This window comes from Larus michahellis, chromosome 1, assembly GCF_964199755.1.
Source record: "Larus michahellis chromosome 1, bLarMic1.1, whole genome shotgun sequence".
NCBI lineage: Eukaryota > Metazoa > Chordata > Aves > Charadriiformes > Laridae > Larus > Larus michahellis.
Window position 1 is genome coordinate 91772904 of NC_133896.1, and position 62934 is coordinate 91835837.

At 46.5% G+C, this 62934-nt stretch overlaps 2 protein-coding genes across 19 annotated transcripts; both read left to right on the forward strand.

Moving 5' to 3' along the window:
- The first annotated feature begins 4546 nt into the window (after nucleotides 1–4546).
- On the forward strand, nucleotides 4547–26340 carry ZNF384 (zinc finger protein 384). Of its 13 annotated transcripts, none has more exons than XM_074592796.1 (10): nucleotides 4547–4648; nucleotides 5183–5231; nucleotides 9070–9136; nucleotides 9290–9530; nucleotides 9877–10207; nucleotides 22572–22796; nucleotides 23450–23632; nucleotides 24462–24540; nucleotides 25426–25584; nucleotides 25751–26167. In XM_074592796.1, exons 3-10 carry the CDS (start codon nucleotides 9071–9073, stop codon nucleotides 26024–26026), a joined length of 1560 nt encoding a protein of 519 aa, XP_074448897.1. In that variant the 5' UTR covers nucleotides 4547–4648; nucleotides 5183–5231; nucleotide 9070; the 3' UTR covers nucleotides 26027–26167. The 13 variants fall into 13 exon arrangements, with proteins under 13 accessions (XP_074448897.1, XP_074448865.1, XP_074448854.1 ...); XM_074592764.1 differs by having other exon boundaries at nucleotides 4548–4648; nucleotides 9066–9136; XM_074592753.1 differs by lacking the exon at nucleotides 4547–4648 and adding an exon at nucleotides 4652–4710 and having other exon boundaries at nucleotides 9066–9136.
- A 9109-nt stretch (nucleotides 26341–35449) lies between these two features.
- Nucleotides 35450–51017, forward strand: ING4 (inhibitor of growth family member 4). Of its 6 annotated transcripts, none has more exons than XR_012587739.1 (9): nucleotides 35450–35546; nucleotides 47760–47831; nucleotides 48035–48201; nucleotides 48396–48510; nucleotides 48826–48934; nucleotides 49271–49418; nucleotides 49825–49886; nucleotides 50100–50274; nucleotides 50368–50955. XR_012587739.1 is itself a non-coding variant. In XM_074592992.1 (8 exons), the coding sequence occupies exons 1-8, from the start codon at nucleotides 35510–35512 to the stop codon at nucleotides 50137–50139; spliced, it is 750 nt and encodes a 249-aa protein (XP_074449093.1). In that variant the 5' UTR covers nucleotides 35450–35509; the 3' UTR covers nucleotides 50140–51017. The 6 variants fall into 6 exon arrangements, 4 of the variants coding, with proteins under 4 accessions (XP_074449093.1, XP_074449107.1, XP_074449070.1 ...); XR_012587737.1 differs by lacking the exon at nucleotides 35450–35546 and adding an exon at nucleotides 42783–42986; XM_074592992.1 differs by having other exon boundaries at nucleotides 50100–51017.
- The last annotated feature ends 11917 nt before the right edge of the window (nucleotides 51018–62934 follow it).

Here is a 62934-nt window from a genome sequence, read left to right on the forward strand (position 1 = left end):
ATTTCCCTTGATCTGCTGGCTACACTTTTGCTAATGCAGCCTAAGCTGCAAGGATCCTTCATTGCTTGAAGGGCTCACTGCTGAATCATGTTGAAAATGCTTCTTGAGACTTTTTGTGGTGATCTAATAGAATCCTTTTTTGTTTAAGTCTGTTGAGGTTATCACCGCAGAGAAGCTACCGCCCCACTGGAACAGGTTTTGCCCGTGCACGTGTGGTGTGCTGTGGCTGTGACCACGCAAGAGAGATCACCCTCAGGCACTTCTGAGCTCATTGTGATTTTTGCCCCATGTTGAAGGTCCTCAGGCGCAGCCCCTCTGGCTGCTCTTGACACAGCCGGTGACACTTTTTCCTCCTTTCAGATAGCGGGATTTGCATTTGTGGCACGTTGGCCAGAAGGTTTGGTAACTAATTGCCCTCACTGCAGTGGCCAAACGAACTCAGTCTGTAGCTCAGGTGGATCGATGCCAGGTTACCACGTTCCTGCCCAACAGGGATCCCCACACCCCCAGTTCCAGAGCAACCTACTTCTTTCACTGAAAAAGCAGTGGATTATTGTCCCACATGCTGCTAATTCCAAAGTGTATCCCAGCTGTGTGGTTTCTGCTCCTTGCCTGTAAGAGAGGAGATACCACTAAAATGCAATGATTCAGGCAAGCAGCCACGTGCAGGATAACACACACTATAACTCTCCGTTACCGTGTGTTTCTCAAACCTTAAACAACACTAACCAGGGAAGTTACCAAGCAGGGGAAGATGCAATTTATTTCCATGCAGCGGAAAAAAAGCCAGGAATGACGTGCTGAAATGCTCTCTGCTGTGTGCTGCCAGGGGATTTAATCAGCCGATTGCCAAAGAGATGTCAGTTCCCTGAAAGAGTGAGGACAACATGCCTTGCTGAGAAATGTACTCACAGGATTAAAATACCAGCTTCAGGATAAACCTAATATTGTCCCACAAGCAGATGAAAATTTGGGCAAGAATGAACAGCCTTCATCCTTAAAATGTGTGTCACTCCATCATCACGCTTTTCCAAGCCCATCTACCCATCTCTGTCTACTGCTCAGGTACCCACAACTAATTCAGGTGCCACTGGTGGCAACTCACTGAACATGTCAGGCCAGGTCTACCAGCCCTAGAAGCCAGCCAAGCAGGATCCCATGACACAAAGTACCACCTATATTAATGGGATGGCCACCATGAACAGCGCTGTTTAGACACAGGCAGCAGACAAAAGGTGTTCAGGCAAAGAACGTACAGTGACAACACGAGCAGATGGTCTGTATTCATTACTGAAGGTCCAGGGGTGGGTGCCTTGTGTTAGGGTGGCGAGGAAGGAGAGAGAGAAAGAAATCAGGCGAGCTGAAAAAGCAGGGAAGAGCTGAGGTGGGAACGTGACAGTCAGATGTGACTGTGGAGGAGGTAACAAGGATGGGAGATGGAGAAGGAAGGCAGGCAGGCAGCGTGGAGGTGTGAGTTTGCCACCCTCCTGGGTCAAAGCTGTGTAGAAGAGCTCGTTACAAAGGTTGCGAGAGAGGAACTTGGGGCTTAGCTGGCTTTCTCCACACATTTTCTTTTCCGAGCTTGCCAGGAGCTGGTGCCCTCAGTGGGAGGCGGGCATCCAGCTGTGCTGCTTGCATGCTTTTGCTCCCAGGAGGGAGGCCCCACTAACCTCCACCTACCACCCCCTCCAGGGCTCAGTTACCTCCTGCAGTGGCTTTCACATTGCTGCTGGCTTATTTTCTTGCTGCACAATCATAAACCTCTCTCAGTCACCCCCTTTCCAGATACCAGCCCGGGCTGGCCATGCCGCTGTGAGGACCCCACGGCTGGTGCAGCGTGGCCGCCCCCTCCTCGCATGCCTCCGAGCCCCGAGATGCCACGCTCTGAACTGTACCAAAGATGAGTTTTCTAAAGGAACGAGCCGGTCTGGAAGCAGCCACTGGGCATGCCTCCTGCTCCTTGCCCAGGGGCCGGCTGATGCGAGAAGCTGTAAGCACATACATGTGGGGATACGGGCACACCTCACTGGGGAGAAACCTGCGGTGGCAGCCAGGATGCTCCTCCCTGGTGCAGGGAAGGAGCAAGGGCAGGCAGGATAAGTAAAGGCGGGCAACAGAGTGCTGGGAAAGAGGGTGAAGAGATCATCTGTACTCTCCAGAGACGCACACCCCTATTCCTCTGATTTTGCCTCCTCCTAAGGAAAGGAGATAAGAGAAATCAAGTGTCTGTGACAGATGTTAGTCACGCTGCCTCACGTGCTACTGAAGGGTGCTCGGCAGCACGGGGTGGGAGGGGGAGCAGAAAACTCCAGGCATGGTAGAAAAAATTAACCACTTTGTCCCATTCCTGAGCTGGCAATTACAAATTTTCTTTGTCCGGTATAGGGTATTTTAACAAGCTCTCCCAGTTACCAAGCCCAGGCCAGCCCTGTTCTTGGAGGAGACTCTCGGACTTCTTTCTTTCTAGGCAGCATACAGAGAGGAAGGAGGAGAGCCGAGAGGCTACAGGGGACTCTGGAGCAAAGAAGAGGCAAAAGAGATGTCAGTGCCAAGCCAGAGTTCCTCTTCCAAGGCATAAGATTGAATACATTTGCCGCGTTGCAGAATGAGGAGAGAAATGTCACCTTCAGAGGTGATCTGACAATCACAAAAATAAATTACATAGAGGGGAAAAAAAAAAAAAAAAAAAGATGAGCATTTGTGAATATTCATGAGCAAGTCAAAACCCCCAAATTAACAAGGAAATTAATTTCCAAACTGATTAGGCTGCCAACTCCTTTTATTTAAATAAATCAACAATTGCCTTCATGTGACTCCTGCTGAAGAACGCAGAGCTAATCCTGGCTCCTCCCAGGAGGAAGTTTTGTGCTGCCTGGGATGACCAATGCCCCAGCACCTTCTGGGGACAAGCAGGCGCTGCGGCTGCAGCCGCCTGTCTCTCCGCCGCCGGGAGATTTCCCTTTGCCCACTGCTCCGGATGTTGCGGTTTCACGATCACCCGAGCCAATCTAACCGCTGGCTGCTATAGTCGTGCTCTCCCTGGTCCCACCCTCTTACTCATGCTGGCTCTGAAAAGCTGTTCCAGCATGCCAAGCTAGCAGAAAACTCCTGCAACAATTAAAAAAAAAAAAAAAAAAAAAAAAAAGATTTCTCTCCCCAGTCACAGCACTGAAACAGCTCAGCCAATTGTCCAGGAACACCACAGGTGAGGAAGGAACCTCATCTGGCTTGGGACTAAGACAGAGCAAAGCTGCAACAGCCAGCTTGACTTGGTGATCTTGCAAGGTGCCTCAAATTTGGCGTGGGGGTGATCAGCCAACCTGGTTTAGCAATCTTGGGTCATCGTCTCCAGGAATAGCCGCATGCCTTCTCCTGTGCCATCGCCAGGACTCGAGGGACTGCCTGCTGCTCTGAGCGCAGTCACTCCAAAGGCGCCTGGTGGTGCCAGCACACGGGAAACAGCGGGAAACTGCCAGCCCAAACTTATCTGGGCTGGATCTGCAAAACTGAATTCTCAATGAGCAAGGATGAGGGCAAGTTGCAGCCCCCTCTGAGGTCAAGTATGTGAACAGTTACAAATAAAATAAAAAAATATTAGTGTTTGGGTGTGGTTCCATTGAGCTTGTGAGAGTGGAAAGAGGGTCAACCCCACTCCCCTCCATGCCTGCCCTTGCTCGCCTCTTCCCCACAGCTGTAACACGACTGGGGGTGGTCCGTTTTGCCAGGCCTGGCTAGAAAACCACCTTGCTGAAAGCCCTTTCTGCCGGGCTGGCACAGCAAACATGAAGCAGCAGAGGCGACGGGAGGGCAGGGACGGCCCCAGGTCGTGGCGGCCAGTCTTTGGGCCACCTCATCTCCACCAGCCAAGCCGCCCTGTCTCTGCGGGCTGGTGTGGCCACCCCAGCGGCTCCCTCCTGCACTGCCGCCAGACACGGTGCCAGCCGAGGCCCCTACAGAACTCCCGGGGCTGGCGGGGAGCCGGGCCGGGGCAAAGCCAGGGCTCTCAGCCAGCTCGGCAGGCCGAAGCGCCTCGGGCCTGGCCGGGAAGGCAGCGGGCAGCCATCAGCGGCCGAATAGGAGGCGCAGGCCACACCCTCACACCCGGGTCAGCGGCCTTAGCGGGGCCACCGACACCCACTGGCCGGTAGCCGAGGGCGACAGGCCGAGGCCGGAGCCGGATCCGTGAAGCGCTGAGGAGACGGCGGCGGTATTATTCATGAGGTCTCATGAATATTCATCAGGGCAGCTGTCCCCGCGCCGCGCACGTCACGCCGGGAAGGCCGCCTCGGCCGGAAGCGGGCTCGCGGCCGGGCTCGGGGACGCCGCGCGCCCGCCCCCGGCCGGCACAGCCACTTCCGCCCTTCCTCCAGCCCGGGCTCCCCCGCGCGCCGGCAACCCCGCACTTCCGGTAAGCGCGCGCCGGACACTTGTCCCCCTCCGCCGCCGCCGCTCGGTCTCCGCTTTCGGCCCGGCCCGGCCGCGGCGACCCCACGGAGGGGAAACCTGCCCTGGGCCGGTGGCCGCCGCCGCTCCGCCTCTTTTTCAAGAGAAGCCGCCGATGACGCCGTTCCGCTCCGGTCGGCGCCCCGGAAGAGCTAAGGCGCGCTCCGCCCCCTGATCCGGAAGGGACTCGCCGCTCCTCTTTCCGGTGAGGAGGCCGCTGCCGCCGCCGGAGTCGGGGTCGGGGTCGCCGCTGGGGGGTGGTGCCCGGTAATCCGCCGGGTGGCGGGTGGGGGGGTGAGGGAGGACCGAGGCCGCGGGACTTCCGGGGACGGAGCGATCCGGAAGCGGAAACGGAGGGGGGCTGTCTGTCTGTCTGCTCGCCCGCCCGCCCGTCCGTCTCTCCGTCCCGCTGTCGGGTGCGGAGCGCGCTGCGGGGGTGGGAGGGGGGCTCCGCCGCCGGGGGGGAGCAGCGCTGCGGGCCGGCCCCGTCCCGCGGGAGGCGACCGGGCGGCGCGCCCTGTCCTCGGCCGCCGCCGTGTGCGCTCGGGGCCCCGCGGGGGGAGGTGGGTCCGGGGCCCCCCTCCCGTCCCGGACGGTCCCCGTGGGGAGCGCCCTCCCCCACCCGTGGCCGCTCCCCCGGGGGCTGGAGGCGACCGGCGGGTCTGGGGGCCCCGCGTTGCGCTGCCCGCTGTCATGGGGGGCCCCGGGCGCCCCCGTAACCCTGGCGGTTTGTTTGCAGAGACGGCCCTGGAAGGAGGAGAGATGCAAGAGGAGGGAGAGTGAGAGGGGTAAGGAGCTCCCGGAGCTGCGTGAGTGACCCCCACACACCCCACTCCTTGCCGGGGGCTCCCGCCGGCCACACCGCACCGGGAGGGGGGAGGATACATGGACGGGACGGGACGGGATGGGCCGCAGGTCCCAGCGTTGGGGGGCTTGAAGTGGTGTGGGAGAGGGGATTGCCTGCCTGGGAGAAGCTGAGGTGCAGGGTATGTCCCCTGCCAGGCACCTGTTCCGATGGAGGGTCCGTTGGGAGGCTACACTTGTGTCGGGGAATGGCACCAAAGTTGTTCTGGCTCTGGTGTGCGGGTCTGGGATTTGGGACTTTGGCCGGCATGTTTGGGGTATTCCTGATGTGCATACAGATATGCTTGTTCTAAAGATGTAACAGCGCTTGAACTTTTTGGTGCTTATGAGCTTCGTGGAGGCATTTTTGAATTTGACCTAATAGCCTGCGTGGCCTTCAGCATCCTTAGTATTTTACCGCAATTAACCTAAAAGCTCCTTGATATTGAACAAAGATCTTGAGCAGACATAAAATGACATTGTAAATCATTCCTGAGTGTCATATTCAGGGCCTTTTGTCAAATGAAAACTCTACACCAAATAGAAAATAAAAGCTAGATATCTGGAGAATAAAGAAAGTGGTATTAAAAGTCAACCTCTAAATACCTGCGTATCCAACCTTGATTGTGCCTTCCAGAAACACAGCCTCTACCTCATCGTATACTTGCACGTGCTTTTATCTGTTTATGATTAAAGTGATGACCTGCAAAGAAGTATAAGTCCAGCACGTTAAGTATGTGATTCTGTGAAGTACTCTGAGATCTAAACTCCAGATTCCTTGTCCCTTGTGAGTTCTCTGGTTCACTCGGTTGTTTATTTGGTGTATGTACATTTGTGGTCTGTACATAGAAGGTGTTTTTGGTTTATATCAGGAGGGTACGTTGACATCTGTCTGATACTAGACTGGTGAATAGGAAGAAGGTCCCATCTCTGGCCTGTTTGTGGAAGCTGGGATGATGAAGGCACTGCAGTGGGAACGTGCTGTGGTACAGGGTTGAAGCTCCAGCCCATGTCTGGTAGTTATAGAGCAATTGGAAGGGTTACGTGCAGAGTTCTGGTAAAGTAAGTGTGAGCAGCGTTCAAGTGGGGGCTGCAAATAGGGGTGCATGTTTTCAAAATATCCTTAAGCCTAAAAGTGGGGTAGGGGAGGGACAACTGGGGGTGTTAGGGCAGTAGTTTGGTGGAGGAATCTTATCTTTGTTTTCTCCCTTTGGAAGTCTGGCTTGCTAGTGAGATTGCATGAAAGCTTCAACTTTTACACCATTTCTCCTTCTCCTCCACATTCTTATAACTTCGTCACACTTCATCCTTTCAAGCCAAAAGTTTTGAGGCCTGATATCTGCTCAAGCATGAAATTTTTTTGGATGGGGACGTGGATTCTAAGTGAGTTTAACAAAAACAGTGTAGTCATCTTTTGAGAATCAGTAAGAGCTTCACTTTGACTTATGCACTTTGTAAACTGAGCAAACAAAAGTTAGATGCTCTGTGAAGTTCAGGTAGGGGACTAGGTGGAGACAGGGAGCCACTGAATAGCCTCGCCTGTGCTAGTGTGGGTTTTAGAGTCTGGAAATGGAGTCGCCTTTCATCATTTGTACTTTTTAAATAAGAGAGCTGTTGTGAAGTTTTTGTTTAAATTGGCATCTTTCTGTTTAACTCCTGAAGTCCGCAGTTAAATCCAAGGGAGTCTTGGACAATTACAAAGTTTATTTGGAAAAATGCATCTGATTATTATATGAGACTTTATGTTTTTATAGAATCAGATTCACTTTGATGTTTTTGATGTGGAAGCTAAGCAAATAAGGGTGTATTTATAAACAAAAACAAACAAACAAAAACCCTAAAACCCCAAAACCCAAACTTGACATTCCAAACAAAAAACCCCCTCTTGATTCAGATGGTGCTCAATTGCCAAGAACGCGTTATCTCTTCACATGTGCCCATCCTGTGAAAGAAAAAAAGCCATGTAATTAAGCTTTACATACATAGGGCCTTGCTGTGGGCAGTGTAATTTGGTTCAGAAAAGAAAGCAGAGGAAGGAAGGTAAAAGTCTTGCCCCATCAGATTCTGATTGAATCACAGCAGTGTAAATCCAGAGTAATTCAGTCAGGCAGCTGGCAGTCTGACTGCATGCCACCGTTGCAAGGTAAATAATTCATCCTTAAGTGTGTTTATTGGTTGATTTGTAGTGAGTGAGTGAGGCAGGAATACTTGGCTTTGCTGTTGCGTGAGCAATTCATAAAAACAAAATTATCAGGTAATTTGGTTCATTTAAATACTGCTTCTCTACATAGAGGAAAATTATCTTTGCATTTTGGCTCACACGCAGCAATTCCACATGTATTTATTCTGCCCTAATATACTTTTGGAAAGTAAGTGTTTCATGCTACTCCGGGCATGCTCCTCAGCTTATCTGATGATTGAGATAGGCCCTTCAGAAACAGTATTTACTCATTAATTAGACTACTGCCGCATCATAACAGAAATAGGAGTGGGACAATTTGCAGGTAGCTGCATGAGAAACCTAGAGTGCTTGCTTTCTCTAAGCAGCTTGCTCTGCCAGATGTTCTCTGAGCATAGTTTTTACCACATGTATTTTACCTACCAGTTTTGCCATATTTGTTCAGGAATGGGTGCACATTCTCCTTCAGGAAATACTCTTTTGTGAATTTCTTTAGTTTTTGAATAGCGTTTTCATGAGTGTGACCAACTTTGCCCACTAATGCTATTACACAGAGGAATGTAAGGATTAGAACAGAAAGGGCTTCTTCAGCCGGGTGCTCCTTAAGAGATTACACCTCTATCTTCAGAGGGCTATCTTTTGGTGGGTAACTGGTCCTCTGACTGCATGGAGAGTTGAAATGGAGCAGTGGGCACTTGACTGGGGACAGACTCCTACAGAATCTTGTGCCAAAGATGGGAATGAAATGGGCAATAGAGAGCTGTGACATGATCTCACTTGGAAATACGGTATCTCAGGAGCAGGGTAGTCAGGTTGTTTTCCTGCTGCCTAATCTCATTGGATGAGAGAGGAGGATCTTGTCTGTCAGGAATATTGAGTGATATTTCCGGGTTTCTTCCGAGAGTGGGGCTGGGGTGGGCAGAGCAGTGGGCAGCAGGAAGTTAGGAGCCCTGAGTTTGACTTCTTGGTCTGCTGTGGCTGTCTGTTATCTTGGGCAAGTCTGTTTCCCTCTTTCTGCCTGTCTTTCTTCCTGTGTAACACAATGCTAATGTCCCCTTGCTGTATCTGGGTCCTTAGTGTTGAGCTGGGGTGGAGGGACAGGCAGGGTCCAAAATTGTCACTGCTTGTGGGGTCAGACTGTCTGTGACAGTGAAAAATGATTTTCAGCTGTATTTGCCTGGTTGCAGATGCACAGACTTCATCATTTATGCCATGTACTTGGGTGGTTGATAATTGGGGAATTTTGGAGGTGTTCTGGGTTTGCAGGCAGTCTTTTTTTTTTCCTCTTTTTTTTTTTTTTTTTTGCATGGAGGATCACTGGGCAAGAGGCTTTTCAGGTGGACCCAAGCCTGTGGGAATAGCAGACACCCTTTTCCCCCTGAAAATAATTTTTGGATTTGGGCAGATAACTCAAAGTGGGGACAAGTTGCTCAAGTAAGAAAGGGGAGATTAAGGAACTGTCACAGCATTAGACTGAGTCAGTTCCATGTTGGAGTCTCTTTGGGTTTAATGTTCTTTCTGTGTGTGTGTGTCTGTCTGTCTGTCTTCCTTCTCCTCCGCTCCTCTTCCCTTCCCCCTTCCTCTTCCCCCCTGTGCCCAGCTAGGATGGAAGAATCTCATTTCAACTCCTCCCCGTACTTCTGGCCAGCAGTGCCCACCGTCTCGGGACAGGTAAGATCTTTGTCTTCCAACCTATTATGCTGGTCTTGCTTCCTGTTAGAAGTTCATGCATGATAAGTGTTTCTGTTGCATTTTTTTTCTCAATCAACTGCTGTGTGAAGCTGTGCCAGGGTATTCTAAAAGCTTTTCTTCCTACCTGTTTAGATCGAGAACACCATGTTTATTAACAAGATGAAGGAGCAGCTATTGCCCACAGAGAAGGGCTGCAGCCTGGCTCCCCCCCACTACCCTGCCTTGCTGACAGTACCCACTTCTGTTGCCCTACCCGCCGGTATCTCCATGGACTCGGACACCAAACCAGAGCAGCTGACACCACACAGCCAAGCCCCTGTGACTCAGAACATCACCGTGGTACCAGTGCAGTCTGCTGGGCTCATGACAGCAGGTAGTGGACTCCAAAGACATATGTGGCAACATATGTGGAGACTCTGAGATGGGGGGACAGGGGCTCCCGGAGAATCCTTTTCAGGCTGTAGATTATTCCTAGCCTTACTGATGGTGTGGACTGCCTTGGCATGGTTTCACTGTGAATCTCTAGGCACTCCATACGTCCATCCTCTTTATGAAAGTTTGACTTCCAGCAGTGAAGACTGGGAATGTGTTGGGGAGGGTAAGCTACAGTTTGGGTTGTAGATAAAAGTAGGTGTATAAAGCTCGCTTCTGTGGGATAAGGAGGTTGGATGTAATTAGAGATGTAGCAAGTGACTTCCGCCATCTTTCTTTGTTTGCAGGTCCTGGTCTGGTGATAACTTCCCCATCAGGTTCCCTGGTGACCACAGCCTCCTCTGCCCAAACCTTTCCCATCTCAGCTCCCATGATTGTCTCTGCGCTACCCCCTGGCTCCCAGGCAGCCCTCCAGGTGGTTCCTGACCTGTCCAAGAAAGGGACAACCACCCTCTCTGAAGGTGGTGGGGGTGGCGGGGGTGGGGGAGTTGCCCCCAAACCACCCCGGGGCCGGAAGAAGAAACGATTGCAGGAGTCAGGGCTGCCAGAGATGAGCGACCCCTTTGTGCTGTCAAACGAGGATGATGAGGACCAGCACAAGGATGGCAAGACATACAGGTGGGGAGCGGGGTTAAACTTTGACTGTAACATTGCATGGGGATGGGGCTTGGGGTGTTTTTAACCCTTCAGAGGGTTACATGGGGAAGAAGAGATCTCTGCCTTTTCCCTGTAGAGTCCCTGAGAAGAGAATCTTTCAGCTGCAGAAAGAGTTGAGTTTTTTGTCTCAGGAGTATTTGCAAGCTGGTGGATTGACCCAAAACTAAGAATCTCCTTCTTAGTGGACAAACTTGATTTCCTGAATATACAGATGCTAATGTTAGTAGGTTAGTTAATGACTAGATTGTCATGGAGGCTGAACTGTACCCTTGATGCCAGAGCCAGGTAGTATGGCTGGTGTACTGCAGGCTGCAGTACTGTCTGGCGCAACTGGAGCGCTTTTGGTGTAGCGGAGAGCCCTAGTGTGCCCAGGTGCTCCTGAATTAGGACTCCAGTCTGTCCAGCGTAAAGACTACAAACTGGAGGCACACAGAGCAGGAAGTGAACTGTGGTGGTAGGGTCTGCTCCTGTGTGCGTTGCCCCTTGCAGTCGTCTCCTATTTCAGCATTCCCCCAAAAAAGTGTACTTCTGAACTAGGTATAAGAGTGTTTCTGAGCCCTAGGGGTATCAGATAAGAGGGGGAGAGTTCTGAGCTCTGAGGTTGGGTTTCTGAGCTTGGAGGGTTGTGGCTTGAGTTTACAAGTAAGTGGTGGGAAAGGGAGAGATTAACTAGGAGGGAATACTTAAACAAGAGGGTAGGGAGTGTGGGTGTCTTAGAGAAGGTGGGAACTGGACAGAGCAGGCAAGTGCTAGGGAGGTAATGTGATGGTCTGCCTTAGTTGGGAAGCGGGAGCATGTATGGATAATTTAGTGATAGGTGTTTCTGAAGGATGATTAAGATCAATAAGAGGCAAAGTAGTAGCCAGATGGAAACAGAAATAGGAGATGGTCCCTAGCTCTTCTCACTTCCCTACTGTGCGCCCATGATCCTGTCTCAAACAGTTTGCCTTTAACCATCCTAGACCCTCTTTTTTTTTTTTTTTGTACAGATTTTGTTATGTTTCTGGAATTAAGTCATAAAAATATGAAGGCATCAACACAGAATCAATGCATCAACCCCAGACACTGTTTCATTTTTAACTATAGCATTTTAAAAATGTTTACATTTTTAAATCAATACAGTTTAAATGGGTATAAAAGCAGAGCTTGGATCAGCCTTTTTCTTCTCTTATCCAATGTCCCAGTTCTTCCACTTTGAAAATATAATCAGCGTATGGTGAAGAGGGGTGGGAGTGTTAGGTAGCTTGCTATTTGTAATCCCACCATTTATTTTGGGCCTTAGCCACAATTCCACACTACTCAAGCTGCTTACAGTCTGGGTTGCTAATTAGGTTGTTAAATATGTATTTACAGGGGACACAATTGGCAGTGAACACTAGAATTAAAGCTGAACCAAGGCTTTAATTATAGCTCCTTGTTTACTTGTAAGTTTGGAAAAAAAATGCCCAAGACCAGGTGGAGTGACTCAGCAGAAACTTTATGAACACACATAGTCTGTGTAACAGCTCATGAAAAAGACTTTGCAGGAAAAAACGAATGAGTTTATATGTAGGAACATGTAATCAGGAAGATTTCCTGTCTTCACGTTTAATCCGAGTGTGATACCTCTGCCTCATCCTCTAGCCTGCATCCCAAGCAGGCCTCCCTCTACGCAGTGCTAAGGTGCAAGACAGCTAAATAGAGATTTATTGAAGACCACCAAGGAGTACTTATGCCCTCTTTGGGATTTCCTCTTTGGCTGATGCTTTCCATGTGCAAGCTTGGAACTAAAAATAATTGCTGAAAAAATAAAGGAAAATGTTGTCTTCACTTGGAGCTGTGGGAGAGAAAACCTTTGTGAAATACACTAAAATTGTTTCTCCATAATATACATATGAATAGACTTGCAAGTTTAAACTTTGAGGACTGCTGGGTTGCTTCTGCATTCTAGAGGATGATCTGGGTAGTTCCCGTTACTACAGTATGCAGACATATCCTAGCTAAATTAAGACTGTGGGTGAGGTTCATCTACTCCTGCTCCTTTTTGAGGCTGGAGGAGGAGTTGCTTGTGGTATTCATCTGTCTACGTTTGTATGAGTTCGCTGATTCTTATGATGATACGCTGAGGACAATCTAGTCAGATGCCTGAAAGGAGTTGTACTATATACCTTTTTTTAATACATAATTTCTAAAGCCTGGGATTATTTTGTCAAATTTAATTATTTTTTGGTTTGAGGTTTCTTTTTGAGCTCTGTGAGCTCTCTTGTCCTGAGTGCCTGGGCAGGTGGCTGATTTCCGTAATTCCTGACTCCTAGTGTATTGATGAAGACAGAGTAAGTCCTTGAATGGGCAGCACAGCAAGGCAGACTTGGAAGGAATTGGAGCACAAAGGTGATAGACATACTGCAGCTCATCCCATTTTCTGCTGAATGTAGAGATTCTTGCTCCAGCAAATGGCAGTTGTTCTGCTGCTGTATCATCTCTAGAAGTGAATTAGTAGTGAGCTGTGAAAGCGGTGTGAGAATCTTTGCTACTAGATTTTTCTTTGTAAGAAAAGGTGTGAGGTTTTTGCTAATGATGGTGTTGCTTGCAGATCTTGGACATCTAGCCTTAGGATTAGTTTGGCAGAGTCCTTGTTGCTTTGCTTTGTGCTAATAGAAGAATGCTTGCACCTGCAGGGGACAGCATCTAAACCAGTCCTATGAAGCATTTTCCTTCATGAGTAATGTCACTTCAGTCTTGTCTGGATTCATTGTCAGCTCTTTGTTAATCTTCCCTGACATCTTTGTAGAATTTACTTTTTTTCTGTGGAAAACAAGATTGGCATCAAGAGTCTTTCTAATAAGATGCTGGCAGTGTGAAGCGCGTGGCTTCTTCTCAGTACTTTAAAAGGCACTGAAGAGCAAGCGTAGGTTCTGGAGAGAGTGATATTGTTTCTTAGTAGCATTTTGGTGCCTGTACCTGTGCACTTATAGCAGTTCGTGGTGTGATGTGATCAGTGGATGACTTCGATGAAGTGGTTCAGCCTATCTGGGCTAGATCATTAGTTCTCCCTCTCTGACAAACAGTTCTCCAAACAGTTTCTTCTTTACAAGAGGAAGAGAGCTCTTTATAGGCATTTCTTGTTTCCAGTATTATATTTGTACAGACTAGGATGAGTACCAGTTTATAGTCTGGAATGGTTTTGCAAACTGTGCTTTGGAGCATACGACACCAACAAAAAAGTTGGAGGCTTTGCCATCATACTGTAACCAACAAGGTCTCTGTTCTCCACTGCTAGTTCTGAGTTTCCCTACTTTCACTAGGTTGTGGGAGCAGCAGGAGTTTTGGGAGACAATAAGAAGCTGAGAGATATAGGAAGCTGCTGAGGTAAGCCCGGGGTGAAAAAGTGCACATAAACCTTAGAAGGCTTAGCAAGAAGCAGAGTTGAGCTGTAGAGTGCAGAGAAGCTGGATGGGAGGCTCTCTTTAGTGAGAAAGTTAGGGACACAAGGGAAGGCAGTGGTTTGAATACAGCAGGTAGGCATGTTATCAGACATGTCTATATTTCAAGCCTTTTCTTTTGCCCTGTACTGGGTTTAGCGTTGCTGTTTGGTGAACTTCCTGTGGTTTTGAATAGATTTGAAATCGGGTGGCTATGGCTTTTGTAAGCCATATATATCTGTGAAAATATGGTCAGACTTGGCCAAGTTGTAAGCTTGGGAAAATGTATTAAGCATGGTTGGAGATTCTTTATAGTTTAGTAGTTGAAATATGCAAAAATTATCTCCTCTTTGATGTTTCTTGAAGCTTGTGTGACTCCAGGCACTGGCCAGACTGCCTATCTCCAGAGAATAGATAAATGTGCTCTAACCTCTCTCATGAGGCTGAACTACGTGTGTACTCTTTCTGCAGTGATAAGCATCTTCTAGACAAGCGCTGAAGGGCCAAGCATGCTTTTCCTTCAGTCACAACTGTTCCTTCTTCTGCTTCAGAAGGGAGTGTTTTCTGCCCAGTGTTGACAGTAACCTCCCCCTTCTCATGGGCACGAAGGCAAGGTGCGTGAAGACACTGCTTGGTTCAAACGGAGTAGGGACAAGCATGAGATATGGGCACGGCCTAGAGCTGATTGTCCTGGAAGTCTGAAAACTTGGTAGAGCAGAGATGGGAATTGGACAGGAGGAAGGAGAAAAGACAAGAGCCTACAAACTAGAGAAGGCAGCAGAGGATGTGATGGGGAGCCTATCTGCAAGGGGGACATGGCATGGAGATAAGCTATGAAGGGCCAAGACTGAGGGGAGGAAGAAACGACCAGATCTGCTAGGGGATAGAAAACGAGGAGATACCTAGGACTGGCAGAACAGGCAGGGACAAGGGCGTGGGACGTGGACAGACAAATAGAAGCATGGGGGAGAGGAGACAAATGGTAGGTAATTGAAGGAATAAAATAGGGAAGAGCCACTGCAGTAGAGGATAAAGAGGCTGGGGCATGTGGGTAAAGAACTTGGGCCTGGGTCTTGGTGCAAGGGAGAGAGGTGATTGCAACAGGCTAGAAGGCTGAGGGTGACGCGGGAATCAAGTCTGAAGTGTCAGGCAGAAAGTTTGACCACATTCCCTCCAAAGCCTAGAAATGTTAAACCAAATATTTCTAAATTTTGCCGTGTCTCTGATGTTAGCACAAGAATGTGACCTCCTCTGGCAAAGAACCTCATCCCCCTCTTAAGGCTAGAAAAAGGTGACAGACTACCGTTGCTATCGTTTATCATCCTAGCTGCAGGGGCAGAGGTCTATGCAATGGATCTTAAGATTGCTGATGACCAACGTGGGTGTCAGTATGATGCCACATGTTGGAATTTCTGTTTGCTTTTTTTAACAAGTAGTTCCGTGAGCAGCGGAACTAATGAAGCCTGGTTTCCAGCGGCTCTCTCCTGTGTGGATTCTCTGATGTCTAATCAAGGGTGAGCTTACTAGCCTTTCCCTCAGCAGGGGGCTCCAAGAGGGTCTCTCTTCTTTCCACAGCTGCATATTTTTGTGAGACTTGTGGTGGCTTTAAGATCCTTACCCCTTGAAATTGGCTTACGATCTCAAAACTCTGAGGAGGACAGGTGCATGTGCACACCCATATATACACGTGCAGTTTGTACACGTAAGCTTTGCTTTGTATATGAATGCTGTGCTTGAGGTTGGAAAATGGCAGAATTAAGACTGACTGCATGCCTCAGGGTATAATAAGGTAAAAACTTGCATTATGGAAAGTTCTCTCCCCTTCTGCTGGGCGTGTTGTAACTGTGTGTGTGCACGTGCGCACTCTCAGTTCATCATAGTGCCAAGCAGAAGGTAATAACAGTAAAGGTTCTGCAGTCATGAGTTTTAATTTTAGCACATATTACTTGCATCTCAGTGGAATGAGTGTGTGCAAGGGAATAAGGGGGGCAGCTACAGTTTCAACTGGGGAGAGAGAACTTCGAAACTATTCTGTTGCACATCTTATCTGTTCACACTTTAATTGGGCCCTATTGAGTCAATGCACTTTGATACCATGTTATTTTGTATGTGATGGTATGTCAGAGTCCTGCACGTTTACTCAGAGAACCTGAAAGTAGTCTTTTATTTAAAAAAAAATATATATATATATATTTTGACATGAGGTTGCAGAATTGAGAAGGATGATTTGGGGAAGGCATTTGACTGCTAGTCTGAAGAATTTTAGATTACGCTTGCCTCTGCCCCAGATTTGCTATGGTATCCTACAGCCATGTGGTTCAGGCCTGCAGATAGTCTTGCCTTGAAGTGGATGTAAATATGAGTTAGGTCTAGTCTTCAGTGGATTCGCGTTTGCCACATGCTAAAAATGACCACAGACAGTTATCCTGAAATAATTAACATTTGGTGTTCCCAAAACCTTAGTCTTTTCTCAAGTATCATTGAATAGTCAGTCCTCTGTTACGTGTCAGACCCTGTTTTGCTTTGCAGAAGCATTGCATCACATAGATGTAGCATAGAAATCTATAGGAGATGTGATTTGAATGTATACAATATGAATTTTCCCTTAAAGGAAAAAAAGTGGTCACAGGTATCAGTTTGATCACTCAGAATTCATGGGTATGTCTGTCTTACTGTGTTTCACTCCTCTGTCTTTTGTCACTCCCTTCCCTTGGAAAAAATAAACCAGGGACATTGTGAGGATAGATGAGTACTTATGAAGCACTGATACTTCTGTGATGGGTACAACAGATGAGTGATTCTGCTTCATGAGGTTGGAATTGCATGTGGTCGACGAGGCTTGAGGCTGTACACAGAGCAGTGATGAAAAAAATCTGAACGCTTGCTTGTTAAGTATCTGTCTGTGCAACATAATAAGGATGCAGTTCTGTGGAAACAGTCAATAAGGCTGTATCAGAGCGTACCTGCATTGCGGAGCCAAATTATAGTGACATAGATGACCTTAATTCTGGCGTTTCCGAATTTGCTAGTGCTTTCTCGTGGGCCTTTTGTGTTCTTTTAATTTTAGCTGTTGCATGGTATCACTATACTAGGAACCCCCTTGTTACGTTTTATTGTTTTGCTGGTCTTTTTGCTAGTGGTGACTGATTTCAAAAATTGGTAGACAAGGTCTTAGGCCTGATGTTGTTCAATGATTTGGAGGTCAACAAAAGGCGTGGCTGATAATTTACAGGCGGATAGCTAAATAGAAAAAGAGAGAAGCTTTATGTGGTTCTCAAACTGGAACTATTCAAACAAAATGTGTTTTAGTATAGGCCGGTGGAAGACTTAGCCTTTTGCGTAATACTGTGTGACTTATCCGGCAATCAGGGATTGAGACCTAGGTGTTTGAACGCAGTGGAAAACAATATCAGACAGAAGTGTCCTGTTGGATACTCTTGAACGTCTTTGATCTAAAGATAAGGAATATGGGGAAACAGCATCCTGGAAAGCAATGACTGTGAAAAAGACTTTGAGGAATTAAGTGATATCATGGGAGCTCCCAGTGCGAAGCTGTGACAGAATTGTTGAAAGCGTAAATGCTGGAGTCATTAAAAGAGAATAGGCAACTTGTGAAGCATGCTGAAATACACAAAATTCTGGGTCTGGTATTTTTAAAAGATCATTTGGAAAAATGGAAAAAAATGCAGGAATGCCCTTAAATTGTAGAACTGGAAAAGTGCTATATGGTGAGAGCATTTAAAAACGCTTGCTGCCTTGCCAGGAGAGGATGATTTTCTGTAGCCTTATCAAGCCATCAAGTGACTGAAGGACTGTGGAAATGAGTTGACTGAGATCTCTGAGCGTAGCCGATAGATTTGATAGTATATATGCCAGTAGTATAAATTGGTAAATGGAAGCGTAGTGTTAATTTTTGAAGAGGAGTTGATGCTGGGTGTAGAAGTGTGGAAGCAGAGGTACAATTCATATGCTTTCAGTTGGCATCTTCATACTCACTGGTCTTAGAGATCTGAGTTTTCTAGCTGTGTATCTGGGATGTTAGTTCTGTCTCCTTTTCCCTGCCTCTTACAAAATATTAGCACGAAAATGTTTGTAACTTCAGCTTTAAAAAAAAATATTGGGGAATGCGAGGGTTAAATTAGAATTTATCATGAACTGTGCATCCATTATTACGCTATGCTTGCATTAGTTACTTCATTAACTCTGCATTGCAAAGACAGTACATTTCTTTCCTTGCTAAATGAACTGCTGACTCTGACAGCCTAAACTTACTCTAATCATCTAGTTTAACTTCAGACCTTTCTGATTTGACTTTTTTTAACTTGTGATCCAACTTATATTTGTAGTCTAACAGAAGGAGCAAGGGCTCAATTAACTTCTAAGACTAATCGCAGTAGATACTAGGAAATGGAATTCTCAAAGCCATGTAAAAGCTTACGTAGTTTTCACAACTGTGATACTGATTAATTAAGCACTTGATTGAAAAATGCTGTTAATCCATGTTAGGCAAATTTTACTAGGAGCTGGTAGTTCACATGGTATTTTATCTCATAACAGCATCAGATGAATGAGGCGGAACGTTCCATGAAAAGTGGGAAAAAAATATGGCACTCTATGCCACAGAGTTGTATTCTTGTTGCTATAAGCATCATTTTGTTTATGACTCATCGTGATGACTTTCATATGGGAGCAGAATTAGAATTGTACATCCACCTTTTACTGGCATTTCATGATTTTTGAGGGTGTTTCTGTCTAACATGAACATTCTCTGAATGTCTCACTTTATTTCCCTATAAAAAGAAAGGATTATAAACATTGAAAGAGGTTACTTTTGATCTCTGGCATATGGCTGGGTACTAAATTAACTATTTATATGAAGAGATACACCCCTGTGTTATTAAGAATATGTTTCCTCGGCTGTCTAAATTTGCAGAGCAATAACGAGCAGCAGTAGGCATGTTGTGTCACACTGTCAATGGGAACGCTGCAGTCATTTCTGTTACTTGTTCTCAGAAAGAATACAGGGGAAGTAGTGGTAGTTTAGAATCACAGTGGGGAGAGAAGATTAAAAATGGATATTAAACAGAGGGGGAAAAAAAAATCAATTATTTCATGTATCGTTTTGTTCATGGTTAGCCAGGAGCACTCCCAACTTTTCCTCTCCCCAGCCAGGAGAATTTCACTGAAGTAGAATACTGAAACGCCGCTAGTGTCAGATGCAATGTTCTCAACACACCACATCATTATCCATATAGATTTAACATTTTTTTGAATCCATATTTGCCCACTAGAGGGCTGATTGCATCTTCCCCTTTAATATTTGATGTTGTCTGAGGCAGAATGCGAAGCCCTTAATTAAATGGATCATTTGTTCCCTTGAAAATGCCTGATACCACACAATATGAAACTCTCTGAAATGCAGCTTTCTGCTATATTCCAGTGCTTTTTTTAACTCGTAAGGCTCATGAATTTGTTAATGCCACATAACATTCTTGCCCTCTCAGGGCTGATGCTAATTAGATGATTGGAAAATGAGTCCTTGCAAGACTTTCTTTTTTAAATATTGTTTGAAAAACAATTCTGGAATGTCTACAGCTGCTAGATTCAGACAAGAGGGGTTTGGTTTTTTGAGAGGAGGGGTGTTTTTGCTAACAGTCAGATTTATCTTCCATTTTTATGCAAGTGCTGGAGAGGTTTTGAAGTACCTTCTTTATAATTTCATTTTGAAAATGGAAAAGGACATTCAGTCTGTTTCTCTTTGTTAAAGTTTTTTCTAGGGAATTTCTGACCTGAAGGCAGGTGTCTGACAAAGCAAATAAGTAAAGGAAAGGATGCACAGAAGTTATGGAAAATAAAGTAGATGGCTTTATGGCACTACAGATTTAGTGCATGGGACCACTTAGGCTTGATGACATAGTAAAGTTCATGAATTTTTCAGAACAGACTGCTTAAAATATAGTCATGTGTACAGCACAGAAGAGATTAGTGCCCAGCACTGTATTTAAGCCAGAGCAAAACTTTTAAAAAGATGTTTCTCTCAGAAAGGTAGCTGTATTCTCAAAATATTGATTGTAGGGGCCAAGTGATTGAGACCATACTATAGCCTCCGAGCGTTGTTCCAAAGATGCGTTATTCTCACGGTTGGAAAGATCCTGTGTCCGCTTGGATTTTTTAACTTCTGCTGTCAGTTATTGGTTTTAGTTATACCTTTCTTGGCTCATTAAACAAGCCCCAAGTAATTGATATTTTTATCCCTACATAATTTATATGGGTATTGACCAAGCTGTCTTTTAAGCTTTTCTCCAAAGCTAGATAGACTGGGCTCAGTGAATCTTTGCTGTGAAGCCAATTTTCCTTGCCGTCATTCTTTAAGTTTGCTGAACTTGTCTGAGTTTTTCAATAATTGTTGGCTACGTGGACTTCAGAATTAGACATGCTGTTGCAAGAATAGTTAGTTGCACCATTCCTGTATACAAAAATGATACCTGCTGTTCCCCTTTGTTAGCCATATTAGCACAGCATCGCACTGGGAGCTTGTTCTCAATTGAACGGTTCCTTATCAGAGAACTGATATTGTGGAACAGAGCTCAGCTGAGAGTAATGGAAGTAAGCATCTGCTAAGAAGGAGCCTGATGGAAGTCATGCATGAGATTATACCATAATTGCTTGCATTAGGAAGGAACTGGACTTGGCGACTCAGAGGTATTTTTCAGTTCAGTATTCACCTCAAAGTTCTTTCTAGCGTTGCTGCTTTCAAGGATACAATCCTCATCCTGCAGGTATGACTTGATAACTGCAAAATGCATATGCTGTATTCAAGTCTAGCTTAAAGCCTTTCAGAAAGTCTGGAACAAACTGCACAAGTTTGGTTTATAAACCAAGAGCCACTTTTTTATAAGATGATTCTGATGTTCCTTTTTTATTCCTCGTATCTCTAATAGGCCTAGGGATAAACAGCTGAATTGCTTCTGTTTGTTGATTCCAGAAGGGATTGTTGTGTGTGTGAGGAGGGATTTATGTAAGGATGTGTTAGCTTGCGTGTTCTGTTAGGGTTTGCAATTAAAGTGGATTAAGAGAAAGATGAAGGTAGGAATTGTGGGAACAACTGTTAGAGATGACAATGAATGTAAAAGAACAATGATGGAGAGGCAAAAAATGTTATGGCAGGTGTATGGTAGAGTGTTTGCTAGGGAGACCTTGCATCCAGTTAAATAGTTTAAAATTTAAATAGTTAAATAGTTTAAAATCAAACTGTGGCTTGGAAGGGCCTGTGGAAGTTAAGGTAGGTGCTGGATAAATATTGCCTACATTACACAAGCTAATCAGACTCTGCACTTCATAAAGCTTCTGGTTCCAATGTCAATAGTCACAATAATAGATGTAAAGAAGTATCCTCCTGGGAGGAGATGGATATGGAGAAGAGTAGGAACAACTCTCTGTGGCTTGTAATACCTGCAGAGACTTTTGTCACTGAGCAGTTCTGTAAACACTTGTAAAACTTAAGGAAATTCCCAGACAAAAACATAAGTCAACCTGCTGTGAAGGTTGAATTCATGTTAGCCAGACTTCTAGGTGGCTTTTTTTTCTCTTAAATGTGACCCTGGAAGTTCCAAGTGCAGGTTCAATTTTGTCTTGCTTAACTGAAAAGTCTGCAAATGGGAAGACTAAGTTCAGAGAAACCTTAACCTTGGTTGGCACAGGTGTGGTTTGTTGGTTTTTTTTTAAAAAACAAACCCAAAACCAAAAAAGCCCCCCAAAAGTCCAGTAACTTGGATGCGGCCTTTATCTCCCTGTCAAATTATCAACGACAAAAGCTTTTACCATCTTGAATTGTATAACAGCGCAAGCTTCTCTTAACAGCCTGGTGTCATGAATGGAGGAACAGTTTTTAACAGCAGCATCCATAGCAGATAGATGCCAACTGCTTCTTCCTGTTCAAAGAGTCTGTGTGTTACCAAATACATTTCTGATCATTATGGGAACAGATGGGTCCAAGCTCCCAGACAAAACATTTTGCATCACATCGGTAAGGTAGAAATGATGAAAGCCTGATAGACCAGTGAAACAGCACTTTTGATATCCAGAGTATCTTTATGAGACCCACTAGGAAAGCAGCAATGTTGTTATTTTCAGCATTTTGTATTCCAAATGCTCAAGTGTCTTCTACAAAAATGGGAGCAGAGTTAAGTGAGTTCGATCAGACTTTGCAGTACATGGAATTAGCTTTTATTATGAAGATGAACCTTAGCCTGGGATTTCCGGGTTTTCCAACCTGTTTTTTACTGAAATAAATTATAGATGAACAAAGTAGGTTTTTGTCTGGGAATTATTATTCCTGTCTCCTTGAGATTGCTGTTGGAAAATTTTGAAAGTGCTGCCCTGTCTCCCTTGTCAGCCTAATCATAGGGTAGTTTGGGTTGCTAGGGACCTTTAAAGGTCATTTAGTCCAACCGCCCTGCCATGGGCAGGGCCGTCTTCAGCTAGATCAGATTGCTCAGAGCCCCGTCCAACCTGACCTTGAATGTTTGCAGGGATGGGGCATCTACCACCTCTCTGGGCAACCTGTTCCAGTGTTTCACCACCCTCATTGTAAAAAATTTCTTCCTTATGGCTAGTCTAAATCTACTCTTTTAGTTTAAAGCCATTACTCCTTGTTTTAACCTCTTTGATTCTTCCAAGACCTTTAGTTGTTTGGCTGCACGGTATTGTTTGGTCTCTTCTGCCAGTTACTGGCTTAAGTATGTCCCCCTGGGACTGGAGTATTCACAGCCGAGCACAGTGTCCTGGGTGAAACCTCCCCAGAGCCTCATAGCGAGAAAATGTCCCTTATTCACTCAGTGCAAAAGACCCTATTCAGTTAGAGTTGGTATATATTGGGGCTTGCCCCCTTGTGACACTGTCTCTTCCCCTCACCCCGGTCCCAGGTGCCGGATGTGTTCGCTGACCTTCTACTCCAAGTCGGAGATGCAGATCCACTCCAAGTCCCACACGGAGACAAAGCCACACAAGTGTCCTCACTGCTCCAAGAGCTTCGCCAACAGCTCCTACCTGGCCCAGCACATTCGCATCCACTCAGGGGCCAAGCCCTACACGTGCAGCTACTGCCAGAAGGCCTTCCGCCAGCTCTCCCACCTGCAGCAGCACACACGGTAAGGGCCAGAGGAGGCTGGGGGCCCTCTTCTGCACTGCATGTTGCCGTCATCCCAGCATGCTGTGAGCACCCGAGGTGGGCGACTGCCTGGGGAGACCTTGCTGCTTTCCGCAGGCTCGTCAGGTCTCGCACACGATAAATCAGCAGTAGTGGTATCCGACACGTCAGGCTTGTCACTTACTGTGAGGGGCTGGGTGTGCACAGAGGTTAGCGCTGCTCACCCTAAGGGCGTCTGCGATGGAGTGACGCTTTCTGACGGAAGGTAGGGCTGTTTGTGTCAGAGAGAGAGTAGAGTGGGCGTAGGAGGACTGTTCCCTGTCACCCCAGCATAGTTCTGCCAAACGTCTCAGTCCAGGCTTGCAGCCCCCCCGCTATTTCAGCCATAGGCTTCCCACACACAGCTCTGCCAATGCCCCTCGGTCCAAACTCTATAGTTCCTCTCTCTGGATCCTCCCCCGGTGCGGACAGACCATGGTCTCTTGAATCCAAGGGGAGCACGGCTTGAGACCGAGCAAGCTCATGCCGTGTTTGGAGTTCCTCCGTGTAGCAGATAGCGTGGTGCTGTCCCACCCCCTTTGTGCCCTCATTCCATCAGCACTAGCCAGATGGCGGTCGTGTCCAACTGCTGCTGCTCCTCCTCCTCTTCGGCAGGATCCACTCCAAGCTCCACACGGCGATTGTCAAGCCGCACAAGTGTCCTCACTGCTCCAAGAGCTTCGCCAACACATCCTACCTGGCCCAGCACCTCCGCATCCACTCGGGGGCCAAGCCCTACACCTGCCGCTACTGCCAGAAGGCCTTCCGCCAGCTCTCCCACCTGCAGCAGCACACACGGTAAGGGCCAGAGGAGGCTGGGGGCCTGGCCCTGGCCCCCCCGCGCTGCCGGCATGCACCTGTGGAGCACGCGCGCCAAGCATGCGGGGGGCGGGCGGGGAATGCGGCCGGCTGCACCCACAGAAGGAGGTGACCCACCAGAGTGGACGGAGTGGAGGCTGCGCAGGAGACACTGACCACGTCAGGGCTGAGGTGGGCACGTGCTGTCCCTGGGGATCCTTGGTCTTGCACCGCGGGGGGCACAGAGAGAGCGAGCGATAGAGAGAGAGGCATTGGCCGTAGGGGATCCCAGCCTGGCACCATGGGGGTTGGACTGAGTGTGTGGAAGCTTCTCCTGGCATTGCAGGGGGACAGGGACAGATGAACACTGTAGGTGGTCTCAGCCTGATAATGTGAAGGGAAAAGTGTTGGAGTGTCTGTCCTGAGAAGGAACAGAGCTGTTTTCTTGATACTGCGGAAGCAGGAGAACAGACTCCTCCTGGTCATACAGGACTCCTGAGCTTGGAGCAGGGAGCCTGGACCTCCAGACCCCTTCCCAACCCATTTTCAGGTGGCCCACATGCTGAGCTGGGCAGGCATTCATAAGCTCTTGCTCCTCAGTCCTAGTCACTCTCTGAATCTGCTTGACTGCCTGTCTTCTCTAACTTGTAGCTGGACACAGGAGCTGGGCAGAGCTCTCTTTGTCCAGACAGAACAGCATCTGGAGGCAACATCATCCCCTTCCCTGCTCTCCTGAGTGGCTGTGAGATTTGATCACAGCATCAGGCCCTGGCAGTCTGCCCTGCCTGCCTGCTCACTGCCTCCCGTTTGTGCTCTTCCTCCTCAACAGTATCCACACCGGGGACCGACCCTACAAATGCGCTCACCCTGGGTGTGAAAAGGCTTTCACCCAGCTTTCCAACCTGCAGGTAAGGGGCTGGGCTTGTCCTGCTCACCAGTGGGGGTGGCAAGGGCGGCTGTCAAGCAGGAGGAGAGACTACTTGCCTGTGGTGGAGGAGATGGAGAAATTGGGGCAGCTGGGAGGAGAGAGAAAGAATACAAAAAAGCTGTTGAAGCCCTGGGTGGGGGAGAGATTTCTGGCTATTGTGGCACTAGTGACCCGAAGAAGTTCACATAAACAGTCGCATCCTGTAAAATTGTAAATTTCACTTGAAAGCGGTGAGACCTTGGTAAAGTTCTTCCCATCTGTTCTGCAGTTTTCTAACTTAGCTGGGATAAGACTTTTGCTAAATGTCACACAGAATAAAATCTGTGTATCTGGTTGGGTTTTTGGTTTGTTTTACAAGAAAATGGCGGGCATAAGAGCAGGGATTTAGGGAAGCGGAGGTGGTGTGTCCTGTTGCAGTATCCTGGAGGAGGGGAACTGTAAGGCGTGCCAAATGGCAAAGAGTTGTAAATGCCTGCGAGCAGTTAAAGGAGATCCTGCCCTGAAGGGCAGTGACAGATGCGGGGAGCAAATGTGCAGTCAGGGAGGAGAGAAAAGGAAAAGACTGAGAAAGAGTTGCGTGGAGGCTGAGAAGATGGTGGTTGTGGAGAGTTAGGGGACTCTGCTCTTCAAATGGCTGTTATGCCTGAGAAAAAAGGGCATCTGTAGGGAAGATGCAGTGGGCTGGAAGGAGAAGTTCTGTCCCCTGCGCTAGGAGCCAGGCGTACGTCCCTCAGCAGACAGGAGCCTGGGGAGCTTGGGGCCTGGCTGGAAGCGGGTGTCGGAGGGAAAGCCTTCTCTAGTATTAATACTTGCTTCCTTCCTTGCACTTGCTTTCTCCATCGTCCACCCTGCTGTGGCCCCGCAGTCCCACAGACGGCAGCACAACAAAGACAAACCTTTCAAGTGCCACAACTGCCACCGTGCATACACGGATGCCGCCTCGTTGGAGGTACACCTGGCTACACACACAGTGAAACACGCCAAGGTCTACACCTGCTCCATCTGCAGCCGGGCCTACACCTCGGTGAGTGTTTGCCGCCCCCGGGGGTTAGCAGAAGTGGACATACTTCCCAGGGAGTAGCTCCTTCAGGTCCAACAGGAGCAGCCCCCTGAGCTGTCGTGTCCCTCCCTGTTGGCTTTGGCTTTTGCGAACGTTGTCCCCTCCTCTCACGCCATTCTTCCCGTTGCAGGAGACGTACCTGATGAAGCACATGCGGAAACACAACATCCCTGACCCACAGCAGCAGGTGGTTCAGGCGCAAGCCCAGGCCTCTCAGCAGCAGCAGCACTTCCAGCCGCAGGGCGGGGGGGCAGCAGGGGGCCCTTCTGGAGACACTAACCAACCCAACCCTCCCCCCCAGTGCTCCTTTGACCTGACTCCTTACAAGACTTCAGAGCATCACAAGGACATCTGCCTCACTGTCAGCACCAGCGCCATCCAAGTGGAGCACCTCTCCAGCTCCTAGAGAGACCTCAACCCAGGGAGCAGAAAGCCTCTTGTGCATAGCCTGCGCCCAGGGCCACCGCTTGTGCAGCGGCCCTCCTCGTGCAACAGTCTCCGGCCTCTCCTCCTTGCAACAGCCTCTTCTGGCCGTGTAACCCTGTTCATGGCAGCCCCTTGAACAACAGCCTGTCTCAAGGGGGTGCTCCTTCTGTGCAACAGCCTGCCTGGTAGGAGGATGCTTCCTTGTGCAAGAGCCCCTTTCCTGTGCCGGGATCACTTCCTCATGCAAGAGCCCCTCCTTTCAAACCCAAAGAAAGGCCCCCGTTTTGCCTTCTCTCTCACTGTAGGATGCGTATGAAGGGGGGGTGCGTGTTGAGACATGCATGGTGGATGGGATGGAGAGACGGTCCTTGTACGTACAGGGGCTCGGACACATGTTTTCAGCAGGCCACAGAAGAATGTGGCAGGGTTCACAGCTGGATGGGTTTTTTTGAGGATTTCCTTGAGTGTCTAAGAGAGAAATATCCATTCCTGTCCCTCCTGCTTGTGAAAGGGAGGAGGGGTCGCTCGTCCTGCCCCAAGGACTGGATGGGAGAAACCTCCTTCTCCCCAGTGGAAGGTGAGACCAGTGGCAGGACGGGGGGGAGAGGCGAGGCATGTTCTCTGGGCCGGACAGGTGCCTACACTGCCTGAGGGCTGTGGAGTATTGCACTCTTTCTCCTCCCTTGGTGGAGAGCAATAGAGAGGAGTCTGTCTGAACTGGCTGCTGCCTCTCTCTCCCAGCTGTCTGAGCAGCACGATGGCCAAGGCCCTGTAGGAATGTGGGTTCGTGCTCATTGCTCTTCCTGCCCGTTGTGGATGATGTCCTAGCAGCTTGTACTCGTCCTCCTCTCCCTCCTGCTCCCCGCCCTGCCCACCTCCTCAGAAAAGCCTGCAGGCATCAACAACAAACCAAAAAGCAACCAGAGGGAGGGTAAGAGACTGCCAAAATAATCATCACCCTTCTCTCTACTCCCTTTCCTGAAAAGCGGAACGACAGCAGTTCTGACTCTCACGCGCCTGTCCTGCCCCCAGTTTCCCAAAGGGAAGGAGGAGGAGGAATAGACCAGTCTTTTCAAGGAGCCGGCAGGAGGCAGGGAAAGGCTAGCTTCTCCTGCTCACCTCCCGTCAGAGTGCTCTCCCAGGCTCCCTCTTGCCAAGACGGGCTGGACTCACATGGCAGTGGTGGCCTCTTCTGGACCCTGGTCATGGGAGAGAATCCCCAAAAGGTGGACAGTGGAGAGAAGGGGATGAAGATCCCCACAGAGAGACCAATCTAATGAGAAGGGGGAGCCAACAAGAATAAACTGAAGGCCCCTTGAATTTATATATATATATATATATAAATATCTATTCCCCACCCCTGGCCCGCTCTGTCCTTGCTGTAACTGTTTCTATCTCTGTGTTTATAAAACGCATTATCCTGGCGAATTTTTATTTTCACTCTTCGTTTGTTTTTCCCTTTCTCTTCGTCTTCAATTCTCCTTCCCTTTTTTTTTTGTTTTTTGGTCCACATGACTACTAGTCTTGTGTGTCACTTGTTAGTTTCTTTGGATCGTGGAGGCTGACTCGGAAGAGAATGAGAAGGCAAGGGAAAAAGCATGTGTTGTTGGGATTTAAAATCAAATCACCCACCCAAAGCCTATAGAATCCCAGACTTCTGTATCAACAAACAATAGGGGCGCTTTTTTTTTTTTAACCACCTTGTATAGAAATAAATTGGTGTAAAAGGCTCCTTGAAGGTGCTGCTGCGAGCACCCTGCCCCTGTGACGTGTGTTCCTTCCCCCTGCACCAGACCCCTGCACGAGCATCTTGCTGCTGTGAGTCCCGAGTGGCTTGTGTGGGCGGACGCAAGGGTCGGCACATCCCTGCTTTTGGGCAGCCTTGCGGTTCCCACAAGAAAAGTGAGGAGCTCTGCGCCTGCAGAGCCTGTGGCAGAAGCCTTTTTCTCTGCGTTTAGTCACCAGGGCTGGCTGCAAACAGTCGGAGTATTTTGTATATCCATAGGTTAGGCTAGAAGAAGCTGTCTGATTTGACTCCTGCATTTTACAGGTGACGTTTCAACCCATTTATCCTGTACTGAGCCCCAAGAACTAATGTGTATTTGAAGTATGTATTGACAAAATGCATTGGCTTGATTTTGAGGCACTGGGACACAGAGAATCCCTTCCATTGGTAGCCTGCTGCAAGGGCTTCGTGTTCTCACTGTGTAAATACTTAAGCCCGGTTTCTCCTTTGGATCTGTTTGGCTTTGGCTTCCAGTTACTACTTCTGGATACGTCCATCCCGCTGTTTCAGAGAGCCTTAGAGCACAGTGGGGCTTTTTCCCCTGGACTGGTATTTAAACACTGTAACATCACTTCTCAATCCACTTTTTGACAAGCTAAATAGATGGAACTCCTTAAATCTTCCACTGTAAGGGATTTCCTCCAGCCCATGAATTATTCTTGTCTTTTCTTTCTACATCTTGTCAAATTTTTTCGGTATCTTGTAAAAACGTTCCTTTCGGAATTGAGTGTTCAAGCCCCAGTGCCATGGACAAGTTTCCCCTGCCCTTTGCCTTAAGTCTGCGGAGGATTGCGTTTGCCCTTTTCTCGCAGCATTACACGGGAGCTCACATTAGCTGCTTGTCTGGTGTGACCCTTACATCATCCGAAGTCTCGGCTTTCCGTGATAGTGTTTCCCCCTTTTCTACAGGTATGGTCTGAGTTCTTATTTCCTAGATACTTCACGTGAGGCTGTATCGAAGTCCAGTTTGTGTGAATGGACCTGGCTTACCCATGGACCAGGCTACTCGCCGCTTTCCCAGTTCTGTCACCCCCAAACTGTATCAGTTGTTGTTTTTTACTTTCAGATCCGGGTTGAAAATGCTATATTGCGTCTGACCTACACTAACTTGAAAAGCATCATTCAGCGTAACTTTTTATTAGCTTCTTTTTGAGACTCGCAGGCTAGGCATTTCTTAATCCTCTTAGTATGTGATTATGTACAGTAAATCTTTTTGACTTATGGTGCTAGGTCAATGCCTTACAAAAATTTAAGTATGTTGCACCTATGCAGTCCCCTTTGTTAAACCAAATGTATAATGATGTCATCTAAGAATGAAATTAGGGTTTGGGTTTTTTCTTTTCCTTTTCCTACAAAAATCTGTATTTCATAAAACCTTTGGGTTATAGGTTCTATTTTTCATTCACTAATTCTTCATCTCAACAACTTTTCCGTAACTTCACATTGAGTCATTTCACTTTCCTTTTGGGAATACTGTCATGAATGTCTCAAGGTATTTCTCTAATATCCCAAGTTTAATTAAAATCTGAATCAATGGGCTAGAGAGCTTGCTAGTGAACTCTTTTAGGACTCCTGTTTCTTTGCTGACTTAAAAATACACATCACTAGTAGATGTTGTCTAATCTCCTACTTTGATACTAAGGTACTGGATAGAAGTTGCTATTTTCATATGACTGCCACATCCTGTTTCTTTCTGAATGTGGAATTAGTAGTATTTGTTGACTGATTTTCCCCTGTTCTGTGTCACTAGCACTTTCACCATTTTTAGCTAGCATGGAACAGTACTATTGCTAAGATTTCTTTATTTTTTATTTAAAGAAAGGATTGAAAGATCCAAAATCCCTTTCCTATTACCAGTAGTTTTGCTAGCCACAAAGCTTTCCTTAACATTTTTTATCTATTTTATAATGTCTAATTTATGTCGGTTGCTGTCTGGCCTTCCCATTTTCCTTGTGTTATGTTTCGGGAGGTTTTTTTGTTGTTTTGGGGTTTTTTTTTTTAAATTGTTTCTTCTTGCTCACAGACTTTCTTACCGAACCCAGGATGAGCTTTTACCAAAAGTTTTCCTCTTTCTCGATTGTGGAATTAGGGCTTTTTATGGCCACATAATAAACTTTTCTTACAGAAGAGTTTCATTCACATTTTTCTGTCTTATTTCTTTTTTTCTCATGGACAACTCAGTTTATAGTTTGCTCACCTTAGAAATTAGCACAGACTCAGCCCAGGTTTATTACTGCTTGTGGCTCTCTTCTGCATGTCCATATTTCATATGAACAGGGCAAAATTGAGAGTTTCACTCAATTTATTATCTTGTCTTGTATGCATCACCTTGAAGTCTGAAAAATTGACTTGTTTTGGGTGCAGTGTCTTGTATTAAGAAAGCTACAGTTTTAAAAGTTGGAAAGATGTTTTGCCAACTGGTTGAATTCCCTGGGGAATGGCTCACAAGTTAAAATTCCTTGCGGTGTTTTTTCATTTTATATGTTAAAGGCGCTTGAAATCACCTCTCCTGGTCCCTGGTTTGATGTGGTTTTTTTCTAATGTCTGCTATTCATCCTTCTTGGAATCTGTTGCCTAGCATGGGATCCATATGTATTTGAGGCTGTACAATTCCTGTGTTAACAGTTATTTCAAAGGTATTATTGCTTGTGTTTGTGCAGTTTGCTACTGCTCCTATAGCTTTTACTGTTGCCCAGGAAGAAACTAATGATTTTTCACTAAGGGGCTTTCCCATCGAGTTTCAGAAATGACGCTTTATTCCAGGCCTCTTTTTTTCTCATCAATGAGAATTTCTTACTTCTCTGTTTACCCAGAGTCCTTTTGCTGGTGTAGAAATAATTGAAGATACCCGACTCTCATTATCTTTGTCACTTATTTGAGTTTGGATTAGGTCTTCCTCTTTGGATTCCCAAAGCTGTTTAACATATTCAAAGCGCTTCAGGTGGTTTAAAAAGTATAGTTGCTACCTGCGGGATGCAAAATGTAACATCTATATAAAATCGTTCCCTGTTGAGATGAAGCCTCAGGTTCCACAGTCTGCAGCTTTTCAGCTTTGTGCTCTCAAGCAAACAAGGGTTCAATTATTTAACTCCCACTCACAAGGGTGGAAGATTCTCTAAGAAGATCCCATGGTCTTCAGCTTCCTGAATTCTTCCTGAATTCAGCTTCTCTTCAGCTCCCTGAATTCTTTGACTCTGCGCTTTCTTTGTGATGCCAATCCATTTGTTTCTGTATGTCTGTACCCAAGAAGACTTGACAATGACTCTGGAGTTCTGTTTTAGGTTGCATCTTGTATCTTTGCTGGAAGTCAGTAGCACGTCGTCGTCTTGTCCTTCACTGAATTGGTTGTCTGTTCTCAGCTGGATTTTGCAAATTATCATTGCTTTAAAAGGAAACATCATGTAGGCTGGAAATCATTTAGAAAAGTCACCCACAAACAGTAACTGAATCTCAGCCGTGACTGATGATAGTATTGCTGGTCTGTAATTCAGTTAAATCTTCAAGAAAGATTTAAGACTTTCATAATTTAAAGCCTTATGGTTAATCAACCATGGCCCTTATTAGAGTTTTTTGTTGGTTATCACTGCCATTAAAACTGACATTCTATTTTACTTTTTTTTTTTTTTAATCCATAGGGTCTTGTTATGTCTGTGTTCAGTACATTAAAGTCTTCTGCTATAAGAAGTCTTTTTTCATTTGTAATGAATCACAGACCACAATCAAGTCACTGTATTCATCCTTCCAAACAGCTAAATGAAATTGAGCTGGTTTAGGTGTCTCACGGTAAGGCTTGGCTCCATCATGTAGTACTTACCTATTGCTTTTCTTTTTCCTTTATGAATGACCAAACTGTGCAGTGTTCAGTTATAACTCTTGCTACATTAGGCCTAGATGGTTATCGTGAGCCACCAAACCTACATTGCGATAAAAGGACATGTAGTTCTTTTAATTAGATGTTTTTCTTGAAATTGAAACAAACAGCATTATGTTTCTTTTCTTAGCTGAGTGCGACCCATATCAATCACACTGTGATTTTGCCAAATCAGTGTTAGGTTAACTGGCGTACAGCAACCTGGATGATCCCATTTACTTTTCAAATACTTTTTAAGTAAAAGTATTTGCTGGTCTTCTGGAACACATTCAGACCTCCGAAGTTGTTTGGAAAAGAAAGCCCATCGCTTCCATCTGCTTGCCGGATAATTCTTTTAAAATTATTGATTGTCAGTTTCTAGCTATGCAACTTCTAGGATGTATTATTTAATGGGTAGAACTAAACATCTTCCTAAATCTCATTGGCAATAGGTAATATTTCATTACTTCAGAGATTTGTCTACATCATCCAACTTTCTTCCTAATATAGAATATAATTATGAGATTCTGCCTGTCTTCTATATTTTTATTGATTATTTTATCATCTTTATATCAACTAAAGGATATATATCATGTTTAGGGTTTTCTTCTAATATTTTGCAGGTAATGTACCTGAAAGCTGCCCAAGTTTACTAGTGCAGTTTCAGAACATAGAATGAAATTGCTCTGTACACTTCCTTAACTACAAAACAGGTACCTGTTCAATCATCATTTCAGGTACAAAAGATAAAATTTGTGTGCATGGTTTCCTGTTTCTGTATAGTAGAACACCAAAGTACTAGAGAGATGTAGTAACTTGGTCCAACAAACATTTCGATTTCATGTAGTGTCTGTGTAATGAATGGAAAAAAAAAAAAAACTGCAAGAAAAGAAATCATGACACCAAAGAACTAGAGTCTATGCCTAGTTTTGCTACCGAATTAGGATATGTTTTTGGAACGCGGACACAGCTATAATCTGGTGCCTTTGGCATCCTCTTTCATTTGTAAAGCTGATTAACCACCTCGGGGGCAAGTGTTGCCGGTCAATTGTATGATGAAGTGTGGGTACATCTGGGCTTTCCTGAAGAGAAGGAAATGCAGAGCAGGGACCTCTGAACTGAGAATGTTAAAGAGTGAGAAGAGCTGAATGTGTACCTCTACAGCAAAAAGGGAACCAAACAAGACTCAGAAGTGGTAGGCCTCCTGCTGGGGTATGCATAAGTATCCCTGTCAAGCACTGGCCTTTGCCTTGTGGTCCTTGGACAACATTTAAGAGGTCTGTAAGGGAACTGAAAAGCTGGAGTCTTAAATTTGGTATGCAGATGTTTACGTTTCCAAGGGAAAATACACAGGCATCTGTAGATCAATAAAGGTTGAGAACCACTACTCTAGACTACTTGGGTAGGCTGTTCAGCTTCCCTTTGTGAGATGCGTAGGCCTTCTGGGCAGTTACACCATCATCAGTCAGGTCCTTCATCTAACTAGGAGGTATTTACCAGTTTAACCGTAGGATGTAATTGAGGTAGCAAACTCTGGGGTGGTGGGTTGGTGGGGTGGTGTATGAGAACCATTGGGGTTAGCATATGTGGCTTTGTTACTACAGTAGTTACCGGAGTATCAATATACGAGGCTGGGTGGGGGTAGACATGAATAGTCAGATACCTCTAGAGCATATTCCAGTTGGAGAAGCATCTTCCTGTAAAATCGTCTGTGCCCATGTTAGGGCTTTCACTTGCAGAAGTGTTTACTCCAAAAAAAAAAAATTACACCTCTCACCAAATAACTACTGTCGTAACGCTCTGTCTGTGGGTGAGGATGCTTCTGGAACGCCTCTCCATGAACCTCTGCCTCAGCTTTCTAAAGAAAGCAAAAATAGAGAGATGGCAAACTTTGAGATTCAGAGCTCAGGAACTAGTTTTTGCTGTATTGGAAGAGTTTCTACTGCCATGAGACCACCCAGGTACACAAAACTGCCTCTCCCCTTTGTTTTCCAACTTCACAGTGGCGGTTAGTGAAGTTAAATGTACTTTTTTACACTTTACTAAGGTTTACCATTTAGATTTTAGGCAAGTGTCTCCTCTTTTCACTATCTTTTGTATCAGCAGTGACAACAAGCCCGGGGGAGCTTGTCTTTCCATTTCAGTGGTCTATTATTTTAACATCTCCCTAGCCTTGGCATGGAGGATAAGGTGGGATTCCGAGCTGGTCTCTTAAACAAATTGGCAATGTCTAAGAATACCTGTTTCTTAACACCAGCTCCATTCAGCCTGGTAGCTCCAAGCAGGATGCATTTGGGAGATTCTGGTTTAGTACTATGACAGGGTATAGCGAGCAGATTGGTGTTTTTTTAATGCAACAAACACATCCTCCGTAATTAAGAGCGTAAGGCAATTTAGACAAGAATTTTGAAGTACTTTAAAAACAAAGTGAGGCAATAATGTTCAGCTAACTGAAGCCAGCTGCTTCACAGGGTTACTGAAGAGAATAAGAAATGTGTTTTGAATAATTAAAAATATGTCATAAATAAATGACTATAGGAACAGGACTGGAAAACACTGCATCTTCAGAACACAGTGGATCTCTGAATTAACCAAATAGTGTAACAGCAAGATGGTTGATAGTTCAAACAGCTGCAGTTCATTTTTGTTGCAGTCCCTCAGTCTTCATCACAGGCTGCTGGAAGACTTAATCCTGGTATATTCATATTGATAAAGGTACAGTGCCTTGAAAAATCTTTGGGAGGAAAGAGAAGAAACATGTCTGGTCAATTCTCCTCAGGGGGCCAGGATCTAGCTGCAAGCAGTCTTAAGCCACAACCATCACTATACAGTCTGTGGGGGAAAAAAACTAACAATGTAGGTCAGTGGGCAGGAGAAATGCAAATGAAATGTTAGCATTTGCCCAACAAACCCAGTGCCTCCTAAACAGTATAGGATACTGGTAACACTGACCTCTTGAAACAGCAGTCCTGAACACTAGAATCGTGAAGCTCAAAGATAATTTTGTCTCGGTTCCTTCGCCCTCTTGACCTAGCACAATTCCGTACCATGTCATGTGCAACCATGAGCAAAGGATCACCAGGGGAAGGGCTCCTGCGCTCTGCAGCAACAGGATCTCTAACCTAGGAACGACTCGTGTATTGTCAAGAAAGTGGGTCTGGCAAGATGGGGAAAAGGCAGCATGCTCGCATGTTTAACTTCCACGTCATGGCTTGTTTGGTTTCTTAGGTATGTTAAGTTTGTACCACAATCATTTTACAGCAAAGACAGTCTCTGTTTATAACATAGCAGCAGCTGCTTGTCGCTGGGGAACTGTATGATGACTAGGAAGATTCAGTGCTGTAACAAACAGCCCGGATTACCCAGCCAGGCTGCTGAAAATTATCTGAAGCCAAGAGAGCCCTCCGTAGCCTCCAAAACACGAAACCTGGTTCTTCTGGCGCGGGGATGAAGCAGCAGCAGGTATTTACCCTCCCGCAGCTCAGGGGAGTCAGACTAAGGCAGCCCCGGGCCTGCTCCCCCCGTCTCCCTGCGGAGGGGCCCGTGTTGATCCCGCAGAGCACCCTCCCTCCCTCCCTCCCTCAGCCCCGGCGGGGACTGGGGCTGCCGGGGCCCTGAGGCGGCGGGCGGGCGGCAGATACCCGGCCGGGCGAAGATGAGGCCTCCCTAGTCCCAAAATGGCGGCAGGAGCGGAGCGGAAGCGCCAGGGAAGGCGGGCGGAAGCGGGTTCCGCAGCCCGTCAGCGCTGCTTCCGGGTAGGGGAGGGAGGGAGGGGGGGTGCCGGCGTCTGGCTGCCGCCGGAAGCGCCCGTGTGTGTGGGGCCCAAGATGGCGGCGGGGATGTACCTGGAGCACTACCTGGACAGTAAGGGCCGACGGGGGCGGGGCCGAGGGCCGCGGCTGGCGGCCGCCCTGGCGGGGGCACGGAGGGAGCGCGGCTCGGGGCGGGGCCCTGCGGGGGGTCGAGCTCTGCCCTGGGGGCTGACCGGTCGCCGGGGCGCCCGCGGCCTGCTCGGAGCCTCTCGGCTGTCCCCGGCCCGGGCGTAAGGGCCCCGTCCGCCGCGGAGAGGACCCGGCTTGGCAACGGCGGCTCCGGCGGACGGCCCCGAGCGTCGGTACGGGCTGCCCCTTCGCCTCCGGGAACTGCGGCCGCCGCGGGAGGCCGGCCCCGCTGCTGTCTGTGGGCACCGGCGGCAGGCACCGGGTTTGTCCCCGGTGGAAGGAGCCCGGCGTCGCTCCGGCCGCCTTTCGGGAGCGGCGGCTTGGCTGTGGGTGGCTTTGCTGGGTTGAACTGCAAGGGCTGGTGAAGCGAAGGCGAGGATAAGTTTTGTATCTGTAGGGAGGTAGTTTCCACGGCTTCCTTCGCTGTAGGAGCGCAGTCCCGTTTCTCTGGTCGCAGAAGCGCTCCGTAAGTACTAACGGAGTTGGTGGCGTTATCGGAGTCCTTGTGCCATACCGTCCTGCTTTAAGGTGCTTATAACGTTGTCAAACTCTGCCCTTTTTGGGGGATAAGACTTCCAATGCGTGTTTTCTCCCCCTCTGTTCTTAAAATAGTTAAGTAGGCTAATTGGAGGAATTGTTTTTGAAGTAACCTTTGATGAAAGCTCTTTCCACGTTTTTTTTCTGATCTGGTGTCAATACTAAAAACAGGGGTGTGTGGTGATGGGGTAGTGTGTTTAAAGCGCGGTTGTACTAATAACGTGTCTGTTTACTTCACTATACCTGGCCAAGATAAACCTCTTGCTCTTTGCATGTGCTTGGAAACATTGGAGCTTGGTTCTTCAGAAGTTTTGCTACACTAAGTTTCCTCCAGCAGCACGGAGCTAATAATACGTTGATATGGAGACAAAGGGTCTCATTCCTTATGTCTGCAGTGCTTCTCTCGTCATTAGGAAACCTAATTAAATTAAGAACGTTCAAGAACCGTAATACATTTCAGTGAAAGCTGAAAAGAAACTGGAAGTGGACAGGAAAGGATCTAGGAGCTCTGAGGAAGGAGAATGCAAAAGCCAGGAAGAAGAGTTGGATGAGGGGGCAGATTGTTAGAGAGGAGCAAGGAATGCTGAGCGAAGATGTATGTTCTTCTGCTTTTCTCATTCCATTATGGAAGACTGCAGTTGGCTGAGGCTTCTCAGCAAAGATGTCCAGGAGTTGGGAGGACACGGGCTATGTAAGAGATAGACAACGAGTAAGCCCCTGGGGAGGATGCAGGGGTTTCCTACTGGGAGTAAGAGCTGCAGTGTGAAGATAAAGGAATGAAAGACTGGGATTTGCGGATGGTAGGCAGAGATTGGAAAGAGGCAGCACTGAGTGTGGAGAGGTATGTATGGTAGATACCATATCATAGAGAAAGCAAGCTGTGGGTGAGCTTAGGGGCTAGACAGTGCTCCCACCAAAGCCAGACACTTCTGGCTCCCGCTGTCAGCTGAAATCGATGAACCCCCTGGAAACTCCTGTATTCACCGCTAGTACAGGCATGCAGAGAAAATTACAAACTCTTACTTTCTCTCTCAGCTGAGATCTGTGGTCCTGCAATTGAATTAGAGATTCTCATCCTGTTGAAGGTGGATGTTACTATGGTGGTGTAGCCAGTCATTTTTAAGGTGTCTTGCTAAAAACCAAAACAAAAACCAGTAATCTGCACAATGTAAAAGTACAAAAAAAAAAAATCTGGCTACAGAGATGCTAGGAAGAACAAAGCAATCTTCGCTGTGATAGTTTAGCCATTTTTGCATGCTCCCAGCACTCTTAAGGCCTTTTTCAATTTTGTCTGGTGTCCTTTATAGTATATGCAACATTTTTTCCCTTTGCTAGCTAATTGCAAGACAGTTGCTGTTGCTTAATCTAGAGTTCCTTTCAGAAAAGCGCACCACATGAATTGTAATACTTCCAGTCAAAAAGCATCTGTCTCAGTCTTCAGTAAGTTAGTTTGCTGATAGGATTTCCTGTCATGGTTTTGTGACTTTTGTCTGTAGTTAATTGTCACAGTTCCAATATTTAGTCAGTGCACTTATAACACCTTTTATCTCACATGTTGAAGTGTCCCCTTATTAAAAGCTTTTTCTCTATGTAGATTGTAAATGACTAAATCTCAACCTTCTTTCTGGTAACTTAGGGGAAAAAAAAAAAAGAAAAGAAAATAGCCTGTGATAATATATTTTTCAGTTTTCTAATTTGTCATCTTGTTCTTCTCCAAGCCTGCTCTAATCTTTTGACATCCTACTTGAACTTCTGACTCTCTGCATTCGGTCCTTTAGTAACGGGTCTTCTTCATAGTACTAACTAAAGAAGGCAGGTTATTGTTCTTCTGTTGGGTATGCCCTTATGCCTGTTTGCCTTTGCCTTTCAGCTGGGAGCTCGTATTCGGGTAACTATCTGCCGTGGTATTGAAATGATACAGTCTTCCTGTTTCTTAGAAATATGGTCCAGCATCCTTTATCCATCACTTATATTGCCTGTTCCTAAATGTACTACCCTCTGTAAGACTTGATGGAAAGTATCTGTTTGCAGTCGGGCTGTCTCTTGCTGTCCCAGTGGTCCGTTCCTTCCGTTCTCGTTCTTCCAGTCTGTATCTCACTTCCAACTGACAAACTTTTCTTCCGTTGGGTCAAGAACTGCTTTGTGTGGGATTTGCATGAGGGGTGCAGCCACTGCTGATACTTCTCTATAATGCATTCTAAAGCCTTTCGTAGCCATTTGAAGTACTTTTAATATATCTTATGTTTGGGTTTTTTTTCATATTCTAACTTGTTATGCCAGATACTTTCTGATACTGAATCGAGTACTTGATGCAAATTGTAGTTTAATCACTACAAAAAATTTAGATTAATTGATGAAATGTATGTTCTTACCAAAAAAGGTCCCGTCAGGCAAGTTTGTTTTAACACTTAACCTGTATTTTCACTCTCATTTAGTTTTTTGAAATTATCTCAGATCAGCTATTCTATTTCTTTTCATGCCTGCCTGCCAGCACTCAGTTTTTCCCCTCCTCCTTCTTTCTCTTTTTATTATTTTTTTTACATTATTTCAGTATTTTAAAATCATTTGGTTCAGTTAATGTTCCAAAACTTCCTGAAAATTGATACAAATAAATAGTCCAGAACCTTTGGTCAGCTCTCATAAAAATGTCTAATATTTACCTTTGCTTCTTGGAATGGAATTCTTTCAGTATTATAGTGCTAATGCAGACACAGTTTTCAGTTGATTTTTTTTTTTTCTCCTCCAACAGAGATTCTCTTTCATATGGTTTACTGGCTGGATCTGCTCAGGGAATGAATGAGGAGTGTGTGATGAAAGAGGGCAGTTGTTTGTAGGACCTCTTCAAATCCTTGAAGAAAGGAAGGTGTATAATGAATTAAGTGAAGATTGTAGGAAGAAAAAAGGTGGCCTTATGTTTGAGGCAATTGAATACCACTCTGGCAAAGTGAGTTTGATGTTTGTGTTTGTTTTGGGGGTCATGCTTTTCACAGGTTCTCCTTGCATAGATTGTGCTTCCCTCAAATTATGAGTGACAATTTGTAGCCAGAGAAAAGCAGATGTGCAGAATGCGCGTAGCTGCAGCTGAAGTCTGTTTTGAACAGATAATTCCAAAGAGTCAGGCCACGTAGCATGTTTAGACATTTCAAGAGGTGCGTTTGTAATTAGCTGGCCTTCTTGGCTTTAATCTCTTTGCCTCAGTAAATCTCTTGTCCTTCATTTTATTGGTAAGGGAAGTGCGCTACTCCACAGCAGCATTGTGGCAAAGCATTCACATGTCACAATAATGAACGCCTTGAAAAAGCAATTTTCAGGTTGAGGTTTGGGTCGTGTGTGTGTGACTCAGAGAGTATGAATTTTATTTTATTCTCTTTGTATGTATGCAAAGAGAATAAAAACGTTGAATCACTGCTCAGTCACTGGGAATGAGAAACACCTTGTATGAAAACCTCATGTGGTTAGGTAATTAGAAACTATACATTAAAATGCACAAGCGGTCTGACAAAGCTGTGCATACAGCCTCCTTTGTTTCAACTTACGAATTTTTAGTCCTGTACTTTGGACATCTAAAGTTCTTTTCCAGAAGATTTTTGTGGAATAGCCAAGTTAACAACAGTTCTCTTAAGAAACTGCCAGACGCCTTTTACTAGGTCTGGTATTTCAGTAGCTTTCAAGAACTTGCTGTAATTTGAGACTGGGTTTAGACCTAGGAAAAGACATGCCCTTGTCTTTGCTCTAAGTTGTTAATTGCAAAGCGTATCTGTCTGAAATATGTTAAAACTCCTAGCAGGTGTTTTTGCAGCACAAAAATATGCACGTTCCTTCTCTGCTGAACATCCTGACAGAGGAACTCCTTATCTTGTTAACTCTGATCACCCTCCTTCCTTCATCCCACTGAAGCTGCCCCTTCGATGACTATGCTGAGCCAAGGGATTCAGGGAAGGGGAAGAAGAAGAAGAATGGTTCTTCTTCCGTTTCTCTTCCCAAGTGTTTTATTTTGAGCACAGTTCTTTCTCAGTTCTCTTCAATTTATTCAAATATTATCCTCCTTCTGGTCTCTAAGCCATTTTGTGCCTGCTTCTGAGGGGAGAAAGCAAGAAGCTGAAGTGCTTTCCCTCACACCAAGAAAGCAGTGCAACTTTAGTAGGGAAGAAACTATGGGTGCAACGGAGTTAGAGATGTAGAAAGGAATGGAGGAAGAATTAGACGGAAGAAAAAAATCGTGTTTTGTGATGAGAGGATTGAATTTGCGTGAAGATGCATTAGAGGAGTTAATGCTTGCTCAAACTTGAGTTACTGTGCTTGGCTCAGTAACTTGCTCTCGTACTGGGTTAGAAATACTGTAGAAGAAGTGAAGGCTTTGAGGGGGAGAAAGAAAGGGTGACTAATACAGATTTTCCAGAAGATGAGATGCAAATGCTGAGTTTTCTTCATGTTTGCAATTTTCGAGAGGATCACAAAGCTTCTTTATACTAGACATCCCTGAAGTACATACATTTAGAAAACAGTCCCAAATAGTTTTCTGTAAGTCTCTGTGTGTATGAGAATGTGCCATGAGTTTAGGGATTATCTTCGTAGTAGAGGGAACTGCTGTACAACGAGATGTATTTTCTACCCTCAGTGCTTCCCTGTTTACTAAGTAGGTGTACTTGGTGACAACACACAAGTTTTATCTTCTATGGCAACGGAACCAAGGCACATACCTCTCCTCAGCTCTCTGGTGCCGGAATTTATTACGAGGTGATCTCTGTGCTCACCTACCTATTCTCTGCTGCTGAGGATGTGTCTGCCCAGTTGCTCAAGTAGCAGAGGTGAATGGAAGGGTCGTGTTTGTGGACATGCTTTCTGAAGCGAGCAAACGGCACCTTCTCTGATGGTTCCGGCCATCACTGTCCACCACGTATATTCCTGCCTGGGCTGATGAGGCTGTTGCTTTATTTGCCTTACTGAATGGGGAGCACATGTTGTTCCAGTTGGGAAGTGTGTGCCACACTGGAAGGAAGTTTAAATTTCCTTATGGTTGAACTGGTCTGCTGCTGAATAAATGTCAGTATAAAACATTGGTAAGGAATGGTAACAAAACAATAAAAAAATGTTTCCATCTTCTCCCACCACAAACCTTTGAGGAACTAGATTTGGCCACCATTTGGTCTAAATTGGATGTAAATGCTTAGGAGAGTCAGCAGCAGTGGGCTAGTAATCTTGGTGAGCTCAAGAGGTAGAAAGATGTTGCTGGCCTGTCTACTCAGATGGCTGCTTGGTATTCATTCCATTGTCTTGGAGGCCACCAGTCAGGACGTGTTCCAGGAGCAGACACTAGGAAATATCTGCCTCAGCGAAGAGGATGATGGAAACAGCAGACTTAGATGAGGAGTCCTCAGCTGGTAAGTTAACACGGTACTGTGTAGTCATTTTCTTTGGGGTTTTCCCCTCTTTTTATATTGATTAGGGAGGCACCAAGTTTCCTTTGCTCCTTCTATTTGCATGTGTCAATAGACACATAGAGTTACACGGGTTCAGGGCTTGTCAATACTAGAAAACTTATGCCAGCATAAGCACAGAGCAACAGAAGCAGCATACAGCCTTTTGAAAGTCATCATCTTTCTCCTACAGCTGACATGGGAATGTCCTTTCATTCCTTGATAACATTAGCTAACCCAGTAAAATAGGATTATTCTTTCAGAATAGCTCCGTTTGTCTGGATAGCTTCATCAAATGAGGGTATAATGTGTATTGTCATCTTAATACTCTTAGAGGGCATGGGTGTGATGTCAGAACTTGCTGTAGGCTAGTCATTGATTCCTTCCCAGTCCTGGCTGCGTTCCAGATTCCCCAGTAGTTCTTTTATCTCTCACTTTACCTTTCATCATTACTCTTATCCCCTCCCCAGTGTAGCATGTAGCTATACCTTCCCGTTCTTGTCTCTGAAGTTTCTCACATCATACTTCAGATATGCAAATCTCTTAATAAATTGTTTCTATATTCAACATCGGTTTAGTGTAATGAAAGATGCCTTTCACCTTACTGAGACTCTGGATTAGCATCTGTGATGCAGCACACATGATCTGTGGAAAATTACAAAAGATCACATGCAGGGAAGAGGATTTGGTGATTCATAGGCATCATTTGTTTCTGTGTGAAAGCTACTGGCACGGCCCACACTAAGCTAATACATTTATTATTGTTAATGACCAGTTTATTTAGAATTGATTTTGGTTTTGACTGGTATTTTCAACAGAGCTGACACAAGATGCCTTTACAAGACAAAGGATGCTGCATTTTCTCTGCATTACTTCACTTGCCCAACAGCGAATCTGATGTGACCATTTTGGCAAACGGCCCTGTGATCTCTTTGGTGGTGGTCCCTGTCCTTGGAGATCCATGACAGGCTGGGAATGCCTGGAGTGGTGCAAATTTCATTTGACGTGTCAGTCTTCCAAGTCCTCCAAGCTTCTGAAATCAAGGTTGATCTTTAACATAGCAATAAATATCCTCTTTTCTGAAACTTAACAACATTGCCTACTATCTTGGCTGTGGATGCTGTAGTAGTGAACTAACGTAATAAGAAAAAGACAAAAAGAGCCCTCCCTCCCCCAGAAAAGGGTCCACTCTTTGGGGGGGAGTATTAGGTTTCTGTGGCTTTTACGTTGACTGTTGTTGCTGACTGATGCCTGTTTCTTTGGACAGTGCCTGAAGTAGACGCGCCTGCGTGGACTAGTCTGCAGTGCACTGGCCCAGAGCTCGGGTTATATGACATGGCTGCAGAATTCCTGGGTGTCCGTGGGCAAGTCAGTCTACTGCGCACCCCAGTACCCAGTTTGTGAAAAATGTAGGTAGTACTATCCCTTACAGAGGTGTTGTGAGGATAACGTTACAGTTTAGGCTGCATATATTGCAATGGGACTGAGCCATATATGAACAGAGAGAAAGGTATATATTATGGTCATGCTCCAATTTCAATAAATGATGTAGTAAGATTAACAATTCGCTTAGAACACAGGACAGTAGAAACAGCGCTTTGAAAGGGTTATACCCTCTAAAAGGAGGGATGCAGGGATATACAAGACATCCTTCCCCCTAATGAGGAAGCAAGGAAGCTCCTGAAGATTGCTGTAAGTCAGTTGTCCTGCAGTATCCTTCAAATGCTACAAAATTATGAGAATCACAGAGTACCGAAAAGTCCTATGTGCTTCCCCCGCAAGATCCCAATCAGTTTCCTGTCTCAGGGGGCAAAGAATTTACCCTCTCATTGTGGCAATCCCTGGCACAAGCAGGACGGGTTTAATTACCTTCAGCAATGTGGTGTTTGAAGTGTTTGCTGAAATCTGTACTATTCAATAAAACAACTGTGGTTGTGTTTCGAGATGTATTTTCACATTTTTTAATAAATTTAAGCATGCATCTGAATGTGGTAGGTGAACAGATGGGAAAGGCACCATGTATTTGTATAGTGCTTGGTGCAGTGGGTCTCTCTTGCGGAATTTGGACACTGTGACAGTACAAACCCATTGTTTGGCACAGTTAAAAGACGTGCTATGGGAGAATGAAGCATAGTGAAAGTTAGTGGGTTGTGTAGGCTTGCTCTCTGTGTGTGGATGTCAGAGTTAACATCGGAGTTAAGTAGCTGAATATCAGTTGCCTACGCTTGATACGCCACATGTGTTTCTAAAAAGACATAATTAAAATAATTGGAAGGGAAGGAGGGTGGTGGTGGATTCTGACTTGGAGAGTGGGAGTGCATGGTTCTTAAGGGACAAGACTGCATGGTTATGGAAGTCTGCAGAAGAATGAATGGGGGAAGGAATGGCAAGGAAAGAGGAGAATAAAACAGATGAAAGAATGAGGGTAATGAATGGATAAGAAGTGAGGAAAGGAAAGACAAAGGTAGGTAGAGCGACTTTTAACTTGTGATAAGAAATGAAAACAAGGTAAGAAGAGGAAGGGGTGGGAAAAATTCAATGGGCAGCCGGTGCTGATGCTGTACAGGGTAATCGTACTGCAACAGGAACGAGTGGGGCACAGTGAGGCTGCGCGTGGCTCTGTGCGGATCTGTGCAGGTATGGACGTAATTGTGCTAATGCCAGCCCATGCTTCGGGCCAAGCTGCTGTCCTTGCTAGCACTGTCTTTGCTGTACATCTTCCCCATCCTCCTCTTCCTCTCTTGCTGCTATGCCATTTGTGTTGAAAGATGCTTTTCTTTATTTTTCTGTCAGATTGTTGCCTATCTGGCAACACCACCACTGCCCTTCACTGCCCCCTTCTCTAGTGATCAAGGATGCCTGTAGGCTGTGTTTTCTTTACTATGATCCATATCAGAATCAGAATTATTTGGGTAGTATTTAGTCGTGTATTTAGTCATGACAAGTTTAGGCGCAGCAAGGAAGAGCAAACAAATTGTAAAGGAAAAAGGAGAAATTCAGGAGGAAACAAAATTACATACATAACATGAATGTTTTTAGATAGTCTGAGGGAAAGTGTGTTGTGTTAGTAGGAATGAGGAAATGGAAACTTAAATGTTAGGCTTGTTTTTATGGAACTGTTAGGGTGATGTTGATAGCCAGCGCAGCACAGACCAAGCCATTTCAGTGAGTGTTCTGATCACTGTGATAGTCTGTGATGAAGAGCATCGGGGTTTTTTTAAGGGTACGCAGGAGCTTTTGAGTTAAGCTGCAGACAGTAGAAGACTTCCCCATAGTTAGGTTAAACTACATACCGTACAAACAGTTTGTTGCTCAGTTAAAATTTGCGTAGCTGCAGCTTCATCTTGTTATGCTTTTTGTTCTTGCCAAACTCCTGCTGGATGATAATTTGTAGTGGCGTACGCAGCTTCTTTCCACTTTTGACTGCAAAGATAAAGCATCTTAATAACAGTTCTGATTATAAAGTCACTGTACTGTCAATTGTTTCCTTTTCTCCCCATTTATTGTCGAAGCAATTGCGGAACAGTGGTCCAATAATAGATTTGCAGAGTGAAAGATTTTGCTGGGGTTTTACGAAGTCATTTTGCCAGTTTTAGCAGGGAAGGAATTCAGATGGCAGGGGTTTGTCTCCCCAGACCTTGTGGAAACCTGCCCAGCTAATGAGCCTCTGGAAGATCATTGCTCGTGGGTACTTGACTGGTAAGTGATCCATCAATTGGGTCTGTGCTGAGCGTCTGCTAGGCCAGAGACAGAGCTGGATGATGTCTCTCTCGACACTGCATGGAGGCAGCAAACGAGGCAGGGGAGGCACTGTCCTGGCCACGGGGCTGGCAGTGAGGCGAGGAGGCGCTGGGAAGCAGCGTCTCCGAAGGATGGATGGCAGGGGCTGAAAAGATGAGGCCAGGCACGTAGAGGCAAAGGGAAGACAGAGGCTTTCCAGACAAGGGTGTGCGCTGGCGTTAGTGGTGGTGGTAGATTTCTACAGTAACGGCTGTAAAAACTAGAGCACGGTCCCTGTCAGGTTCTGTAGGAGAAGCAAACTCTTTCCTGAGTTTCTCCTGCTGCGAGAACATCACTGTGAAACGTGGCCGCAACCTCGTGTGGGGTTGTTCTGCCTGGAGAATAGCATCCTACTGTTTTTTGTACTAGCTCAGGTGGTCGCTCTATCTAAAGGTTTCTAGCCCTGCTGAGAAAAAACTGACTGTATCCAGTGGAACTTGTGCCTTTACCGACTTTCCTTTTTGGAAGGGAAAAAGAAAATATATTATTCTTTTTGTTAAAACTACAAAGTCAAGAATGTAGAAGTCATGATCTTCCAGGATTAATAAACTCGGTGTAAATTTGACACATTGTGTGCAGTGCAAGAGCAGATACTCTTTTCCTCTAGAGGATACCTGTCTTGTCTTCTGCAGGGGATGCTTTGGAGAGAAATGAAAAGTAGCATGCTGCAGTGTGACCCGTGTTTCATTTGCTGTACAAATTGAAAGGTTTGGAGTTGACGAGGCTGGCGATGGCAGGAAGGAAAAAAAGGCATGGTCTTGAGATTTACAAGCCAGATTCCGTCCCTCACATAAGTTCCCTTTGTCAGCAATGATAATTTTCAGCATTGTGTCCCCGTTGTCTTCTGATATGCTTTTTTGAGCCGTAGGGCTGTAATCTGGTAGTCAGCTGCTTGAACCTTGTGTGAAGTCTGTCATGCCGGACAAACATGGAAGTATCAAATTTAGGAACGTGCAGACAGCCTTAATTTTTCTGCCTACTAATTTTTTGAGAATTTAATTTTGCACTTTTAACTGTGCTTGAATGCAAGGGGGCAATGTGTATGTGCTGTGTGATTACGTATCTGAGTACCTAAGGACAGGAGCATTTCTCGGATATTTAAAATAGAAATGGCAACAGAAATTTATTGAAGCAGTAGCTTGATTACTTATAAACATTCTTTATGTAACTTTCATATTCTGTTTGTGTGAAAAAATAAGTTCAAGAAACAACTTCTGAGCACAGTGAGGCCCACGGTTCTTATAGGAATTAATTTCATGGTCCGTGTGTAGTACTTGTTAAAACCTGCCCCTTGCATACAGACCTTCCCTGCCGGCTGATTGCTTTTCAGGGAAATGTCTCTGCTGTAGGAACATGTGGCAGTGAAAATAGAGACTGCTGCCGGGATTAATGTATTAGGCAATTTTGATGATTTTTGATTCCACTTACACTATCTCTGTGTTGGAGAGCGGGTTCCGGAAGGAGGCATGCTTATGTTGTGTTTCTGAAGAGCTTTTCCCCACACCTTTTTTTTTTTTTTTTTTTTTTTTTTTAAAAAAAACTGCAAGAGAGATTTATCTTTTTTTATTAGGTATAAAGGTGACAACAATCAAGCTTGGACGTCAGGTTAATACAGTGGCACTAGATCTCAGTTTGATTAGACAGGCATGGAAAAATGAGATTTTTTTTTTACCAGCTTTGTCAGTTGAGCATCTGGTGATGCCTTAGGGGGTGAGTAGCATAGTGCATTGAAAATTAATTGACTATCAACTTCACATTGCTCATTCAGAGCCCTACATACATTTATTATTCACAATGTATAGCATCATTTCAGGTGTAGGACAGACTACACTGAGATTATGGTGCAGAAGGCAGAAGAAGGAACACGTGGCAGGGGGTTAGGACTGCTGTTCACTGCTCCCCGTCTTGTCTCAAACTTGCTCTTTGGCTCTGCACAAAGTGTCTCCGGTCCCCAATATGTAAAATTGATGCAGTCATTTTTTAGTGCATTAGTGAGATCAACTTTAATTTTGACATCCTTGTGTAGAAATAACTAAATGGCATTATTTACCAGCTGTTGTACTATTTTTTTCAAATGTAGTTCTTGGATGCATTGTATTATAACAACTGACTTCACTACAAATGTTGGTGTTCTGCTTTCGTGATGTAGGCCTTTCTTGCGTGGCAGCGGTTTCCTGTTAATTAGTATGTATTATAGAACTATGCTCCTGCATTAAATATATGATATTTCTATAGTCTGTCTCCTTTGGAGTTGACAACAAATGGAAGCATGCCGATGTGCACCAGGAAAGGGCATTGGGAGTCGCTGGAGTGGTGTATGTGTTGTTACCAGTTAGCTTTGTTCCTGCCTTGGCATTGTGGACAGGAACCTGACTTCTCCATGTATCCTCCTTTCCCTGCAGGTATTGAGAACCTCCCATTTGAATTGCAAAGAAACTTCCAGCTTATGCGAGATCTGGATCAGAGAACGGAAGGTAAGAATATTAGGGATGGTTTCATTGACAAGACAGGAAGTATGCAGCTTGACCAGCTTTTCTTTCCTTTGCCTTTATCACGGGGATCTCGGGGCAGGGAAGTAAGCCTACAGATGCTCTGATCCTTCAGTCTTTCTTAATGGAGGGCACTGTAGTGTGTGTGTATGTGTGTATTTATGTATTTAATGGTAAACTTGTTTCAGACCTCAAGTCAGAGATCGATAAGTTGGCCACGGAGTATATCAGCAATGCACGGACTTTGTCTTCGGAGGAAAAACTGGGTCTTCTCAAGCAAATCCAGGAGGCCTATGGGAAATGCAAGGAGTTTGGGGACGACAAAGTTCAGCTGGCTATGCAGACCTACGAGATGGTATGAAGGGAAGTGTCTAGTGCTTATCACATGAAAGGCCGTACTAAAGCCCCCAAGCCTGGAAGGCCCTGGTCTCTCTTTTTGGGTCCTAACCACTCTTGCTTCTCAGCTCTTAGTGCAAGCCCTGTGCCCTCTTCTCTTTGCTCTCTTGGGCTCTCTTCTTTGGTAACTCCTGTTCACTGTCATCTTTGCAGGTTGATAAGCACATCCGGCGGCTGGACACAGACCTCGCTCGCTTTGAGGCAGACCTGAAGGAGAAGCAGATAGAGTCGAGTGACTATGACAGTTCTTCCAGCAAGGGCAAGAAGAGTGAGTACCACCACTGGGCTGCAGATTGATACAGGAGGCAGCCAAGTGACTATGGAAGTGGTGGGGATGAAGGCAGGCACTGGAGTGGTACAGATCAAAGACTGTTACGCTGGAATCTGAAGGACAGGTAAAAAGATGGTGACCTGGGCTCTTCTTGTGTGAGCATATTCAAGGCCGCTAGATAAAATTAAGATGGGGGTGCATGGCCTAAAGCCAACATACACTCCAAAGTATTTTAGTGCTGGAGAGCTTGTTACTGTCAGGTGTCTGTTTTGATGAGGTGGCAGATGCAACACCTTTTTCTCTTCTTACCAGAGGGCCGAGCCCAAAAAGAAAAGAAAGCTGCCCGTGCTCGCTCTAAAGGGAAGAACTCTGATGAGGAAGCACCAAAAACTGCCCAAAAGAAACTGAAGCTTGTCCGCACGTAAGTGTTTAAAAGACTTGTGGGAATAAGGAGCAGCACTAAAACTCAGACCAAGGGAGGCCTAGACAGACTTCCCTGTGAAGGATCTGATAACTCATCCAGACCTGATGGTGTGTCCCCTGTCCCTCCTTGGGAAGCAAGAGGAAGGAGGCCTTTTAATTTTTTCAGGAGAGTCTAGCATGATGGGGAAAGCAAGTCACTTCAGTAAAGGTTGGTATATGTGCTTAAAAAAAAAAAGGAAGTGGCTGTGTCTGGCAAACAAGGGCATTGTCTTGGGAGACATGAAGGGACTCTAAGCCAGTTATTTTGTTGACCTACTTTATTCCTGTCCTACAGTAGCACAGAGTATGGGATGCCTTCAGTCACCTTTGGAAATGTGCACCCTTCGGATGTATTGGATATGCCCGTGGACCCCAATGAGCCTACTTACTGCCTCTGCCACCAGGTCTCCTATGGGGAGATGATTGGCTGTGACAACCCAGATGTAAGAGCCTGCGCTTGATGGAAGTAGGGGAGAAGGGAGTGGGGAGAGCCTTGCACAGAAAGTCTTGTCCTGCTTGGGTGGGGCCTGATACAGCAAGCAGTGATGAGAAGAGGGCTTATCTCAGGTAGTTTGTAAGGGCAGAGGGGTGGCTTGCTAGGACCTGTTAAGTGCTTCTTTCTTCGGGGTTTTCCTTAAAATCACAAGTTGTTTTCTTGCCCCCACAGTTAGCAAGGGAGGAGGGGAGTTCTCCTTGCTAGCAATGTATAGGTTGGGTGTGAGTCTTCGTTCCCTGATCGCTGCTAGGGATTTGGGAATTTGCAGTCGACTGTTGGGAAGCTTCAGTAGCCCAGAAGCAATGATTTCAAACGAAAACTGCTCTTTAACTGACTGCTCTCCATCCCAACAGTGTTCCATTGAATGGTTTCATTTTGCCTGTGTGGGTCTGACAACAAAACCAAGAGGAAAATGGTGAGTGAACAAGCAACCTGGAGGGCCCATTAGTCTTTGGAAAAGGGATGTCCTGGGTAGCAGAAGCACTGTATATGCACACTTAGAAGACCTCTTGAAAAGGAAAATTGGAATTAAGGCTTTGTCTGGAACCTTGGAAAAGGTCCTTTGGGCTGTATGTTCAAGGTTCATATCATGCCATAAATGCTGGCTTTTTACTTCCCTTTCTGCCAGGTTCTGCCCTCGCTGTTCCCAGGAGAGGAAGAAGAAGTAAAATCCCGTGAGCCCTCAGTACTGCTGCAGGAGCTCTCTTCCCCCTGCCAGGGCCTCGTCCCAGCTCCCCCAGCCCCTGGGGCCTTGGCTGGGGGGCAGTCTTGCCCTGTTTGTGGTTTGGGCCATCCCTGGAATGGTGTGTACCCTCACGGCGGTTTCTGTGTGTTCTGTATCCCTGGTTGCTTCCGAATCCCTAAGAGAGGCCCTCTCTGTGTACTATTCCAAACAGGTCTCTGAACCTCAAAGGGCATGAATGAGGGCACCAGGGTAGCCACCAGATTCCCAGGGATTCAGGTAGCCCCTGATTTTCCTTGGCTTTCCTTCAGCCTCCTCAGAGCTCATTGCCTACTCTCTGCTTAGAGAACAAGGCTATGGGATGGGGGAAGGAAAGGAGGTAAGTCTTTGGCATTTTAGGTCTTTGATTTTCCTGGATCTTTTTCAGGAGAGAGGGAGTAACCAGGCCACTTCTTAATCTAGTGGGCTGGTTGAGAGACTGAAAACCTAATGTACTCCCTATCTTTAACCATTCCACTACTGGCATTGAGCAGCCTCCTTTGTTGGGGAGAGGAGGAGGGAGTGTTTAGAGCTAGCACTGTCTCTCTTATTCCTGGGGTAAACCTGCTGGTCTGGGAAGCGCATTGTGTGAAGGAGGAAGAATTTCTGACCATATGGGGAGAAGTGGCTTGATCTAGCCCGTCTTCCGGCTCCAAAATTCTGCCTTCCTTTTGTGCAGTGGTGCTTCTCCATTATGTTGATGATGGGAAGTTTGGGGATTCAGTTCCCACTTGTATAATATGGAATTAAATAAAGCTCATTGAAACAAATACTCTGTTTGCCTTGCTGTCACCTCCAAAGTAAACTGCAGCAATTGGTCTCTTTAGTTATTCTTTCTCTCTCAGCTCTGCTTTTATTCTAAATGAAGAATGTGGTACAGCTTTTTTGTGTAACAATCCTGAACAGTGTTAATAAGTGACATTCTGACTAGGTCAGGCTTGAAAAAAGTACCTAATGTACTTGCAAAAGGTTACTAAGATTTCTAGTCAGTCATGCCCTCACAAGACAGTGGAGATTTATTCACCTTTTTTTTTTTTTTTTGGATCATTTACTTCATCAGTTGTCTTCTCTTAAATGAGGAGCGGTGGAGGTTATAGAAGGCCAGCCTTCACTGTGGCTGTTGGGCAGCGCAGCTGAGAAAATAAGCCGTCAGGACAAACCACGGGCATCCAAGAATGTGGGTAGGTTTTACAGATAACTGATAACTTGCTCCCTGGTGGGTCACTTTCACCTTGGATCACCTTGTTGCCAGAAACTCCATCTGCTGTTGCTAAGATAATGTTAGGCTCCAAAACAAGGACTGAAGACACATTTCTCTTTGTAGTGTCTGCAGGTGCCTGTGCGGAGATGGTACATACTGAAGCTGCCCTTTATCTGTTCCATTGGCACGGCCTGGAGATGGATGAGCTTGAGTCTCTTCCTGCTTGTTCTCTGCTATTCAGGAGGGTTTAAGCTTATCACCTGAAAGATTAAATGTTTTTCCTCACAGAGATAACTTGCATGAGGATCAATGGAGCATTTTTGTTCTTGTAGTCATGAAGCCAAAGCTCTTCTAGGGGTTCATCATTAAAACCATTCAGAGGACTGTGTAGGTGGAGAGCGATGCTACTCTCGCCTTGTAATTGTACGGGACTTTGTCAAAGCCGTCGGCTCAGAAGCTGACGTTAAGTCTTCTGTGAGTTAGCATTGAGTCAGTCTTTGCTTTTGCTTCGAGAAAGGGTGCTCAGGTTCCTATTTGTCACAGGAAAAAACAGAGGTAAGTTATTATCCAGACTATGGCTCACACGGTTTGTGGTGACACTGCCACAGTCTGGATCTCAGTCCCCATATTGTCTTCAACCATTTTCCTGGGGCTTCCCGCTTTAAACAGAGAGGAAGGAAATCCTGGAAGGTGTCAGTTCTGTGTGTGCTACAGTCTTTGTAACAGGAGCTGTGCCGTCATCCAGTGGGTGAGAAGGCTGTCGCAGGAGAACAAATTTCTTCAGCTGGGGTTTATCCAGATACCAGCTGGGAGCTCCACTGGCAGAACAAAGGGAGGATGTGCTCTGAACTTGAAAACGGGCTTTGGGCAAAGTGCAAGGGTGACAAAGGATGCCAGCACTCCTCTGAGTCGTTTGGTTTTGATGGGATGGGGCATAGCAGCAACCTTTCTAGGAACTGTGGGCCAGAGAGGTGGTTGAAGTGGTGGCCCTGTAATGGAGCCGCTGCTGCTGAAGGTTAATGAGTAGTTTATAAATGCAGGTGGTGTAATGTGAAAGCGGTGTGAGTGGGCAGGGGTGTGCTGCACACCAAACCGGGAAAGAAGGGGGCCCCTTGCCTAAGTGCTGCTTACCGCCCAGGAACAACTCTCTTCAGGGCAGCTCTGGTTTAGGAAACACAAGTGTCAGGTCTTCTGCAGTCGATGTACGATGCCGAGAGGGGGAGGTAGACCAGAATTGGGCCCTTTTCAGGCCAAAGGGTTACCATTGTGCTTCTTGGGACACAGAATTGAAACATCCTTATGACTTTTAATGCAAAACACATGAGAAACACCTAGGCCGGGTTCCAATTCAGTGCCAGAAAACGGGAGGGAGTGCCAGGCGGGAATTCCACTTACCCACCCTGGTCCTGTCATTGCCCACTGCTTCTGTCAGCCAGCAGTGTGGAGCGTTCGGGGGCTGTCGGTGGCAGCTAAGGGAATGCTTTGAAGAAGACTTAGAGGAAGAGGGAATTTATACAAAAATATGGATGAAAACCGAGAATTTTTAAGTGGCTTACAAGCATAAATGCAAATGAAAGGACATTAAAAACTAACCTTGGAAGAGAGGGAATAAGGGCAGTAACTGTGCAATATTTAATCCCCGAAGGAGGGAAATAATCAAATCAATAGAAGCTGGAAATTACAAAGTACAAAAATGAAGCCAGTGGGAACAAAGCCTGTAAGCGACACGGCTAGAAACATAAGCAGCTTTTTTTAGAATGCCTTTTGTTTTTGATATAATTGAACATGGCACATGTCCATTACCAACTGCAGATAGCAGAATTGTTTGTAATGAGAGGAGGGGGAAGTGTTCTGTAAATATTTATTCTGTGTTGGTGCTGGTGTCATATGGGGATGATGTACTTCCTAGGCAAACAGTAAGGAGGGTTTTAAATAGCATCTATTGGGGCGACGGCTTTTTTGATCAGCAGTCTTCAGTAAATGGCGTTTGTCGGCCTGCGAAAGCCACCCGAAGGCATCTGTGGTCTGTCAAGCTCTGGACTGCCATGGAAAGCCTACGAGGCTGGAAAAGAGCCAGCTCTGCGCTGCTCCTTAACAATGTCAAGAAGGCTGCCAGAGCAGTCCAGATGTGAAATACCGAAACAGCAGAGAAGTAAATTGCCTCCCTTTAAAACAAGCAAGAAATCCAGGTCAACAAAATAAAACCAGTGTGACTGGAAGTAGCAAAAAAAAAAAGGTCAGTCAAAAATTACTTGATTTTTTTTAAGTGTTTTTTTTTTTTTTTTTTTAAAGATCACCTCTATCCCTGTAGTGGTAATAGGATCCAAAAAGTTTACTTCACGTAGAATTGAAGTGCTTAAAAAGGGGATACACTAAGTTAAAGTCATCGTGAACTCCTTTAAAGAACTGCCTAGCTTGCAGATTTCCTGGAACAGCTGTCGGTGCACCATAAACACTTTCTAAAATGGAGCTGGAGAAATTGCCCTTTCAGAGGGATTGGAAATAACCAAGTTGATGAGTAAAGTCAAAAGTCTGAGTTTCAGGAAGCTGGAGCAGTAAGTACAGCACAACAAGAAGGAAGACTTTTGCCAGCCTCTTTAGGCCCATTTATTAATAATAATTGGTCATGCACCCAAGTGACTGGTTTATCTTGTCCAGCTGTGATTGCCCCAACTGTGGGCGTCATTATCTTTTTCAGTGGTGCCCAGCGACAGGACAAGAGGTAACGGGCACAGACTGGAAAACAGGAAATTCCATCTTAACATGAGGAAAAACTTCATTACTTGGAGGGTGGCAGAGCACTGGAACAGGCTGCCCATGGAGGTGGTGGAGTCTCCATCTCTGGAGACATTCAAAACCCGCCTGGACGCGTTCCTGTGCAACCTGCTCTGGGTGACCCTGCTCTGGCAGGGGGGTTGGACTAGATGGTCTCCAAAGGTCCCTTCCAACCCCTACCATCCTGTGATTCCTAGGCAGCTGGGCAAGCCTGGTTGATGAGGTTGTTCAGCAAAGCATTCCCCTTTCCAGGGAGCTCAGCAAGCTCCATCCCCTGGGCTCTGCCACTGCCGTGTCCTCTGCGTGATGTGCACAGAAACCGTCCCAGCCATGACCATCGCTTTCCAGTGGGACCACGTTCTTCATCTGTTGCAAACATAGCAAGAAATTAAACTAGCCCCATAGCTCAGCAACATTCAGCCTTTCATTGAGCGCACTTGAGGTATCATTTCCCCAGCTATATGCTCCAAGCTGTGCGGTGGGCAGTCTCTTACTCTCTGTCCAAAAAGTTGTGTAAGGCTTCTGGGCTTAAGCAGAATATTTAAGGCTCAATTGTAGAGTGTGTTTCGGTGGTATTCGCTTAGGTTATTGGGGATGAATTCTTATGAGACAATTACTGCATATAAACATATATATATATCTTAGAAACACTGATTGGTGGGTACCCCGGAGGTCATCTGGTCCAGCTTCCCTTTCAAAGCAGGGCTGATGTCGGTCCTAAATCAGGTCAGATATATGCTGGGTAGCAAGAAGCTCTGCAGGAGGAAAAACTAGGATAAGAAGCAGCAATGTGGCTCCTGGTGAAAGGTTTTCATATATATATTTATATTTATATATATAAAGCGCCTATCACCATATTGATAAACATTCTTTGGAGCCACTCTGTTGGTGAAGATCTTAAGGCTCGATGCAAATGCTGGCCAGATCAGTCCAGAGATCTCAAGTTGTCAGCGGAGAAGAAAAACATTCCCAAGAGATCACTTGCTTATACTGGCTGAAAATAAGACCAAGTCCTCCTGGGATGTTTCTCACTGCAGACAATGCAGATACACATTGTCGGGAAGTGGTAGTTACAGGTGACAGCAGGATTCCTCCCCTCCGACACCTACAGAGGGATGGGTGACACCTCCTCCAAGTCCCAGAAAGGAGGGATATGAAGAGTTATCTAGTCGTTCACTTGGCTAAGTGAAGCTTCAGCCAAAGCACAGCAGGACCTTGAGGTGGTGGAGCCCAGGCCACGATGCAACCACGGTGAACAGCCTTGTGCAAGCTGGCAACGGGAGCGCTGATGTTTCATTTCTCCTGGGGCAGGGCAAGGCACACTGGTGGCTTACCAAGCGCTCGTTGGTAGCTCGTTTAACGTCGCGTGATTACCCAAACTTCTGAACGAGCTTAGAGTGAGGGCCCCACAGGAAGCAGACTTGGCTGCTTTGACAGTTTCTGAGCTGTTTTCCTTTGTATAATCAACCACGGCTCTACTTTTTCCCTGCCACGTGAATCAGGAGGATAAACTGTGGAGACATTTAGAAGGTGAGTGGCAACATGAACATGATGAGAGTGCGATCCCTGACTGCTCTCAAGCAGCAGCAGTAGGCAAGGAAAACTGCAGCATTAAAAGAGTTAAAGACTAATCGGAGGAAGCAAAATGTCCTATCTTTCTTTCCAAAGGCAACGGAAGGAAGTTTCTCCGTTACCTAGTAGTTACAGTATCAGAAGAAACATAGCTGTTTTTATCAAATAAAATGCATTTCATTTATAAAAATAGTCAAACACCTTGATTAATTTATGCTAATTTATGTTTATTCTTCTGAATACATAAAAGAAATGCAAGTCTCAGTTTAAAAAAAGACATTTTTGCCCAAGGCTTAAGAACAGGCAAACCTACATTCCTAAAGCCTGGTGTGAAAAATCGCTCAGCAAGTTGCCCGCTTCGGTCTGGTTTTGCAGAGGTACAATTTAATGCCAGTGGTTTGGGTCACTGCTATCGAAGGAATAGCTCATTCAAAGCTGAAAACCAGGCTGGAATTCTTTTTTTTATACATCAACAGCGAGCAAGAAAAAGAAGTGTGAGACCGTGAGATTTCCTCGTTCCGAAAGCCTGAAGGATCCAGTCATTGGAAGAACTCATTTAGGTACCACAGAAAGATCTAGGTGGGAAGAGACCCCTCCGGAGCTCTGTATTCCAAGCCCCTGCTCGCACTAGGGCTACCTTTGTGGTTAGATCAGGGTGTTCTTGCACTAAACCAGGCTGCCTAAAAAGACGAGAGCAGTTCCTTCACGCATGCTTTTATGAATCCACTCCATTTTTGGAGGTTGCATTATTAATTCAAGAATCCATTTTTAAATGCTGCTTTTGCAATCAATTAAATATTCCATTTTCTAAATGACAAGTAAAAAAACCCGCTTCATTCACTATTTCCTAACAAAATAAAATGTAAATTAAGTATCTGAATTAATGCATGTTATAACTGTACAGTGCTTGTATAAATGTGAATAGATTAACATATCCACCAAGTTAAAATGAGTGCCAATTTTAATGTAAAGTCTATATTTACCAGCATATTCGCGTAGCTCTCAGCCAGTGACAGTAAACCTACCGGAATAAAGTTCAGCTGCAGAATGAAGATTATTTAACCTGTCAGTAAAGTAAGCCGTTCATATCATTTTGGTTTAAATCGGCACACTCTCTAATGTTTTTGTCTGTGGAGATGGAGATCTCAGCCCTGCTCTGAGTGGGCTGGTACCCGCACCCCTTCACACAGGGCCGTCGCTAACAGGATGAAGGTGTTGGGCTCTTGGAGTAGTTTCTTCCTTCTTTGTGGAAGACCTAGAGCTGAAACGGAAGAGGACCTTTACTTGGCTGCTGTGCAATGGCTCTGATGCCTTCTTGGCTGGGCTGTCCACTATTCCGTTAGTACCAGATGGCAGCTGATCTTAGCAGCCCAGGAGTGCTCCTGAGATGCATTTCCGCAGCAGTGGAGGACATCTAAGTGCACGTCCTGTAGGCGCTGGGTGTCACGTCCCGCTCTCAAGAAAGAGGGGGGGTAAGTGACTTCAGATTCGTAAATTCCCAGCAGCACAGACTAAGGGGAGATAAATCTCACGGTCCATATAGAAACATTTATTAGCTTCCCAAAATGGTTAGTGTAAGTCTTAACAAGTCCACGATAATTGGTTAGGTATATAACAAGTGATGGCAAATGGTGAGGTATGCATTGTGTTGCTTAACAACAGGTATAGGACAACTTATGGCAAGCGGTACTTAAGGTCATTACTTAACTCTAGGAGAAGAGAGAAACCAACAGATAGAGAAAGGAAAAGAGAAAAAGACAGAGATAAAGAGATCACCTGGTTCCAGCATCTTTTTCAGGGAATCTTCCCAGGCATAATCTCCTTCTTTCTTGGAAAAATCTTCCCAGGCACGGTCTTCTTTCTTGGGAAGAATCTTCCCAGGCACAATCTTCTTCTATTGTTTCTTCTTTGTTCCCCCTAGGGGCACTTATTTTCCCCTTTTAAGTTTGCTGAATTAGCATGGTCCACCCCCTTGCCGACGACATCCCTGTCTCAGGTTTCTCCCTCCCAGGTGACGTGTAGCATTATTTGGGTGGAGAGAGGAGTGCCACAGTCATACATGTTTACCATGATCTCTATAGTCTTCATTAGCATATGCAGGGTGTGCGCTTTCATATGCATTTCACGGATAATGAAGCAAAGGTCACTTGTCAGACACAATGGCCTCGAGAACCGAGAACTAGCAAGCTCACCACACGAGTGGCAGAACTATCCTGTCTTCACAAGACAGTTCTCCCACACTTTCAGGTGCCAGAAGCCTTATCGGTTCTTTGAAGGCCAGGCCTGCATTATTTATTTCCTTGCGAGTGTTTGAGGCGTTCCATTGAAGGCTTGGAAGGCCTTCTGCCCCTTGTCACAGCATTTACAGTCCATCTCTTATGCTGGGGTAGGGGCTGCTGTCTCAGTCAGCAGCTTCATTGTCCCACATGTCAGACTAACACTGCTCCCATCTTCCACCTCTCCTTGAGCTTCCCCCACCGGGATGTTTGATTTGTGGGCAGGCGGCTCAGCTCTGAAGCTGGTTTTACTCATGGCTTTATGGTCAGCGGTGGGGCCTGTGCTGTGCAGACAGACGGGGCCACCTGTCTGGGGGAGACCAAACGTGCAACGGGCAGGGGTTGTCGGTGGCCAGGGCTGTTTTAGCAGGGAGGCTCCTCCTTACTGTCTGACGACTCCTGTGAAAGGAGAAAATGTGCTCTTCCTTGATGCTGCGCCCTGGCATGAGACCCATCAGTGTCCCCAGCTGAGCTGCAGCCAGCGCGCAGCAAGGGCACCTCTGCAAGCCCGGAGTTCCTGGGAGCTGGCAAATGATTCCTGGTTGCTGAGACCGGAGCAAAACCATATGCAGTGAGAACTGGGATCTGGCAAAAGAGTGAGCCCGGTGGGCGAGGAGAGAGAGGGGACCCCAAGGAGAGCTGGAGCCATTGCTGTTGGACATTGTCATCCCTGGAATGGAGAGGGTAGAACTGTGATGGGCTTTGGATGACCTTCTCTACCCATTCACGGGGTTGCTCTTCTCTTAGGAGTGTGTTTTCATAAAAGACGGCACCACAGTTTTCCCTTTCCTTTGGTGCTCTGGAAGGCATACATAACCTGGTGTGTCTCAGGGACTCTCTTGGCCCCTTCCTTAGTCTGCCCTAACAGCTACGTAAGCAGAACTGCTCACAGGCCCCTCCATAAGCAAAGAGCCTAGCATTTATCTTCTAGAAACATACTGATATACAAATGTATTGCAGTTAACAGCACCATTATGGCTGTAGCAGTACTCTGATTTTTTTCACTCCAGCTAACATGAGAAAACAGATTCGGGTATTTTTATCAAGACTTCCTTTCTGAAATCACTTTTTTTCCCCCATAACAGGTGGTTTCTGAAGCGTTTTCCTGTCATCTCTGCTTACATTTCAAATTATTTAAGGCACGTGCTTTCTAGGGATCCTGCTTGACAAGGCACTAAGTCAGGAATTCACACCTGATCTTTGTAGCCTTCATCTTCATGAGTTTCTTCTCAGCTTCAGCAAGGCTTTTGACACAGTCTCCCATAACATCCTCATAGGTAAGCTTAGGAAGTGTGGGTTAGGCGAGTGGACAGGGAGGTGGCTTGAGAACTGTCTGAACGGCAGAGCTCAGAGTGTTGTGATCAGCGGCGCAGAGTCTATTTGGAGGCCTGTAGCTAGCGGTGTTCCTCAGGGGGCCAGTCTTGTTCAACACGTTCATCAGTGACCTGGATGAGGGGACAGAGTGCACCCTCAGCAAGTTTGCTGGTGTCACAAAACTGGGAAAAGTGGCTGATAACACCAGAAGGCTGTGCCACCATTCAGTGAGACCTGGACAGGATGGAGAGTAGGGCAGAGAGAAACCTAATGAAGTTCAACAAGCGCAAGTGCAGGGTCCTGCACCTGGGGAGGAATAACCCCATGCACCAGTACAGGTTAGGGGCTGGCCTGCTGGAAAGCAGGTCTGCGGAGAAGGACCGGCGAGTCCTGTGGACACCAAGTTGGCCATGAGCCAGCAATGTGCCCTTGTGGCCAAGAAGGCCAATGGTCTCCTGGGGTGCATTAAAAAGAGTGTGGCCAGCAGGTCAAGGGAGGTCATCCTCCCCCTCTACTTTGCCCTTGGTGAGGCCACATCTGGAGTACTGTGTCCAGTTCTGGGCTCCCCAGTTCAAGAAAGACAAGGAACTATTGGAGAGAGTCCAGTGGAGGGCTACAAAGATGATCAAGGAACTGGAGCACCTCTCTTATAAGGAAAGGCTGAGACAGCTGGGTCTGTTTAGGCCAGAGAAGACTGAGAGGGGACCTCATCAATGCTTATAAATATCTAAAGGGTGGATGTTAAGAGGATGGGGCCAGACTCTTTTCATTGGTGCCCGGCAACAGGACAAGGGGCAACGGGCACAAACTGGAACACAGGAAATTCTGTCTCAACATGAGGAAAACTTCTTTACTTTGAGGGTGGCAGAGCCCTGGAACAGGCTGCCCAGAGAGGTGGTGGAGTCTCCGTCTCTGGAGATATTCAAAACCTGCCTGGATGCATTCCTGTCCAGCCTGCTCCAGGTGACCCTGCTTTGTCAGGGGGGTTGGACTAGATGGTCTCCAAAGGTCCCTTCCAAGCCCTACCATTCTGTGATTCTCTGATTCTGTGAAGCGGCAATATAACCCTTGCAGCAGAGGAAGAAGGGTCTGTGAGCCATGGTCCTTGGGTTTTCAAGGGGTTTTCAGACATTTCTGCTGGTGGTGGAGTTTGTGGTGGAACATGCAGATAGGAAAATGCTGAGAAAAAGATGAGGTATTGAAAACAACAGCAAGAGTGACTTGGAAGAGGAGCTTGTCTGCTGAAGGGTGGTCCCTCACAAACCAGACAGGCCCTTCCAAAGCTCAGAATCGACAAGGCGATCGGCTAGCAAGATGGAAAATGCAGCTCCTTTCCTTGTAACAGCAGCGAGTTGTGATCCTGCTGCTACGCATCCCAGCTGCTGGGGTCAGGCAGGCTGTAGGCCTGGGGGTTACAGCTGCGGATATCGGCCCGCCGAGCTCCAGCTCATGCAGCAGCACCGTCTGCCGGAAGCGCCATTTTGTGGTGGCTCTGAAAACAAGGCTGCAAATCTGCCTCAGTGCATGAGTTACACAGCTTGTGCTGCATCATCGGTGGTACAGCCTTACAAGTGCCAAGTTAGCCCTCAGAAATCAGAAAATACCATAATTAACATCACCCCTGTGCTGCGCATTGCTGACCACTGCAATTGCTCGATGCTACAGTGGGGAGCAGACTCCACGTCGATGTGTCCTGTCAGAACTACCGTTCCTCCTGTCCTCACCCCTCTCCCAAAGATGACTTCTTTTTTTGCAGAACCTTACAGCAGGAGAGCCCCATAACCACACGGCACAAACCTAACCGAACAGCACAGCAGTTTCTTCTGCACTCGCAGTCTCCCAGCCCTGCCGGGTACACGCCACAGAGTAGCTGGCTCCTCCACACGCTTGTGGTCCTTCCCTGAAGGAATTTGACAACCTGAACCAAATCCAGGGTATGCCACAGTGCGTGAGAAGTGCTAAGTAGCCAAGCTGTCCTCACATCACTAACCGCCTTCTTTTCAAATACACAGTAGCATAAAGCATCAACCAAGGATGACTTCTTTGGCAGCTCCTTCATCTTCTGCCTCGTGCTTGAGTTCTCAGTGTACATCCAGGGTCTCTGATCCGTTCGTTCTTGTTTCCTGTTTCCATACACCATAAATCTCTTGCTGGCACATGTAGACACAGGCCATGCAGCCGGCACCTGCCACACATTAATAACGCTGTGTGACACGCCATGTCCGTGTGCTTTCCTAGGTCATGCCTTTCCATCAGCCTCTGAGGTCAGCACTGAGTTCCCCTGGGAAGCCGCTCAAGTCAGGACAACAGAAATCAGCCTGGGCTCTCATGTTATGGGGGAGCAGAGGGGATTAAGAGAGCCGGGGAGCTGAAGGCCCTGGAGGTGTCTAAAATCAGCTAATAAGCAACGTGTTTCAAGCCTAAGCGATGGCAGACTAGGAATTGGCCACAATTTGCAAGCCCCAGCAGCGCTGCCTATTTTAATGTGAGTGGCTAGAGCTAGCTGGAAAAACGTCCCTTGCTCACCATGTGGCTAAGAAGCTGCAGAAACACTCTAAAATTCATCGCTGTTGTTAAATGGTCAGGCTTCAGGCTTCTCGGAAGCGTTACCTTCCAACAAAGCACCTTAGAGCAGACTACAGCTTGTCTCCTGCGAGGACCTGCAGAGCTACGTGCTGTTGCCAGATGCCTTTTTAACATCCCACACGGCTGCAGGGATTCGAGCTTTCGCCTTGATGGGTGAAATTCCAGCTTTCGCCTTGATGGCCACGCAGGCGACAGTGTCAGCCCTGCCACCGCAGCGCACTCTGCAGCCGTGGCATGCAGCGGCGCTGCTGGAATACCCTCCGGGATTTGCTGGAGAAGCTGCTTCTTCGGCAGTCGAAGACTTTGCCCGCTTTTGCCTGCGGCTCCGCAAGGGTGTCCTGTCGCAGGCGGGCCGAGGCCGTGGGGTGTTGGGGCAGGCCCGTGGAGCCGCTGTGCCTGCCTGCGTTTTGCTTACGGCTGCGGTTCTTGGAGCGAAGCTGCTGCGCCAAGGGTTTTCTTTCCAACCGCCCCCCCACAGCTGCTTCCCCGTGATGGTTATGGTGAGGAAAGTGCCCAGCCGCGGGAAGCGCTGTGTCGGCTGCTTCTCCACACGTGGGTGCACATGTGGGATGCTGTGTCTGTGCCCCGAGCTTCGGTCTCCACAGTAAGAGCCGGGCACGGGCACGGGCCACGGGGGGGTGTGGGTCTCCCTCAACATCAGCCCTGGGGACTTCTGTGCTGGCGGTCCTAAGGCTCTTTTGCTATCACCGTTCCCCCTGCTCGGGGCAGAGGAAGACCTGCAGGTGCTCCTGTGGCTCGCTGGGTGTTCAAAAGGTGGCACGGCTGCCCAGGAGAGATCAAGCCATCTTCCCACCATGTCCTGAAGCAAGGTGGTGCTGGGATGCTCAGGAGGGAGGCACGGGGTGTGTGTCTCAATCCTCCACAAGTGGAGCAGATTTTTGTCCCTTTTCTCCTGCAGAAGAGTAGAAAACACTTTGAGGGGCAAGGTACCCCCAAGGTACCGCTTTTGGGGTACCCTCAGCCCGGGGGTAGCCTGGCCAGGCTTCAAATGCTGTCG

Excerpts from the sequence above, each read along its gene's own strand:
- ING4 (XM_074592969.1), top strand. The coding sequence starts at position 42,908 with ATGACATGGCTGCAGAATTCCTGGGTGTCCGTGGGCAAGTCAGTCTAC. Across the intron at positions 42,987-47,759 it reads GTACCCAGTTTGTGAAAAAT|GTATTGAGAACCTCCCATTT; the intron begins GTAGGTAGTACT and ends CTTTCCCTGCAG. Across the intron at positions 47,832-48,034 it reads TCTGGATCAGAGAACGGAAG|ACCTCAAGTCAGAGATCGAT; the intron begins GTAAGAATATTA and ends AACTTGTTTCAG.
- ZNF384 (XM_074592867.1), top strand. The coding sequence starts at position 6,296 with ATGTCTGGTAGTTATAGAGCAATTGGAAGGGTTACGTGCAGAGTTCTG. Across the intron at positions 9,531-9,876 it reads TGCTGGGCTCATGACAGCAG|GTCCTGGTCTGGTGATAACT; the intron begins GTAGTGGACTCC and ends CTTTGTTTGCAG. Across the intron at positions 10,208-15,083 it reads AAGGATGGCAAGACATACAG|TTCCGTGAGCAGCGGAACTA; the intron begins GTGGGGAGCGGG and ends TTTAACAAGTAG.